This window comes from Miscanthus floridulus, chromosome 8, assembly GCF_019320115.1.
Source record: "Miscanthus floridulus cultivar M001 chromosome 8, ASM1932011v1, whole genome shotgun sequence".
In the NCBI taxonomy this organism is placed as follows: domain Eukaryota; kingdom Viridiplantae; phylum Streptophyta; class Magnoliopsida; order Poales; family Poaceae; genus Miscanthus; species Miscanthus floridulus.
This window is the reverse complement of record NC_089587.1, coordinates 59,145,616-59,217,704: the sequence shown is the minus strand read 5'-3', so window position 1 is coordinate 59,217,704 and position 72,089 is coordinate 59,145,616. Positions and strand designations below refer to the sequence as shown.

The 72,089-nt window shown below is 45.0% G+C and overlaps 2 protein-coding genes and 1 pseudogene across 2 annotated transcripts; all 3 read right to left on the bottom strand.

The window, feature by feature from the left end:
- Window positions 1-9,564: 9,564 nt before the first annotated feature.
- Window positions 9,565-11,011, bottom strand: LOC136469149 (BTB/POZ and MATH domain-containing protein 1-like; annotated as a pseudogene).
- Window positions 11,012-12,774: 1,763 nt separating this feature from the next.
- Window positions 12,775-26,980, bottom strand: LOC136469148 (BTB/POZ and MATH domain-containing protein 1-like). The gene is made up of 3 exons (XM_066467460.1): window positions 26,889-26,980; window positions 24,859-25,478; window positions 12,775-13,178 (listed from the first exon to the last, which is right to left on the bottom strand). The coding sequence occupies exons 1-3, from the start codon at window positions 26,978-26,980 to the stop codon at window positions 12,775-12,777; spliced, it is 1,116 nt and encodes a 371-aa protein (XP_066323557.1).
- Window positions 26,981-27,834: 854 nt separating this feature from the next.
- Window positions 27,835-34,153, bottom strand: LOC136475381 (BTB/POZ and MATH domain-containing protein 1-like). Its single transcript, XM_066472894.1, has 2 exons — window positions 33,889-34,153; window positions 27,835-28,568 (listed from the first exon to the last, which is right to left on the bottom strand). Exons 1-2 carry the CDS (start codon window positions 34,151-34,153, stop codon window positions 27,835-27,837), a joined length of 999 nt encoding a protein of 332 aa, XP_066328991.1.
- Window positions 34,154-72,089: the final 37,936 nt, after the last annotated feature.

Genomic DNA, 72,089 nt, shown 5'->3' with positions numbered 1-72,089 from the left:
CGACACGAACCCGGCACGACCCGATGAAACTCGGGCCCGGACTGGCCCGGCCCGCTGCTCAAGGCGTGCTTGGGCTGACCCCCAAGCCCGTGGGCCAGCACGGCCCCGCACGAGAAATGGAGGGAGGCCAGCCCCCCCAACGGCTACCCGCCACCGCCAGCCCAACGGCCATTTTGGCCCATCATCAGCCCACACTTGGCCCCTCCCTTCATATATAATATAAGGGACACGCCGCGGCCGTCGGCCGCCCCCTCTCCTCATCTAACCCTAATCGGCTAATCCATTTGACTCCATCCGCCGCGCAGCGCCCACACCGCTCTCGTCTTCGCCTCGCCTTCATCGCGCCGCCGTCTCCTCGGCGTCTGACCTCATCGACTCTGGTGACCTTAATCTGCCTTTCATCGTCGGCCAATCTTTCCCTTCTCCTCCCTGATCTCCTTCCTCTCCCCCTCTCCCTTCCCCTCTTGGTGATATGTGAGTTCGTGTTCTTGTCAGTGTCATCCCTCCTCCGCCGCTCGCCGTCCTTGCTAACGGTCTGTCGTCTTCTCTACGGGGGTCGTCGTCTTCTCCGGCATCGGGCTCCGGTTGCGCAGGTAAACCCTAACCCTAGCATCTCCTTTCTTGATCTGATTCTGTCATCTGATGTGTTTCTTGATCTGCAGGTCGGTAGCCGATGCTTCCTCTTCTAGCTGCGGCGTAGAGCGAGCTCGGTGGCCACCCACACCGTCGAGGAACGGGGCTAGAGCGGTCACTGCCATGGCGGACAACGACGACCTCCGAGAGGACGCAACTGCCTTGTTCGGTGCCGATCTCGGAGCCAGCCAGGCTCCGATCGATCTGGACGGCGGCGGTGGTGAAGGGGCGATGACGGCTGGGACTGGCTCCAACACCAACAGCTCTGCTCCATCTGTTTCTGGTAATGCAACCAGAGTCGGTAAGCGCAAATCTCCTATCTGGGCTGACTTTGATGAGATCTATGAAGATGTGAACGGCAGTAGAATTTGCACTAAAGCTGTTTGCAAAATGTGTAAGGTTACTTTGTCTGCTAGATCTGTTTCTAGAACTGGGCACTTGAAGAGGCACCAGAAATCATGTATGGAAAAAACTAATTGACGTGCTGTGTTCAGTTTAGGCTTGCGCTTAATCCTGATGGTTTGCGCAACTGGGACTATAAACCTGATGTAGCTAGACAGGAGCTGTGTCGCTTGATTGCTAGGCTTGATCTTCCCTTAGGTATTGGTGACACTAATGCATGGGAGGAGTACATTCAACGTGCTCATAACCCTATTTTTACTAGGGTCTTCCGGCAGGCCACCACTAGAGACCTAAGTAAGTTATTCACTGAACGTCATAATATGCTTAAGAATCATATTTTGCGTGGTGCTTCATCTGTTGGTTTGACATCTAACATTTGGTCTGGTAATGCTAAGGAGGATTACATCAGTGTAGTTGCTCATTTTGTGAGTGCTGACTGGGAGCTACAGAAAAAGGTAATTGGGTTGAGATTGATTGAGGTGAAGCATACTGGTTAGAACATTGCTGAAAAAATTGGTTCTATGATTGAGGAATTTGGTTTGATTGACAAGATCTTTTCTATTACCCTAGATAATGCTTCTTCTAATACAAAAGCAATGGAAACTTTAACACCTTTGTTTGCAGGATACTTGGGTTCTGATCCAGCCCCTACACCTTCTGATCCTAATAAAAGAATTTATCACCTTATTCATCAACGTTGTGCTTGTCATATCATAAATTTGATTGTTAAATCTGGTTTAAAGAGGTTCAAACCTTACACAGAAGATTTTAGAACTGCTATTAACTTCTTGAATTCTTCTAATCATAGAATTGCCATGTTTAAGAACTACTGCAATGCTCAAGGTTTAAGACCTAGGAAGTTTGGTTTGGATATGGATGTTAGATGGAATGCTACATACCTTATGCTTAAACACCTGCTGCCATATAAGGAAGTTTTTTCCTGTGTTCATCAATGCTAATTTTGGGACTGAATTGTTAACTCTAAGGCATTGGCATATAGCTGCAAAGGTATTGGAATTCCTGAAAGTATTTTATGAATCAACTGTTGTTCTTTCTGGTGTGTACTATCCAACTAGCCCTCTTGTTTTGCATCACCTGCTTGAGATTTCTGCTCATTTGCATGAAAGTGAAAAGGATCAAAATTTGATAGTTGTTGTGTATCCGATGAAACTAAAATTTCTTAAATACTGGGAAAATATACCTCTGTTGTATTCATTTGCTTTCATTCTTGATCCAAGAGCTAAGATGAGAGGTCTGTTTAATGTCCTGGTAATTCTAAAAGAAAACCTTGGTGTTAATTACAGTTCATATTATGCTTCTATTAAAACTGAACTTTATAAGTTGTTTGCCAAGTATGACAACAAGTTTGGTGTAGCTAAGAATAGAAGGGCTGCACATCCTACAGGCCAAACTGGTAAGAGAAAACAGGCTTGGGGAAGAATATTTGGAGGCCCTGGAGCCTCTGGTGTTATTGGTCCATCCCCTACCCCAACTTCATCTGCTGCATCTGTTAGTTGTGAGCTCACAGCTTACCTGGACAGGGACAATGTTACTACATATGAAAATGACTTTGATTTGTTTCTCTGGTGGTGTGACCACAAACTAACCTTTCCTATTTTATCTATAATGGCAAAAGATATAATGTCTATTTCAGTGTCTACTGTGTCTTCAGAATCATGCTTCAGCTTGATAGGAAGGATACTTGAAGAGCAGCGCCGACGCTTGTTGCCAGAACATGTAGAGATGCTTGCTTGCATCAAGGATTGGGAGTTGGGAGAACGAAGACTGCAGCATTCAACAGACAACCAAGAGTTGGCAAGCTACTTCGAACATCAATATCTTGATGAAGAAATTCAGAGTATATCAGTGGCTTCTGCATCTACTTCTGCTGGTACTTAGTGTTATCTGTTCTGAGAGAGTTGAGAGATGAGAGATGAGAGTGAGTTGAGAACTTTAGATTGAGAGGAGAGATGAGACCTGAGAGTTGAGATGAAACTGAGAGTGACATTTGTATCTGAACTTTGAATTTATCATTATAAGAGTTGTGCTGCACTCTTTTTTTTTATTTCTAGGGTTTCTCACAAGGGTGCATTTTACCTAGAAAGGTTTTTAATGAGGCAACATTGCACACAACTCAATTATCTTTTTAAGTCTTGTTTGTGCATTGTTATTTTGTGATTGTGAGTTATGAATCTGTTAAGATACTTCATACTTGTGAGTTGTGACCGGTCACTGGTCAATGGTCTAGTTGTTAATTGTTATCTTTGAATCCGGTTTAGCTGTGAACTTGTGATTCTGAGTTGTGATTGTGAATCTGTGATCTCTTATCCTTTATGTTTTCTGTGAAATTTGATTCCAAATTTAAAAACTGAAGTTAGAGCTGAATTTGCTAGTGTGTTTACAGAATTACGGGTTGTGGGCTGGCACGACCCGATATTTTCACCAGGCTGGTCGGGCTGGCACGGCTCGAAAATCAGCCCGCAGGCCCGTGCTTGGGCCGAATGCCAGGCATGAAGCCCGTGCTGGCACGGCCCGTAGGCACGACGTGCCGTGCCGGCCTGAGAAGTTGTGGGCTGTGCCTGGCCCGTGCCCGGGCCGGGGCGTGCCGGGCCGGCCCGATGGCCATATATAGGTCAGCTGGCTCACTGACACTCGGAGAAAGAACACCGAACGCGACACAAAAAACACGGCCGCAGGAAAACAACAGGCATGCTGGTTCTATCTTGTTGGGCTGGTCCACAGTGAGTCAAAATTCCCACAGCATAGCAGACCACGGCCCACGATACGTAGGCTTTTATATGGCCGACCCTGCGACCCATATATCACTGCCCGAAGCCGGCCCAACCGCCCAAGAAAACGTATAGAAGGCCCCACGATGCACACAGCCTGATGCTCAATCTTGGATCCATGGGCTTGTATTGCCGGCCTCAAATTCCAGAAGCGCAATTTACTTGCTGGACTCCCCCACAAAGCTACGGGTCAGCCCAGCGCAGCATATCAAAGCACGATAAATTCTAAAAAAAAACACGATTTTATTTATTATATAGCAACAAAAAAGATGAAAAATCTCCTATAAAAGATGACGTCTAAAATAATCCAATAGCTAGATGAAGTCCTGTTAGAGCATCTCAAGGGTTCCAAAATACACCCCCAATCTTTTTTTTTGGCAAAATTGAAAAAAAAACTGCTCTCCGACAACTTTCTATCTCAACGTCCAATCTTTCCACACTTTAGAAAATCGACTCAATCGTGCAAAAATATACGCGTGCATATTGATCGGTCAATCTAGAGTGGAAGAACATGGGGAAGTAGAGTAAGACAGAGTTTCCAATATAAATGTACAAGAGAGAGAAAATGTATAAAATTGATTATAGGGTGATTCAAAAATAGTTTGAGACCCTTGATGCAAAATTGCCTTCTATACTTTAAGAGCAAGATTCTAACTTTTTTTTGGCCACTTGAAAAATCATTGATTTATTACCAATTTTTTTTTTTGGAAAACTATCGGAGATGCTCTTACAGGGAAGTAAATAAATGTCTGCTAAAGATAAGTTTTAACGTAACTGGACTTAATTACAGTCATTAAAAATTGGTAAATCACTTCTAAATATGAGGTTTGTACTCTGGTATATACTTAAACTGATACACAAATTTGAGCAAGCAACAATTAATTAATTATCTGCCATGTTTTCTTAGCTCACCACCCTCTATAAATGCATGGGCACAGAGCATGGCATTTCAACTCCACACACCCAAACACACATAGCAAGATCTTGAAAACTACTCTACACATACCTCGATCAGCATCTCATGGCGCTTCTCAGGCGTACTGAAACTAGGGTTATGTTCTTGGCTGCCATCGTGGTCATGGCCATGGTCTTCACAGCCCCCTGTGCGGAAGCAATAAATGGCGGTACGTACTATATATGCGCACTCTTATATTATATATGTTTCTATGAACATAATATATATCATATTCTTTAGTCTTTTAGGCATGGACACGATCATATCATCGAGTGTTTATTTAATTTCACGAAATTTTTGCAGTGTGCGAGCATCTGCCGGGGTGCACTATCAAATCCTGCCGCGCCAAGTGCAAGTCCAAGGGCTACGCCAACACTGTCGTCGACTGCGGGAAGACGGGCACCGGCACGGCACCGGACAAGTGCTGCTGCTTTAACACTTCTGCCACAAAAAAAAAAAAAAAACTGATTGATTAGCTAGTTTCAGAGTTGCCAGCTCTGCTAGCTGCTCCTGCACTTCATTTCCTGTTATCAGTAGTTATCATCTTGCACTGCTTCTGAAAATTAATGAACGAACCAAGTGTGTGATGTTCATCAGCCTTTATGGATCATTACTTGAGAAGGATATGAGCCATCGTTTGGAACTTCTCATGCATCTATAATGGTTTTGGTTACGTGAGAGACGATTCTTCATAGGTGAGCCTATTTTTCTTCCACGTATAAGTATAATGACCTGTGGATCTCATCAGGACCTACTGGGAGGGTGTGGGTGTCCCTATGCTTGCCTAAACCCATGTCTCAGTTACCATTCCATGCCCTCCCCAATTTTTCTTAGGGTAAAGCTTGAATTTGTGCGTCCGTCCCGTGATTCCCGTCCGGACGAGCCTCATCCACCCATTCACGGACCCAGCCTGTGTCGCCCGCCCGCTCTGCACTGCACGCCCCCGCTCGCGGGACGACTCCGCTTGATCGCCCGCACTGCCCCCGCTCGGACAGACTCCACCTGCACCGCTCGCCTACGCCGCCCCGCCCGTGCCGCCCGCCATCGCAGAACGGACTCCGCTCGCCAACACCGCCCCCGCTCGCAGGACGGACTCTGCCTGCGCTGCCCGCCTACCGTCTGGACTCACGCCTCCCGTCGCGGCCGCGCTCCATCCGCCTACCGCGGCCACTGCATAGGTCCGTGCCGCCGCCGAGCTCCGTACCGGCGACCTCCGAGCACTCCGTGGCATCGAGCTCTGCACCCCGCGTCGAGCTCCACAAGGACAAGCTCCATTCGTCTAAGTAGCAAGGTGATATTGCGCTGAAAAGCATGTGTTGCAAGTGTATGTTTCGTGTGTTTCAGTTATTTTAGAGGTATGTTGCAAGGGTTTTATATTGATGTTGCAAAAGTGGATCAGGATGTTGCATATGTTACAATGGTTGTACACTTATGTTGCAAACGTCTGCCCCCAACGTTTCATCTGTTTTTCAGACGCATGTTGCAAGTGTGTTTATCTGGAAGTTGCATATGTTTCACGCATATGTTGCAAATGTTTTATCTGGATGTTGCGTACGTGTTGCAAAGGTTTTAAGTGTTTCATGTGTTTTTTGCAAGTGTTTCAGATGCATGTTTCAAATGTTTCATCTGGCTTCAGACATATGCTGCAAATGTTTAATCTGGATGTTTCAAAAGTAGATCGGATGTTGCACATGTTGTAAGTATATTAGGCCGAATGTAGATGGCCTACCGTTGCCTGTGGAAGTTTGGGCTGAAGGGGAAAGCATATTGTGGCTTGGGCTAGCAGGCTTGGTCGCTGACAGTGCCGCCATTGACCCTGAACTTGTCAGAGTTCCGCCGGAATCAAGCTCCGAATCATCTTGTTCTAAACCGAGGGCATGTGTGGGAGAGGGAGGACGACGACGGAAACTACTAAACTAATTTTGCTTGGCTCGGAGTGAGATGGGGAGGGGCGATGAGAGGGCGAGCAGAGCTTGCCATGAAAGGGCCGGGTAGCTGGAGCTGGGGAGTTGTGAAGGTTACGACGGAGGGTGGCGGGCACGCGTGCCAACTGCCGCTAAGCCCAAGGACTGACACTGAGGTGAGTCCAAATAGCCCCAAATGTCAGAAACGAAATGTGTTGGATTGCCGGGAATCCAACATGGCCCAGGCTGGCCTCAAATGTTAGAAACGAAATTTGTTTGCTGGACACCCCACAGTTCATACGGGCCTCCCTTGGGCCTCGGTTGTCGAATAGCCCAGCTAAAGATCAGTCCGACGCAGCATATCAAAGCACGATTTTTATCTATTTATTATTATATATATTGCAACAAAAAAAAATGATGGAAAACCCCCTAAAAGGATGGTGTCTAAAACAACCCAATCGCTAGACAAGTCCTGTTACAAGGCAGCAAATACTAAAAGTCTGCTAAAGATAAGGTTTAACGTAACAGGAGTTAATTAATAGCCTTCAAAAATTGATAATAATAAAGCACTTCTAATTATGGGGTTTGTAGTCAGGTATTCAGTACACAAAATTGAACCAGCAGAAATTAGTTATCTGCCATGAGTTGGCACAGTATGCCATTAGGTCTAGGTTGTGTGAGTGCTTTTTTGCTTGTTTTCCAGGGGTTCATACACTCTCTTGTAAGGATGCTACTTGAGTCTTAATAAAGTTTCTTTTTCGCAAAAAAGAAAAAGAAAAGAAATTAATTATCTGCCATGTTTTCTTAGCTCACCACCCTCTGTAAAAGCATGATCGCAGAGCATGACACTTCAATCTTCAACTGCACACACCCAAACACACAGAGCAAGAGATCCTGAAATCAAAACTACTGTACACACATCTCAGCATCTCATGGCGTTTCTCAGGCGTACAGAAACTAGGGTCATGTTCTTGGCTGCCATCGTGGCCATGGCCATGGTCTTCACAGCCCCCTGTGCGCAAGCAAAAAATGGCAATGGCTGTACGTACTATATATATGCGCACTCTTGTTATGTCATAATACATATATCCTTTTATAGTTTTATTTAGTCTTTTAGACATGGACACGATCATACCATTGAGTATATTTATTTAATTTCATGGAATTTGTGCAGTTTGCCAGCATCTTCCGGGGTGCACTATCAATTCGTGCCGCGCCATGTGCACTCCAAGGGCTACGGCAACCTTTTCCCGAACTGCGGGAACACGCGCACGACACTGGACAGATGCTGCTGCTTTATTGTTAGTTAGTTTCAGAATTGATGCCAGCTCTGCTAGCTGCTCCTGCACGGCACTTTCCTGTTATCAGCTATCCTCTTGCACTGCTTCTGAAAATTAAACAATAAGTGTCAAAGTTCTGCAAACTGATTCCATGCTTAAAATCCACATACCAAAGGAGCAAGCAGCACAAGAACATCAAAGCAACAAAGTGCCATAGAAATCGATTTGAACAGCTAATAAAATTTATCAAATCAAAGACGGCTGTCAGAACCCAAATCCGATGCTAGAAATTGCCATAGATTGCACTAATCTGCAAGTAAAGACGATGCTTTGGTGGGATCAATATTCAAGAGGTAAGCCAGAAAGCCACTAGCAACCTTTCAAACAGCAATTCACCACGAGGAAAGGCACATCACCAGCAAAGCAGTTTAGTCAGCTTCGTCCAAACGTGATATATTAAAAAAACAGAGGAAGTACTCAGATTAACTAGGACCACGTATAGTTAGATACATATCAGTTTGGCGAAAGAAAATATACATCTTGAAAGCTGTACAAGCCCAAGAGCAAAAAGAAACCCCAAAAGAACAGAATAGGCTCATTGAGCGCTGCCTTATCACCCACCTCGCTTTGCTTAGCAGCATCACTTGGTACTTTGGCAACAGCTTAATTGAGCACAGCATATATACAGTTCCTATTCCATGCTTAAAATCCACACACCAAAGGAGCAAGCAGCAAGAAGAACTCAAAGAAGAAAGTGCCATAGCAGACCATTTGAACAGCTAATAAATCTTATCAAATCAAAGACGCCTGCCGGAGCCCAAATCTGATGGTAGAAATTGTCGTAGATTGCACTAATCTGCAAAAGCTGAAAGGAAAGACGATGCTTTGGTGGGATCAAGATTCAAGAGGTAAGCCAGAAAGCCACCAGCAACCTTTCAAACAGCAATTCACCAAGAGGAAAGGCACATCACCAGCAAGGCAGTTTAGTTAGCTTCTTCCAAACGTCATATATTAAAAAAACGGAGGAAGTACTCAGATTAACTAGGACCACATATAGTTAGACACATGTTAGCTTAGCAAGGAAATGCACATCTTGAAAGCTGTACAGCACAAACTAGGTTCAGGACAGGACAAGCCCAAGAGCTAAAAGAAAACCCCTAAGGAACAAAATAGGCTCATTGAGCACTGCCTTATCACTCACCTCACCTCGTTCAGCAGCAGCACTTGGTACTTTGTCAACAGCTTAATTGAGCACTGCATATATCACTTGGCATCAAATTCATCGAAACTGCACGTCTGCCTATGTCACTTGATTGAAACTTCATAAGACATCATATATCAGTAGGCAGCAACTTCATCGAAACTGCATATCTGCATGTCACTTGGTAGCAACTCCACTTGATATATCTGCGTATATCAGCTGACAGCAACTTCGTGCAGTAATACAAGAAGTATAGCCGAAAGAACAGGCTCATAGTTCATCAAGCACTTTCATATTCTAATATGCTCCAAATTAAAGGATACGAGATAATGCTCACTGCCATTCCAAAACAATAAGGTAACTATATAGTCAAACTTCTGAACTATACATCTCTGGAGATTTAAGCATTATATAACGCCACCCTCCTCGCCATCTCACCAGCAAGCGTTGGGAATTTCTGCAACAGCATGATAAAACCATCTGTGACCACTGCCTTCTTGAAATTTTCCTTCACAGCAAACAACTCCATGCACTTTGTCTTCAACTTTAGACAGCCGTACGTCTCGGCGCAAGCTAAAACAGAAGCAACCGTTTCCGTCGAGACATTTTCACATAGCTTGAGTTCACATATAACCTCGAGATGGTCCAGCGCATATCGGTCAGCTGCGGCAAGCAAATGTATCATCATCTCAACGAGAGGGTGTCCAAGCTCGTCATCTCCAGGCATTCAGGCAAGGCATTCGTGTACATGAACTGGAGCATAATTCTGAATGCCGCAGGCTCTATGTCGTGCAGCGTGATGGATGGCATTGTGGCGTCTGCCATCGGGCCAAAGAGTTCAGCGCTGAAGACCGGCGATCGGGCTGCGAGCACTGCACGGCGAGCAGGGAACACCTCGCCGCCCACGATAAACGACACATCTGTCCCCAAAGCGGAATCCAGTAGGTGGCCCAGATGGCTTGCTAGGTCGGGCTGTGGCGACACAGGCAAGGTGTTGTCAATGTCACTATGTCAGGCACAACTATGATCCCGCACAAAATTGTGACCGTGCCATTTATCACATAGGGTGATTCGAGATCACTTCGCTTCACAAAGCGTTCCCACCCCTCCATGATGCCGTCCTCGGGAGAGTAAACCTCCACGGACCTGATGAGCGCACCTATAGAAAGCGTGCCATCTCTGCCCACCATGGAAGCATCAAAGACTGGCTTTGACATTCTTGGATTTGGTCACCAGCTGCAGGTAGATAGATAAGTGCTCGTTGTGGCCATCTACCTTGTCCCCACGGGGGAAGCAGTAAATCCTCCACAGGTAACCCCCGACGGAGAAGTTCTCGGAGCTCACGGCGTCCCCAATGCCAAGGTGATGGATTTGCACGTAGTCAAACTTGAACTCGAGAAAACCAGAGCCCAACATCCTACTGCTTCGGTACTTCCTAGAAGAATTCCGGTGTAAATAACACCGATCCACAAGCAACAAAACCCTTAATCGTAAGAAAACCTGAAGAAAAGGACGCAAAAAACTCACTCACATTGCAACAAATGGTTGTGGACTTTGGTGGGGGTAGGGTTTTGGTGGGCTTGGTGGTTGCTCTAGGTGCCACCGCCGCGGTGAGCTTAGGACTCCCAAGGAAAGGAGCGGCGTACGCCCTGTCTCCGACAAACCTCTTGCCGCCGCCGGCCGCCGATCGTCGCCTCCGACAAGCCTCCGCAGCTCGCTTCACGGTTTGGTGCTGTGGCGGGAGTGGGGACGGCGGATACAGATGGGCTGATGGCCACCGCGGCGCCGCGGCCTAGTGACGTAAGCCGCCCGCTCAAGTCATGCTGCAGGGAGACTCGTGGGCTCATGGCCCAAACATAGGCCCATCAAAGAGAATAGGCCCACGGTTGCCTTCTTTGCTAAGGATAAGGCCTAAGAGATTATTTTCTTTAATAAGGGCACGTGAGACGGCTAAGTGGGCGTGGCATTAGAGATGGCAGGGGGGAATATCCCATAGGGAATGGCCTAGATGCTAGAAGTTGGATGATGAAGGTGGAGAATATGTAGGGTGCTTCTCTCGGCGGAAGTAATGGCGATGAAAGGTGTTGGTAGTTGGGGCATTACTCATCAATAGTCATGAAGAACGTGGACCGCCGGTTCGACCAAACGTTGTTTAAACAACCGGTGGCCATAACAGGTATCAGCAGCTCAACGTATAATACGGCGGCAAAAAGAACCCAAACATCACTGCCTGATCCAACGGCCACCTGTCGGTGATACAACTTTTCTCAGCTAGTTTGATTGTACTCCAGGCCCCAGCCGCCCCTCTAACCGTCAGTGAAACAGTTTTAGCGCCGGTTATTGCACAACCGGCAGTGATAATGGGGGCGGTGATAGCTCAATCCGTGTAATGTATAGTACTTCTTGGACAAAACATTTAGTTTGTATAATGATGTTTCAGTAACCCAGAACTTATGTTTCAAATCAATACACTGTAAATTGACAATTGTCGTCGCATTTTGCATTGGGTCAAATGTTAAAAAGAATTACAAAGGCTATACGACCGTATGGGTGCGCGCAAGTCACTAGTGAAAACTAAACTCAAAAGAATCAATGCGATCAGTTAAAGTTGCTACTGGTTTTGGAACCACAGAAATTAAACAACCAAATGTCAAAGTTCCACGAACTGATTCCGGTGAAATCAATTAAACCTAAGAAGTCCCCCACTGCCAATTCCATGCTTAAAAATCCACACACCAAAGAAGCAAGCAGCAACAAGTACATCAAATCAACAAAGTAGCATTGGCCAGAGCCCAGAGCAATCCATTTGAACAGCTAATAAAACTTATCAAATCAAAGACACCTCGGAACCCAAAATTTGATGCTAGAAATTACCATAGATTGCACTAATCTGCAAAAAGCTGGGAGGAAAGACAATGTTTCGGTTGGATCAAGACTCAAGAGTAAAGCCAGAAAGCCACCAAGAGGAAAGACACATCATCCGCAAAGCAGTTTAGCTAGCTTCTTCTAAACGCCATATCTTAAAAAACAGAGGTAGTATTCAGATTAACTAGGACCATATATAGTTAGACACATGTCAGCTTAGCGAAAGGAAATATACATCTTCAAAGTTGTACAGCACAAATCAGGTTCAGGACAGGACAAGCCCAATAGCGAAAAGAAACCCCAAAGGAACAAAATAGGCTAATTGAGCATTGCCTTATCACCCACCTCGCTTCGCTTAGCAGCATCACTTGGTACCTTGGGAAAAGCTTAATTGAGGACTGCATATATCACTTGGCATCAACTTCATCGAAACTGCATGTCTTCCTATATCACTTGATTGAAACTACATAAGACAGCATATATCAGTAGGCAGCAACTTCATCGAAACTGAATGTGTCACTTGGTAGTAACTCCACTTGATATATCTTCTTATATCAGCTGGCAGCAACTTCATGCAGTAATACAAGAAGTATACCTGAAAGAACAGGCTCTCTGTTCATCAAGAACTTCAAATTCTAATATGCGCCAAATTAAAGGATACAAAATAATGCTCACAGGCATTCTAAAACACTACTAAATATATAGACAAACTTCTGAACCATATATCTCTGGAGATTTAAGCATTCTATAACGCCACCCTCCTCGCCAGCTCACCAGCAAGCGTTGGGAATTTCTGCAACAGCATGATAAAACCATCTGTGACCACTGCCTTCTTGGAATTTTCCTTCACAGCAAACAACTCCATGCACTTTGTCTTCAACTTTAGACAGCCGTACGTCTCGGCGCAAGCTAAAACAGAAGCAATCGTTTTCGTCGAGACATTTTCACATAGCTTGAGTTCACATATAACCTCGAGATGGTCCAGCGCATATCGGTCAGCTGCGGCAAGCAAATGTATCATCATCTCAACGAGAGGGTCTCCAAGCTCATCATCTGCAGGCATGGCATCCGTGTACATGAACTGAAGCATAACTTTGAATGCCGCGGGCTCGATGTCGTGCAGCGTGATGGATGGCATTGTGTAACACCCTAAAATATCATTTGCAAATTAGTAATTAACTTTGAACATTTATTTGATTTTCTATGTATTTCTAACCTAGGCCAAATAATAAATTTTGGTTAAATGAAATTAACTATAAGGTTTAAAAACATGTTTATTGCATTCATGCCGAAGCATACTATTTTGGTTGAGTGTATGGCTAGATTGTTTGAAGTTGAATTCAAATTTCATTTGAATTTGACTTGGATTTGAAAACTAGAAATAGAAAATGATTTTCTTTTAAAAACTTACTTCCTTATCTCTTTCCAGCCCAACTGCTGAACCGGCCCAACCCTTCCCGCGCTCGGCCTGCTGGCAGCCCAGCCGCCCCTCCCTTCCTTTCCTTCCCACATCGGCCCGCTCCGCACGTAGCCCGCTTTGCGCCGGCCTGCTTGGCGGCCCGCTCCGCGCCCTTCCTCCGCACCACATGCGCGCGCAAGACAATGACCCAGCTCAGCGCCGCGGCCCGCTTCGGCTTCCTCGCGTCCAAGCCACGCCGAGCGCCCGCTGTTCACTCCCTCTCACTGCGTCGCTGGCCCCACTTGTCAGCCGCCTGCCTCACCTTCCTCCGTCGTCCCGGCGATGGCGCACGCCATATACGGCAAGTCGCCGCCGCCCGCACCCGCAAGGAAGGCTCGCAATCTCGCGGTTCCGCAACCCCGCGCGCTTCCCTTCCTTCTACCACAACGCCCCACCCGCCTACAAAACCCTGAGCCGGACCCCTCCCTCTCTCCTTTCTCCGTTCGCCGCTTGAACTCGCGCACTGCCGTTGTCGTCCACATGCTCCAGTGCTCAATCGCCGTCGCCGACGCCTCTCGGAGCTCCGCCGTACTCCCCCACGTCCGTAGGTACCCCCAATTCCTCATTTTGGTAAACCGTCGCTCAGATTTCCCTAACCCGCACCCTTTCTCTCTCTCCAGTTCACCGCCGTCGTCGACCCACCCCCTCGGAGCTCTCCCGGACGCCGCGAACACTTCCTTCGACCTCACGGTGAGCTCCTCCACCTACCCGTGCTCTTCGTTCGTTGAATGATGCCCTGGAACGCCGTACCGACGAGTTCCAGTCACGCCGACCATGGCGCCACCGCGGGACCGTCGCTCCAGCGCGTTCCCCACCCTAGATTTGTGCTCCGTTGAGTCCGTGAGACCTCGTGCTACGTGTCTGTGTGCTCGGTTTGACCCGGGGAGGTCCGGAGCGCCGTACCGGCGTTCGTCGTAGCGCACGACTCGCCGCCGGCCATGGCGGGCTCGCCGGAGATGTTGTGCAGCCGGCGGGGGGGGGGGGGGTTCTCCCGTGCATCCCTTGCCGTCGGATCTATCTGGACGGCCAAGATTAAAACATACCGGTTTAGTATGTGGCCGGTCCACCGCGGACCGTGGACTCGGTCCACAACGCCGTGTCAGCGCGTGCCCACGCACATGTGGTGCACCGCACCACTCACACACTGACACGTGGCCGTCCAGTCGGCAACCACGCGGGTCAACCCACGGTCAGCCGTGCACATTTTGCAGATTAGCCCTTCGATTTCCAGAGAATCAACCCACGGTCTAGTTTAGTTCAAAAGAAATACATTTTAGATTTTGGGATTGTTCACTAAAGTAGTGATTCAGGATGCTAAAACTTGATCAACTAAAATTGCGAACCGCAGTCGAATCGTGTCTAGCCTTTGATCCTCATAGATCCCTTTGATATACTTGCTAAGCATGGTGAGCTTACACTTGCTTTACATTCAATGAAAATCCCGGATGGGTAACAGATAACGTGTATGAAGAGTTTCCGAAGGATGTCTAGGACTACTACGATGATGTTCACCAGTTGGAGTCCCTGTGGCAGTTTGGGTTAGTTTTTCACTGTGTGTAATAATGTTGTCAATGAGCAAAACTATGTATTAACATTATGATGAGATATGCGATGTAATAAGTACTTTACTTTGATATTATTATAATTTGATGGTATATGTGTGTTTGGACATCCTGGGCACACATATATGAGCACTTGATTTTGCTATGCAAAATTGGGTGCGACAAATTGGTATTAGAGCTATAACTGACTGTAGGACGATCAACCTAGTTAGAAATGGACGTTTTTAGGATCACATTACCTTTATTTTACTACCTTTAATTTGCTATAAAATTTTGCTTATATTCTATCCTTTATCTGTTGCAAAAATTATCTTATTCTAATACTCAACCTTTTCAATCTTATAGATGGTCCGCACCAAGCAGACACCCCGCAAGAGGACCATTGTGATGCCCAAAAGGAGGACAGGGTTCACGTTTAGAAAGCGCGTTCCTGTACATCTAGTGGAGGCTATGAGGAGCATGGAGGAGGAACCGCTTGTGGAGGTGCCCATGGGGGAACCTTTGGAGGACGTGATGGAAGATGAGCCCATGGACGAAGAGACGGAAGAGGGGCCCATGTTTGAGGAGCACATAGAGATAGAAGAATTTGGGGAGGAGCCCATGGAAGAAAATGGTCAGGGTGGTCAGGAGGGAGCTAGTGATCCTAATGATGGAGATGATTCTAATAGTTCTGATTCTGATGATGGTGGTGATGGTGGAGATGGTAATGGAGATGAGGGTAGTGATGGTGACGGAGATGGAGGAGATGGTGGAAATAATGGTGAGGATGACCATGATGCACTGCTTGCTCAAGGGTGGACCGTGGAGATCCACTATGATCTGCAAGGAGATGCCTACTACCACCCGAAGCTTTTCGCACTTGTACGTCGCTACCACACCAGGTGCACTGTTCAATACAGGATGGAGCATTGGACCCACCTCGACTACACCGGCTTCTGAGAGACAGAAGTGTACATCCGTGAATGGACTCGGGTGCGCTACATCCACCGTGCCATCATTGCATGACTCACACATGCAGCCGCCATCCGGGATGCTGCTCGATAGGCGTTGGTGGTCAACCACGACCGTCACTTTGATGACATCGCATGGGAGGAGGATCGTTATCTTCCCCGCCGTCGGAGCGGCCAGTCTACTTGCAACATCGCTGCACCACTTGGAGAGGTGAACCCTAGGCTTAGGCCTACCTCAATGAGCTTGGTCCAGACCAACACCGAGTTGGATCAGGCCTTGGACGAGCTAGATGTCATGGGGAAGGCATATCTGCAGCTTGCTCGTGAGAATGCTACATTGAACCAACATCAAGGAGGTCCTGATGTGGAAGCGCCAGGTGTTCCTGCTCAATCGCCCCCGAGGAACATAAGAGAATTTGGAGACCCCAACACCAGCACCAACATCGACCCATAGGAGGATTTCCTAAAATTATGTAATAAACACGCGTAGATGCGCGAGAGAGTGTTTAGTTTCTTTTTCTTTTAATGGTTGAACAATTGTCATTTGAATTGTTGGATGATTGTCATAATGAACAATGTTTGATTTGGATTTTTGACATGATTGTGATAACTTGTGGGCATGTCCACGGTCATTTAGTTTAAGATTAAGGCATAAGGATGATATGAATAAATACTTGGGTTTCTTTTTAACTTGCTGTCCATTCTGTATCATTCTGAGCAGTCCACCTTTATCAGTTCATATCTTATGTTCTAGATGTTGAATGGTCATGAAAATTTTATGGAGATAAGTAGACTTCTACATCTTTATTTTGGCTCTGGAATCACCTCAATACCTATTATTAATTGTGTGATACAGCTGTTGTAAGTTGAGGTTTCTGTGCTGTCAGAATTTTGGAGCAGTACTGCTTGTCGTCTGTTTTTTCCTGATTAAATGTCAGAATCTGAAAAAGTGTTCTAAATGAAAGTTGTAGAGAATTTCATAAGCTTTCCATAAAGGTAAAATTAGCATCCAGATGATAAACAGAGAGTGAGATATGCTCGTTTTACTACACTGCTATTTGTCCAACTCGCCAGAAAAGTTCAGAACAATTATCTTCTTTTATACCCTACCTATATCTCTTGTCTTGATCTTGTGATACCTACTCATAATAGACCATTATCTCTTAAAGGTTATATATTATGGGCATATGAGACTTATATGATGTATCTACAGATGGTGAACACCAGGAGGAACAACCAGGGAGGCGAGGACCTACCACCACCACCTCCTATCACTATAGAGCAGCTGATGATGATGCAAACCCAGTCGCTTCAGCAGATGGCTCAGAACATGCAGAATATGGGGCATAGGAATGGGAATGCACCCCCTCAAGTCAGAGACAAGAGGGGAGAGTTTCTGAAAGGACATCCACCTATCTTCAAGCACTCCACCGACCCACTCTAGGCTGACGATTGGATACGTGCTATTGAGAGGCAACTTCAGATTGCCCAGTACGATGATAAAGAGAAGGTCTTGTATGCTTCTGGACAGCTGCAAGGAGCTGCACTTGATTGTTGGGACTCCTTCTGCTTTGGCTGTACCAAAGCTAATCCCATCACCTGGCAAGAGTTTCGCGGTGCCTTCCGCTCTCATCATGTGCCTGCTGGATTGATGAAGCTGAAGAAGAAAGAATTCTTGGCTCTCAAGCAGGGAAGCATGTCTGCTGCAGAATATCATGACAAGTTCATACAATTGTCATGGTATGCACCTACTGAGGTGGATGATGATGAGAAGAGACATGAGCTATTCATGGAATGTTTGAATGATGGTCTCCAGTACCAACTGTTGTCCCATACCTTTGCTAGTTTTCAGCAGCTGGTGGACAAGGCCTTGGTTATAGAAAACAAGCGCCGCCAAATGGAGGACAAGAAGAGAAAGTTCCAGGGGCAACAACAACGGAGTAACTCTCGTGTCTACACTGCTCCTCTACAAGCTTACCCGCAGCAGCGCTATCAAGGCCAGTCCAGTCTGGTCAATCGCAACCAGCAACCACAGCGTGCACAACAGCAGCAGCAATATAAGGCACCATCTCAGCGCCAGCAGCAAGTCAACAATGTTCCTATGAGGAATAATGTCCTCAATGCTCCACAGAAGAATGGCACACCAAAGGTGCCAAATGCAGTTAATGATAACATATGCTTCAATTATGGAGAACCAGGACATTACTCCAATAGATGCCCCAAGAGGACGGCTAACATGCAACAGAACTATGTCTAGGGAAAGGTCAACCATGTAACTACAGAAATAGCTCAGGAGGCACCGGATGTAGTGATCGATATGTTTCTAGTCAACTCAAACTCAGCTATAGCATGTTTTGATTCTGGTGCTTCGCATTCCTTCATAGCATATACTTTCATAAAGAAGCATGGTATTCCTGTATATGTTATGAAGAAACCCATGTCAGTAAACTCACCTGGAGGGGAAATGAAAGCAAATTGGATATGCTTAGCTGCTAGTCTCAACATAAGGGGGGTAGAATTTCAACCCAACCTTGTAGCCATAGACTCATCTAGTATTGAAGTTATCTTGGGTATGGATTGGTTGAGGTCCCGAAAGGCAGTTATTAATTGTGGGAATAGTTCCATGAATCTTACCACTCTATCTGGAGAGAAAGCTGAGTATGTGGTAACATAGTCAGCCGCAGAAATCTGTCGGGTTAATCAATTGGAGGGCACAACCATAGAGGATATATGGATAGTAAACGAGTATCTAGATGTCTTCCTTGAGGAGTTACTAGGTATGCCACCTGAACGAGATATTGAGTTTATAATTGAACTTTTACCTAGAACTACACCCATAGCTAAGAGATCTTATAGAATGAGAGTGAATGAATTAGCAGAACTTAAGAAACAAATAAGGGAATTACTAGATAAGGTTTATGTCCAACCTAGTTCTTCACCTTAGGGTGCACTAGTATTGTTTGTAGAGAAGAAAGATGGTACATAAAGAATGTGCATAGATTACAGATCACTTAATGAGGTCACAATTAAGAATAAGTATCCACTGCCTAGAATCGATGACCTGTTTGACCGGTTGAAATGAGCTTATGTGTTTTCCAAGATTGACCTCCGATCTGGACACCATCAGTTGAGAATAAGACGTTCTGACATTCCTAAAACTGCTTTTGTGACCCGATATGGACTATATGAATTCAGTCATGTCCTTTGGTCTAACAAATGCACCTGCTTACTTCATGTATTTGATGAACAAAGTATTCACGGAGTACCTTGACAAGTTTCTTATGGTGTTCATCGATGATATATTAGTCTACTCTAAGAATGAAGAAGAACATGAGGGACATTTGAGGTTAGTATTGCAGAAGCTTAGAGAACATCAGCACTATGCTAAGTTTAGTAAATGTGAGTTCTAGTTAAAGAAGTATCTTTCCTTGGTCACATAATCTCTAACGGAGGAGTAGCAGTAGATCCCAAAAAGGTTAGAGATGTGTTGAGTTGGAATCCACCTTAGGATGTCAGTGAGATTCGGAGTTTCCTTGGTATGGCTGGGTACTATAGGAGATTCATTGAGGGATTTTCTAAGTTAGCCAAACCTATGACTACTCTGTTAGAGAAGAATACCACATTTGTATGGTCTAATCAATGTCAGGATAGTTTTGAGGAGTTAAAGAAGAGACTGACTTCTGCCCTAGTGCTTGTCTTACCTAATCTTACCAAAAACTTCTCTATCTATTGTGATGCCTCACGTCAAGGTCTAGGCTGTGTTCTTATGCAAGAGGGTAGAGTTGTTGCCTATGCATCTAGACAGCTGAGAAAACATGAGTTAAATTATCTGACTCATGATCTGGAGTTAGTAGCCATGGTACATGCTCTCAAGATTTGGAGGCATTACCTGATTGGTCATAAGTGCGAGATTTATACGGATCATAAGAGTTTGAAGCATATATTCACACAGTCGGATCTGAATTTGAGGTAGCACAGGTGGTTAGAGTTAATCAAGGACTATGATTTAGAGATATACTATCACCTAGGAAAGGCTAACGTTGTAGCAGATGCTCCTAAGTAGGAGTTATGTGAACATGGCCTATACAACTCAGCTACCTAGAGAGTTGTGTGAGGAATTCGAATACCTGAATTTGGGTATTGTGGCTAACACCATGGAGTTAGAGGTAGAACCTACTCTAGAACGAGAGATTCATAAAGGACAGTTGAATGATGAAAGGATTAAAGATATTGCTGAACATATAGTGATTGGTAAAGCCCTAGGATTCCACATGGATGATCAAGGAACAGTGTGGTTTGGGAAAAGGAGTTGTGTGCCAGAAGTGAAGTCTATTAGAGAGTCTATTTTGAGGGAAACTCATGACTCGGCTTATTCTATACACCCTGGGAGTACTAAAATGTATCTTGATCTTAAAGAGAGATATTGGTGGTATGAACTAAAAAGAGATGTAGCTAAACATGTGGCCATATGTGATACGTGCCAAAGAGTAAAGGCAGAGCATCAGAGGCTAGCAGGTTTCCTTCAACCTATGAAAATACCCGAGTGGAAATGGGAAGAAGTTGGAATGGATTTATAGTGGGATTACCCCATACACAGAGGGGATATGACTCTATCTGGGTAATTGTAGACCGTCTAACAAAAGTAGCACATTTCATTCCTGTCAAGACAACTTATTCTGGTGCAAAGTTGGTAGAGCTATACATGGAAAGGATTGTATGTTTACATGGAGTACCAAAGAAGATTGTTTCAGATAGGGGTACACAGTTCACATCCCATTTTTGGTAGAAATTGCATGAGTCCATGGATATGAAGTTGAACTTTAGCTCAGCTTATCATCCTCAGACAGATGGGTAGATAGAGAGGACAAATTAGATTTTAGAGGATATGCTGAGAGCTTGTGCTCTATAGTACAGAACAAGTTGGGATAAAAGTTTGTCCTATGCCGAATTCTCTTATAATAATAGCTACCAGAAAAGTCTTAAGATGGCACCATTTGAAGCGTTGTATGATAGAAAGTGCAGGACACCACTGTTTTGGAATCAAACGGGGGAAAGTCAAGTCTTTGGACCAGAAGTTTTGCAACTGGCAGAGAAACAAGTACAAACAATAAGGCAAAACTTGAAGGTTGCACAGTCTCGACAGAAAAGCTATGCTGACACGAGATGAAGAGATTTGGTATTTGAGATTGATGACTTTGTTTATCTTAAAGTTTCACCTATGAGAGGAGTTAAGAGATTTCATACTAAGGGAAAGTTGTCACCCAGGTATGTGAGACCCTTCAAGATCATCAACGGGAGAGGAGAAGTTGCTTACCAGCTGGAATTATCATAACAGCTCTCAGGTGTTCATGATGTCTTCCATGTATCGCAGCTTACGAAATGTTTGAGAGTACCTGAGGAACAATTACCTTTGGAAGAACTAGATATCTAAGAGGATCTATCATATAAAGAATATCTAGTGAGAATCTTGGAAACAGCGGAGAGAATCACAAGAAGCAGGATAATAAGAATGTGTAAGACACTCTGTGGATGAGGCAACTTGGGAAAGAGAAGATGATCTAAAATTTGACTATCCCAATCTTTTTGAACCATCCGAATCTCGAGGATGAGATTCATCTTAAGGGGGTAGGTTTGTAACACCCTAAAATATCATTTGCAAATTAGTAATTAACTTTGAGAATTTATTTGATTTTCTGTGTATTTCTAACCTAGGCCAAATAATAAATTTTGGTTAAATAAAATTAACTATAAGGTTTAAAAACATGTTTGTTGCATTCATGCCGAAGCATACTATTTTGGTTGAGTGTAGGGCTAGATTGTTTGAAGTTGAATTCAAATTTCATTTGAATTTCCCTTGGATTTGAAAGCTAGAAATAGAAAATGATTTTCTTTTAAAAACTTACTTCTTTCTCTCTTACTAGCCCAACTACTGAACCGACCCAGCCCTTCCTACGCTCAGCCTGCTGGGGTCCAGCCGCCCCTCCCTTCTTTTCCTTCCTGCATCGGCCCGCTCTACGACAGCCCGCTTCGCGCCGGCCTGCTCGGTGGCCCGCTCTGCGCCCTTCCTCTGCACCGCACGCGTGCGTAAGACAGTGGCCCAGCTCGGCGCTGTGGCCCGCTTCAACTTCCTCACGTCCAAGCCATGCCGATCGCTCACTGCTCACTCCCCCTCACTGCGTCGCTGGCCTCACTCGTCAGCCGCCCGCCTCACCTTCCTCCTTCGTCCCGGAGATGGTGTAGGCCATGCATGGCAAGTCACCGCCGCATGCACCCGCAAGGAAGGCTCACAATCTCACGATTCCACAGCCCCACATGCTTCCCTTCCTTCTACTGCAGTGCCCCGCCTACCTACAAAACCCCTAGCCGGACTCCTCCCTCTCTCCTTTCTCTGTTCGCCGCTTGAACTCACGCACTGCCGCTGTCGTCCACCTGCTCTAGTGCTCAATCACCATCGTCGATGCCTCTCGAAGCTCCGCCGTACTCCCCCGCGTCCATAGGTACCCCCAATTCCTCATTTTGGTAAATCGTTGCTCGAATTTCCCTAACCCACACCCTTTCTCTCTCTAGTTCGATGCCACCGTCAACCCACCCCCTCGGAGCTCTCCCGGACGCCGCGACCACTTCCTTCGACCTCGCGGTGAGCTCCAGTACCTACCCGTGCTCTCCATTCGTTGAATGATGCCTTGGAACGCCGTACCGGTGAGTTCCAGTCACGCCAGCCATGGCGCCGCCGCGGGACCATCACTTCGGTGCGTTCCTCGCCCTAGATTTGCGCTCTGTTGAGTCTGTGAGACCTCGCGCTACGCGTCTGTGTGCTCGGTTTGACCTGGGGAGGTCCGGAGCACCGTACCGGTGTTCGTCGTAGCGCACGGCTCGTCGCCGGCCATGGCGAGCTCACCGGAGATGTTGTGCAGCCGGCGTGGGGGGGGGGGTTCTCCCATGCATCCCTCGCTATCAGATATATCTGGATGGCCAAGATTAAAACATACCGGTTCGGTATATGGCTGGTCCACCGCGGACCGTGGACTCGGTCCACAGCACCACGTCAGCGCGCACCCACGCACACGTGGTGCACCGCGCCACTCACACGCTGACACGTAGCCATCCAGTTGGCAACCACACGGGCCAACCCACAGTTAGTCATGCACGTTTTGCAGATTAGCCCCTTGGTTTCTAGAGAATCAACCCGCGGTCCAGTTCAGTTCAAAAGAAATACATTTCAGTCCTGTTTTTATTCGTTTTAGACCCTATAGTTTTTGGAAATATTACGCGCAGTCCATAATCCGTGTACATTCATATTTTAATTGTTTTAATTTAAAAATGAGTTCGGTTTATTTACAGAAATGCCATTGGAACCTTATTTCATGCATAACTTTTGCGTTTTAAGTCCGATTTGAGTGATTCTTTCGCTCACGTGTTCGTAGCAGTACGTAGAATAGATTTATAAGCTTTTCAACCTATGTTTCTACTGTTTGGTGTCTATTCTAATAGAAGTCTATTTATATGCATGTAATGATTGGATTGGATGCTTGATTGGTGAATTGGAACACGTTTAGAGGGTGCGCAGTTTGTGGTGACTAAGGATCAACAAGAAGATCAGCAGTATCTAGAAGAGAACTTTGAGGAAGGCAAGTGTAGCAAAGGCCCCTTGTATCTATGAACTTTACAATTCATATTCATGCATGTGTCTAATTTGAAATACCTTAAGGACTTTACCTAGATTATTACTTGTACCACATATCCTTGATACCTAGGGTTTGGGTATGCATTTTGGATAGATGCTGCAGCGCTTAACATAAAATAATTGTTAAACATGACTAAATGCATTAAGCAATGTGATAAAATGGAGCTTTTTAGCAACAATTAGGGGGCTAGAGTACGGGGTTGAGTGCTCTAGTGCCTCTCCATAAGGACTTAATCCTAAAGCGGCCACCTAGGAGGTTTCGTGCAACCTCGAGTGTCATATGGCTCTGACTTTAACCTATTAACTAGATTGTACTAGCTCGTCTGTAGCTTTCCGTAAGGGCAAGAGGGGGGAACTAGTTGGTATGTTTCCTTTCCTGCTAGGGTGTGTATCGTGCCGCGACCACGCATGCCACTCCTAGAGGAGGGCCACGTATGGCTAGACGGCTGAAACCTTAGCAGCTACGACTTGTTAGTGCGACTAGCGAAGGGTTACATAGTGAAACCCTGCCACACTTCCTAGGTAGAGGTGTTGTGGGCTTTGCAAACCTCGACATTGGGAATCACAGCTCGGTGGGTAAAGTTGTATAATTTTTGTAGAAATATTTGACCTGTTATAACAGCCGTGCTCACGGATATGAGCGATCTGGATCCTTCATGATTAGTGGTTACTATGGATGGATTGGAAATTGATATAAACTTGATTATACATTATTATCACTTAGATTTTGGGATTGTTCACTAAAGTAGTGATTCAGGATGCTAAAACTTGATCAACTAAAATTGCGAACCGTAGTCAAATCGTGTCTAGCCTTTGAGCCTCATAGATCCCTTTGGTATACTTGCTAAGCATGGTGAGCTTACACTTGCTTTACATTCCATGAAAATCCCGAATGGGTAACAGATAACGTGTATGAAGAGTTTCCGGAGGATGTTCAGGACTACTAGGATGATGTTCACCAGTTGGAGTCCCTGTGGCAGTTTGGGTTTAGTTTTCCGCTGTGTGTAATAATGTTGCCAATGAGAAAAACTATGTATTAACAATATGATGAGATATGCGATGTAATAAGTACTTTACTTTGATATTATTACAATTTAATAGTATATGTGTGTTTAGACATCTTGGGCGCATATATATGAGTACTTGATTTTTGGTATGTAAAATTGGGTGCGACACGTTGTGGCGTCTGCCGTCGGGCCAAAGAGTTCAGCGCTGAAGACAGGCGATCGGGCTGTGAGCACCGCACAGTGAGCAGGGAACACCTCACCACCCACAACAAATGACACATCTGTCCCCAAAGTGGAATCCAGTAGGTGGCCTAGATGGCTTGCTAAGTCGGGCTGTGGTGGCACCGGCAAGGTGTTGTCAATGTCAGGCACAACTATGACCCCACACAAAATTGTGACCATGCCATTTATCACATAGGTAGATTCGAGGTCAATTAGCTTCACGAAGCCATCCCACCCCTTCTCGGTGTCGTTGTTGGGAGTGTAAACCTCCACGAACCTGAGCACATCTGAAGAAGACAGCGTGCCATCTCTGCCCACCAGGGAAGCATCAAAGATGGCTTTGACATTCTTGGATTTGGTCACTAGTTGCAGGTAGATAGATAAGTGCTCGCCATCGCCATCTATCTCGTCCCCACGAGGGTAGCAGTTAATTATCCACAGGTAACCCCCGGCGGAGAAGTTCTCATAGCTCATGACGTCCCCAATGCCAAGGTGATGGGTTTGCACGTAGTCAAGCTTGAACTCGAGAAAACCAGAGCCCAACATCCTACTACTTCGGTGCTTCCTAGAAAAATTCCCATGTAAATAACATCGATTCGCAAGAAACAAAACACTTAATCGTAAGAGAAACTGAAGAAAAGGATGCGGAAAAGACTCACTCACATTCAAACAAATGGTTGCAGACTTGTGGTGGGGTAGGATTTGTGGGCTTGGTGGTTGCTCTAGCTACCGCTGCCGCGGTGAGCTAAAGACTCCCAAGGAAAGGAATGGCGTACGCCTTGCCTCCGACAAACCTCTTGTCGCCGCAGGCCGCTGGCCGCCGGCCTCCGATCGTCGCCTCCGATGAGCCTCCGCAGCTCGCTTCACGGTTTGGTGCTATGGGGAGTGGGGACAGCGGATAGTGATGGGCTGATGTCCACCGCGGCGCCGTGGCCTAGTGACGTAAGCCGCCCACTCAAGTCATGCTACGGGGAGACTCGTGGGCTAGTGGCCCAAACATAGGCCCATCAAAGAGGATAGGCCCACGTACTTTTTTAAGGGTACGTGAGACTGCATGTGTGTGTGACATCAGAGATGACAATAGAGACCTGATCCCTGATTTTCCAGAGGGATATCCCTATGGGGAATGGCCCAGATGCTTGAAATTGGATGATGAAGGTGGTGAACAAGGAAGAATATGTAGAGCACTAGGTGACCTCTTCGGCTTCTCCTGGTGGAAGTAACAGCGATGAGAGGGTGTTGGTAGTTGGGAAATTACTCCCTCTGTCCTGATATGTTCTTCATTTTGGCTTTGAACCAAGTGCAGCGAAGATTTTCTGAACCTAGTCATAGGGTGTGTACAAATGCATGAAACATTGTGTGAATCTAGACAGACAAGGGGGACAGAGGGAGTACTCAGTAGTCATGAAGAATGTGCTCCGCCGGTTCCACCAAACATTGTTTAGTGTCGGCGGCCATAACGGGTATCACATGTGGTTCAACGTATAATACGGCGACAAAAAGAAACCCAAACATCACCGCCTGATCCAACGACCACTCGTCTGTGATACAACTTTTCTCCGCTAGTTTGATTGTACCCCAGGCCCCACCACCCCTAACTATTGGTGAAACAATTTCACCGTAAGTTATTACATAATTGGCCGTGATAATGGGGCGGTGATAGCTCAATCTATGTAATGTATAATAATTCTTGGACAAAACATTTAGTTTGTATAATTTTTCAGTTACCTATAACTTATGTTTCAAATCAATACACTGTAAATTGTCAATTGTTGCCACATTTTGCATTGGATCAAATGTTACATAGAATTACAAAGGCTCTACGCGCGCATGGGCACACACAAGTCACTAGTGGAAACTAAACTCAAAAGAATCAATGCAATCAATTAAAGTTGCTACTGGTTTTGGAAACCACAGAAATTAAACAACCAAATGTCAAAGTTCCACAAACTAATTCCGGTGAAATGGATTAAACCTAAGAAGTCCCCCAGTGCCAATTCCATGCTTAAAAATCCACACACCAATGGAGCAAGCAGCAACAAGAACATCAAATCGACAAAGTACCATCGGCCAGAGCCTAGAGCAATCCATTTGAACGGCTAATAAAACTTATCAAATCAAAGACGCCTGTCGGAACCCAAAATTTGATGCTAGAAATTGCCATAGATTGCACTAATCTGCCAAAATCTGGAAGGAAAGACAATGTTTTGGTGGGATCAAGATTCAAGAGTTAAGCCAGAAAGCCACCAGCAACCTTTTAAACAGCCTTAACCACGAGAAAAGACACGGAATCTGCAAAGCAGTTTAGCTAGCTTCTTCTAAACACCATATCTTAAAAAACAGAGGTAGTACTCAGATTAACTAGGACCACATATAGTTAGACACATATCAGCGTAGCGAAAGGAAATATACATCTTCAAAGTTGTACATCACAAATCAGGTTCAGGACAGGACAAGCCCAATAGCAAAAAGAAACCCCAAAGGAACAAAATAGGCTAACTGAGCACTGCCTTATCACCCACCTCGCTTGGCTTAGCGGCATCACTTGGTACTTTGGCAACAGCTTAACTGAGCACTGCATATATTAGTTGGCTTCAACTTCATTGAAACTGCACGTCTGCCTATGGCACTTGATCGAAACATCATAAGACAGGATATATCAGTAGGCGGCAACTTCATCGAAATTGCATATTCACTTGGTAGCAACTCCACTTGATACATCTGCATATATCAGCTTGCAGCAACTTCGTGTAGTAATACAAGAAGTATAGCTGAAAGAATAGGCTCTCTGTTCATCAAGCACTCCATATTCTAATATGCTCCAAATTAAAGGATACGAGATAGTGCTCACTGCCATCCCAAAACACTACTAAATGTATAGTCGAACTTCTGAACTATATATATGTGGAGAGTTAAGCATTCTACAACCCCACCGTCATTGCCAGATCAACAGCAAGTGTTGCGAATTTCTGCAACAGCATGAGAAAACCATCTATGGCCACTGCCTTCATGAAATTTCTCTTCACAGCAAAGAAGTCTATGCACTCTCTCTTCAACTTTGGACAGCCGTATGTCTCAGCGCAAACTAAAACAGAAGCAACCGTTTCCGCTGAGACATTCTCATATAGCTTGAGTTCACATATAACCTTGAGACGGTCTAGTGCAAATCGGTCAGCCGCGACAAGCAAATGTATCATCATCTCAACGAGAGGGTCTCCAAGCTCAACATTCGAAGGCAAGGCATCGGTGTACACGAACTGGAGCATAACTTTGAATGCCGCAGGCTTGATGTCGTGCAGCGTGATGGATGGCATTGTGGCATCTGCCATCGTGCCAAAGAGCTCCATGTTGAAGACCGGTGATCGGGCTGCGAGCACCGCACGGGGAGCATGGAACACCTCACCACCGACAATGAAAGAGACATCTATCCCGAAAGCAGAATCCAGTAGGTGGCCTAGATGGCTTGCTAATTCGGGCGGTGGCGGCACAGGCAAGGTGCTATCAATGACTATGACCCCACACAAGATTGTGACCCTGCCATTCTTCACATAGGATGACTCGAGATCACTTCGCTTCACGAAGCGTTTCCACACCAGATCGATGCCGTGCCTGGGTGGGTAAACCTCCACGGACCTGAGCGCATCTGAAGAAGACATCGTTGTTGACGTAATCCTGATGACTCAGTAACTGGAGCCAAGGAGAAGTGGGAAGCGTGAGCCTGGCGGAATTTGAAACCATGGCAAGGCGGGAACAGTAGTTGTCATGGTGATCACGCTCTGGGTGAGTCTGTATCGAGTCAATTGCGGTGTGGCAACTTTGTATCGTGTGTGTTAGCTAAATTTGGTGTGTGTACCGAGTCAATTAGCTATAGGCTTAAGTAGTGGGTGTGTTGAGGTGTGGATAGCGCCTAGGAACACTTTGTAATACTGACTGTACTTGCAGTTATCAGGGGTGAAAAAGGGCACCGTCTCCTAGGAGACCTCCGAGTGGTTGCTACAGTGTTCATCATGTTTCTTGCGTTCTTCTTCGTAGATCGCTTGTTCTGTTGATTGCTTAGGATAGCCACGAGCATAGCCATGTGTTTGTGATCCTATTTTTATCCAACATCTGGTATCAGAGCCACTTTCACACGGTTCATTCCACTACAAGTTCATTCATGTCGCTGGAGGATGGTGAAGGGAGTCGGGGAAGCGGTGGTCGCCATCATCAGGTGTTTCCGACGCTGAAAACATCAAATTACATCAGCTGGAGTATCCGGGTGTAGGCGATCATGGAGGAGCAGGGGTGGTGGGAGGTGGTGGAACCGCCGGAGGGGAGTTCAGCGGTGAAGCAGACGGAGGCAGTTGCTGGCAAGGACAAGAAGGTGCGGGCGCACTTGTTTCAGTGCCTGTCGGACGAACTGTTGATGCTAGTGGCGAAGAAGAAGACGGGGAAGGAAGTGTGGGATTCCCTGAAGGCACGATTTGTAGGCGCAGAGCGTGTGAAGGACGCGCGGCTACAGACCTTGAAAGCCGAGTTTGATGCGCTGAAGATGAAGGATGAAGAAACTGTAGATCAGTTCACCGGGAAACTGACAGAGATGTCAGTTAGATATGGGAACTTAGGCGGGTCGTTGGAGGATTCGGAGATGGTGAAGAAGCTGTTCGACACCGTGCCCGATTGGTTCCTCAACATGGTGGCCGGGATCGAGCAGTTTTATGATCTGAAAACCTTGGCATTTGATGAGGCGGTGGGTCGATTGAAGGCCTTTGAGGAGCAGACACGGCAGGGAGCCGGCAGTGCTCGTGGTGATGGCGGCCAGTTGCTGCTTACCCAGGCAGAATGGGAAGCACGACAGAAGAAGACTGGTGGCGGTGATTCCTCAGGGAGAGGAAAGGCGCAGGAAGGTGGTGGCCGAGGTAGAGGGAGAGGCCATGGCGGTGGAGGCCGTGGTCGTGGAGGACGTGGAGATGCGTCAGGCAAGGAGGGCACTGGCCATGGCAAGGATAAAAGCCACATCCAGTGTTTCAAGTGCCACAAGCACAGGCACTATGCAAATAAGTGTCCAGGTGAGCAGAAGGGAGAAGAGGCGCACCATGCGAGAGCGGAAGGAGTGAAGCAGCCAGAAGCGCTCATGCTTGCCGTCGTCTCGGAGGAGGTGTGTTCAGTTGGAGATAGGGGAACGATCAACCTAACTGAAGCCAAGGTGTTTCCCGAACTGCATCTGACCGGGGATGGCGAGCTGAATGGTGACTGTTGGTATCTTGACAACGGGGCTAGCAATCATATGATGAGAGATTTGAGGAAATTCACTATGTTGGATGAAGGTGTAACTGGGAAGGTGAGATTCAGAGACGGTTCTTCGGTGGAGATCAAGGGGAAAGGATCAATTCTATTCAGATGTAAGACATGCGATCAATGGGTGCTTCCGGGTGTTTACTACATTCCTAAACTCCGGAGCAACTTGATTAGCCTAGGACAGCTGACAGAGAATGGTCATCGGATTGTGATGGACGATGATGACCTAGAAGTACAAGACAAGATCTCTAGGAAGCTGATCATGAAGGTGAGAAGGTATCTGAACAGACTGTACCGGATAGGACTGAATCCAACAGGGCCGGTGTGTTTCCTAACGAGCGTTAGTGAAGAGGCATGGTTGTGGCATGGACGTTTGGGTCATGTTAACTTCCAATCGCTCAAGCAAATTACCAACAAGGCAATGGTCGGTGGTGTGCCAGTGATTACACATCCAGAACAGGTGTGCCATGCGTGTCTAGCAGGGAAGCAGGCACGAGCTCCATTTCCTTGGTCAGCACAATGGCGAGTGGGGAAGCCACTGGAACTACTGTATGTTGATTTGTGCGGGCCCATCACTCCATCAACTGTAGCAGGTAATAAGTACTTTATGCTCATAGTAGATGATTGTACACGGTGGATGACCATGTATACTCTGAAATCAAAAGATCAGGCAGTAGATGCTTTTGTCAGGTTTAAAGCAGAAGCTGAAAACACTGTTGGGCGTCAGATAAAAACTGTAAGATCAGATAGGGGGTGAGTTTCTGTCACATGCTTTCAGAGATGTTTGTGTGAATGCTGGGATAAAAAGGTAGTTTACTGCTCCATATTCTCCACAACAAAACGATGTTGTAGAAAGGAGGAATAGGACAGTGATGGAAATGTCTAGATCTCTGATGAAGGGCATGGGAGTTCCTGCAAGGTTTTGGGGGGAGGCAGTCAGGCATTCGGTTTATTTGTTAAATCGTTTACCAACCAAGGCTATGGGTGATTGTACTCCATATGAAGCCTGGAATGGAAGAAAACCACACCTAGGACACCTGAAAGTTTTTGGGTGTACAGCAAACATCAGATCTACAGGACCACATCTGAGAAAGTTAGCTGACAGGAGTCAGAGAATGATGTACCTCGGAGTAGAGGAGGGCAGTAAGGCTCACAGACTATATGATGCTCAAAACAATAAAATAGTTGTGAGTAGGGATGTGGTGTTTGAAGAAAATGTCAAGTTTGAGTGGGGAACTCAGAATGTGACAGACTGCAATGTCGAGTTTCAGGTGTTAGATGAGAATTTGTCTGAACAGTTAGTCGATGGTACTGGAAATGTACAAAATGGAGAATTGATGAATGAAGGAATGCCGGGAGCAGCAGCAGGTGATGCTGATATTCATTCACAGGGAAGTACTGGTAGTGGTGGCGGTGTGCCAGACCTGCTACAGTCTCCAAGTACACAGGCAATGCCTTTGGGTAGTCATAGCCCATTGGTGAATACTGTTGGGAATCAGGCAATGGGTGAAACACTTGAACAAAGCCCAAGTGCAGTTGAGCAACCACAGTTTGGCTTCGATAGTCCTGGAGCAAGCTCATCTGATTCAGAAGATCAACCTGAGAGACTCAGAAACCTCAATGATATTTATCAGAATACATCGAAGGTGGAGTTGATGTATGATTCAGATGGTGAAGCTTTAATGGTTGAAATGGAGGAACCAACTAGTTATAAAGAGGCAGCGAGTTATGCTGGATGGACTGAAGCCATGAACAAAGAAATTCAGTCAATTGAAAAGAACAAGACCTGGAAGCTGTGTCAACTACCAGTCGGTCATAAACCCATTGGGTTGAAATGGGTGTATAAATTGAAGAAAAACTCAGATGGAGAGGTGACAAAACATAAGGCCAGACTGGTAGCTAAAGGTTATGTTTAGAAAAAAGGGATAGATTTTGATGAGGTTTTTGCCCCTATTGCTAGACTTGACACAGTGAGATTGATTTTGGCAATGGCTGCCAACAGGGGTTGGCAGGTGCACCATCTTGATGTTAAATCAGCTTTTTTGCATGGAGAACTTGAAGAGAAAGTGTATGTTTCACAACCTGAGGGATATGTGGTGGAGGGGAAAGAACAGTATGTTCTAAAGCTAAGTAAGGCCTTGTATGGTCTTAGGCAGGCCCCTAGAGCATGGAATGTAAGGCTAGATAGAAGCCTAAAAAAACTCAAGTTCCGAAAGTGTGCAAGTGAGCAAGCTGTTTACACAAGGGGTGTGGGAAAGAGTGCTATCATTCTGGGAGTGTATGTGGATGATTTAATTGTCACTGGAGAGGACCCAGCGGAGATTAAAGAATTCAAGGAGCAAATGACAAAAGAATTTGAAATGTCTGACCTTGGTTTACTGTCATACTATCTGGGAATAGAAGTTGGGCAGTACAGAGATTTCACTACAGTGAAACAAACTGGTTATGCAAAGAAGGTGCTGGATCAGTTTGGCATGGGTAAATGTAATGCAACTAAATTTCCTATGGATCCTGGAACTAAGTTGCACAGTGACAAGGGTGGACATCCTGTAAATGCCACTGAATATAGAAGAGTGATTGGGTGTTTGAGGTATTTACTTCATACAAGACCAGATTTGGCCTACTCAATGGGAATTGCTAGTAGGTTCATGGAAAAACCCACAATGATGCATATGAATGCAATTAAGCAGATCCTCAGGTATCTAAAAGGTACAGTAGAGCTTGGGTTGGTGTATACTCAAGGAGGATCAGAAGAACTGTTGATGGGATACTCTGACAGTGATGTGGGTGGTGACTTGGTTGGGAGAAGAAGTACTACAGGAATGGCATTTTACCTTGGAGAAAGCCTAATCACTTGGTGTTCACAGAAGCAAAAGACTATCGCATTGTCTTCCTGTGAAGCAGAATTCATGGCAGCCACATATGCAGCGATGCAGGCTCTTTGGTTAAGGAGTCTGATGGCAGAAATCACTGCAAAAGAGCCCAAGGTGGTGACACTATATGTTGACAATAACTCTGCAATAGCTCTGATGAAAAACCCTATGTTCCATGGAAGAAGCAAACACATTGATATTAAATATCACTTCATCAGAGAGTGCGTGGAGCGTGGGTAGGTTGCAGTGAGAAGGGTATGCACTGAAGAACAGAAAGTTGATGCATTGACAAAGCCACTGCCTGCAGGCAAGCTTACTGTCATGAGGCATTTGCTTGGAGTTCGGGATCTGAGTGGTCTTCAGGATTAGGGGGGAGATTGTTGACGTAATCCTGATGACTCAGCAACTAGAGCCAAGGAGAAGTGGGAAGCGTGAGCCTGGCAGAATTTGAAACCATGGCAAGGCGGGAACAACAGTTGTCATGGTGATCACGCTCTGGGTGAGTCTGTATTGAGTCAGTTGCGGTGTGGCAACATGTATCGTGTGTGTTAGCTAAATTTGGTGTGTGTACCGAGTCAATTAGCTACAGGCTTAAGTAGTGGGTGTGTTGAGGTGTGGATAGCGCCTAGGAACACTTTGTAATACTGACTGTACTTGCAGTTATCAGGGGTGAAAAAGGGCACCGTCTCCTGGGAGACCTCCGAGCGGTTGCTACAGTGTTCATCATGTTTCTTGCGTTCTTCTTCGCAGATCGCTTGTTCTGTTGATTGCTTAGGTTAGACACGAGCATAGCTGTGTGTTTGTGATCCTGTTTTTATCCAACAAGCGTGCCATCTCTGCACACCATGTAAGCATCGAAGATCGCTCTGACGTTCTTGGATTTGGTCAGCAGCTGCAGGTAGATTGATAAGTGCTCGTTGTCGCCATCTACCTTGTCCCCACGTGGGTAGCAGTTAATCCTCCACAGGTAACCGCCGGCGGAGAAGTTCTCAAAGCTCACGGCGTCCCTAATGCCAAGGTGATGGATTTGCGCGTAGTTAAGCTTGAACTCGAGGAAACCAGAGGCCAGCATCCTACTGCTTGTCTGCATCCTAGAGGAATTCCCGTGTAAATAAAACCAATTCGCAAGCAACAAAAACCCTTGATCGTAAGAAAAACTGAAGAAATGAACGCGAAAATACTCACATTCCAACAAATGGTTGTGAAGCCTCCGCAGCTCGCTTCACTGTTTGGTGGGACGGGACGGGAGAGAGTGATGGCCTGGCCGCCGCGGCGCGGTGTCCTAGAGACGTAAGTTGCCCGCTCCAGTCAAGCTGCGGGGAGACTCGTGGGCTCGTGGCCCAAACATAGGCCCATCAAAGCGGATAAGCCAACCGTTGCCTTCTTTGCGGATGACTCGTGAACTAGTTCTAATTCTAATCATATATTATTTCAGTAGAGAGAGAAAAATCATATCATTGATCCAGCGGTAGTCTCGTACATACACTTCACGAGCATGTGAGGTTAACTTGTAAGACTATTCATTTGTTCAAAAAAAGCTTTCACTAGCAACAAAAAGAAGGAGAAATGCAATAGACATCCTAGAGTGTGTTTTCTCTTCCTCTGTGGCTTTACTTGATGCAGGCAATGCTCTAGATGAATAGAGTCTAGTTAAACACTGAAGTCAGTGTATAGTCCTTACGCTAAATCCAACGATCAACCTAAAAACATTGGACATATGTCGCACAATCTAACATTTCAGAAAAGACACTTGACTGTATTTGTCTGGACATATATTTATATATGTAATGTTTTTTTTTCTCTATTCAGTTACTTTTTGAAAAAAAAACACTTGACTGTATTTGTTTGGACATATCACCATTGATCACAAATCTAAGCTCATTATAAGGCATTACCATATGGACCATGGTCATTGTTTTGCAATATGTAATCTATGAAATATATTGAAAAAAAGGAAAGAAACCGGTCTTTGTTGATGATATATATGAATAACTATTAGCAATCAATAAATAGATGTTTAAAAGGTTCTAACTTGGAGCAAATTATAGAAGACTTGTATATTTTTAAATGGCGAAAATATTAAGGGCGATAGTTCACAAGTGTATGAGTGAATTAATTAATAGTTCCTCTGATCTAACTAACATTGCCTAGGAACCCATATTGTCTGTCTTTGCTTTTGCAGACAATAACGAAGCAAACACACATTATTTATGAAATGAACCATATTATTACTTCCATTGCCTGTCCATAACTACTTAGTGTGTTGTAGTTTCTTTTGGTTTGTGTAACTCTTATATAAGAACAAATGTATATATACAAATGTTATACATGTTGGTATGGAGTAGTAAGAATTGTGTTCCGACATCTTTTCTGTTTGTTTTTCACCATTGCTGTGTTCATGATCTTCAGACAAATTAGCAATCTTAAGATAGACCTTGCACAAGATATTTGGCATGCTGGGTTGTGGCAGCAATAAAACTACCGTCAGGCCCATAGTTATTGGTGACTGGTATAGCATATACTCCTATCCATTTAGCCAAGCATAAGCGAATGCAATTTGGCTTCGGTATTGTGGAAGTTTTTATAAACACATAAGAACTTGTTTTGATGTCGTAGTTTCGAAAAAAAACTTGATATCAGTTAACTAGTTTAGCGAGTGTGGAATTATAAAACTGAAAAAATACTAGAGATTTTTGCAATACCATGATTGTCAACTAGCTATAGATAGAATTTATTAAAACCTCTTAGGTGACTTAAACTGAAGTATTATAGAAAAAAATAGTAATTTCCAAAACTCCTGAAAAACCCTGTATCCAACAAGCAGTTCTAAATTATTTTTTTGTTGACTCCTTTGGATTCTAACCAATAGGCAATAGGGCACCGTCTCTAAGAAGCCTACATGTCACCTCACTCAACGACGGCGTGTCCTCCACAGTGTTCTGTGAGGTAATAAAAGAGTTCTCTCTGCTGGAAGAGCTTGAGCTCGTGATAAAATCTGACACCTGGACGTCCATGAAAGTATCAACCAGATGCTGGGCAGAGCTGCTTCAAGCAGCTTGTGAAGCTTGCAGCCATCTGAAGTGTTTCACGGTGCGCCATGCTGGTGGTAGCAAAAGCGATGGCTACTACTGTCAAAGGCTTTCTCTGTCCCCTCAAGGATTTGCAATCCCAACAATGCATGGGCTATGGTTGTTAGAATCATAAATGTGTACCTCTCTGTGTGTAACCCGTAGATCCGGGGAAGACCCTTCTCGCCTTTCACTGTTGCGGCATAGCAGCAGCGTAGACGCCGGTGTAGGGGTAGCTCCGGCTCGGTGGCGAGACAGCGGTCCGGTGTAGACCTGTAGGGGAACGACAGCGGTGGCGGGGCACATCCCGTCGCTGGCAGCACCTCTTTAGGATCGGATTAGAGTTTTCTGTAGGTGGGATAGCGGCTCTGTTCAACCTCATGACCCGAGCCCAGTTCCCCACTCCTCTATATATATGTGCTGTGCGACAGGGGCCCACCAACCAGTTAGGGTTGGGCTCTCCCGATCAGGGAGCAGAGGCAAGGGCCCAATAGGCCGTTGGGCCTATTGGTGGAGATCAACTAACATTCTCCCCCTTGATCTCATTCCATCTTTCACTTTCATATCATTTACTTTTGTTCATTCCATTACAGATTAGCGCATAGAGCATGTCTCATCGTCACGGTCCATTGCCGATAGACTTAACAGCTACAATACACTACTCTATTCTGAAATAGATACTTATCTTTGTGCCTTCTTTTGTCCAGGAATTTTAGGCTTTCTCTTAAACCCATGCTAGCTACATGTTCTCTGAACACCATGTTCTCTGAACATATTGGGTGGTAAGTCTTTTGTAAGCGGATCCGCAAGCATCTTTTCTGTACTTATATGCTCAAGACTTATGACTTGATCCCGGACTTTATCTTTCACAACATAATACTCTATGTCAATGTGTTTGGCAGCACCACCTGACTTATGTTGTGAGCATATTGTACTGCCAGATTATAATCGCAGTATAACTTAAGTGGTCTATAGATGTCGTCAACCACCTTCAAACCGGGTATGAACTTCTTTAGTCAGTTCACCTGCCCGTTGCCTCATAACACGCTACAAACCGTCATACATTGTGGACGATGTAGTGACAGTTTGCTTAGAGCTTTTCTATGAAATAGCTCCCCTTTGCGAGATGATAGAAAATCCACGTCTAGATATGTATTCACTCTCGCATAATCAGAATCTGAATATCCCACCATGTGGAGTGAATCAGATCTTCTATATGTCATCATGAGGCCTTTCGTTCCTTGCAAATAATGCAAGACTTTCTTTACTAATTTCAGTTTTCTATTCCAGAATTGCTCTGGAATCTGCCAAGTAAAACCCGGTAACAAATGCCAAGTCAGGGCGCGTACATACTTGAGCATGTTGCAAGCTTCCGACAGCTGCAGCATATGGGACCACTTTCACTTTATCGATTGAGCTCATATTGGTTCCTGGGGCATTGAAAATCCCCATATCTATCGCCCTTGACTATAGGAGCAGGTGAGGGACTACATTTGTGCATACTGAATTTCTTTAAGATCTTTTCTATGTATGCCTTTTGTGACAGTCCTTATACCATTTTTCTTCTATCTCGGTGAATCTCGATCCCTAGAACGAACGAGGCTTCGTCAAGATCTTTCATATCAAATTTCTTTGTCTCCAGTAGTAGACTGACATCACTACTAGCAAGTAAGATATCATCTACATACAGGACAAGGAAGATAAACTTCCCATTCTTAAACTTTGTATTGACACAATTGTCCTCTACATTCTCTTTAAACCCAAAATTCTTTATTGTCTGATCAAACTTCAAGTACCACTGTCTTGAAGCTTGTTTTAATCCATAAATGGATTTCTTTAGGCGGCATCCCATTCGTTCTTTCTTTCCATGACAAAACCTTTCGGTTGTGCCATGAAAATATTTTCCTCCAAGTCTCCGTTGAGAAATGCCGTCTTTACATCCATCTGATGTAATTCTAAATCGTAATATGCCACTAATGTCATTATGATTCTGAAGGAATCCTTACATGAGACTGGAGAAAAGGTCTCATTGTAATCAATCCCTTCTCTTTGCATAAAGCCTTTTGCCACAAGTCACGCTTTATATTCCTCTATATTTCCTTGAGAGTCAAGTTTTGTTTTGTAGACCCATTTTATAGCCTACTGTTTTGGCTCCTTTAGGAATTATTTCCAAGTCCCAAACTATATTGGCATTCATTGATTTCATTTCATCTTCCATGGCCTCAAGCCACTTTGATGAATGATCACTTCTCATGGCTTCTTCAAATGAGGTGGGATCATCCTCCATTTGAAATTCCTTAGTGTTGTACACTTCATAATCAGCAGGAATAGCTGATTTTCTAACTCTTTGAGACCTTCTAGGGGCCTCCACTTTTGGCACATCTTCTGTTTGAGGCTGTTGTTGCTCCCCCTCATGTGTGGCAATAGGTTCTATAGAATCCTGAAGAACATGTTCCTTATCGTCATTCATTGTTGCCACAGGTGGGATAACAACAGGTGCTGGCACCACAGTATCTAGCACTATCGGTGCAGCTATAGCAGGTAGTGAGAAAATTGGCTCATGAATCATTGGAGTGGGCGCTTACACCCGCTTCACTTCAAGGTCAATTTCTCGAGCTACCATGCTCTCCCTCATCAATTCGTCCTCTAGGAAGACAGCGTGTCTCGTTTCCACAAACTTTGTATGTCTCTCTGGATAGTAGAAAACGAAAACCTTTTGACTTTTCTGGGTAGCCAAAGAAATGGCACCTTACTATTTTGGGATCTAACTTCTCAATGTTTGGGTTAAATACTTTAGCCTCAGCAGGGCTCCTCCACACACACGCAAGTGGTTTAGTGAGGGTACACTTTCTGTCCATAACTCATACGGTGTTTTGGGCACCGACTTACTTGGTACTCTTTTGAGAATATGAATGGGGTTTTTAACGCCTCCATCCATAGGCTCAACTGTAAGATGGAGTAACTTATTATACTGCTCACCATATCCATCAGGGTACGATTGATTCTTTTAGCTACTCTATTCTACTGAGGTTCACCCGGTATAGAATACTGGGCTACTATGCCATTCTTTTAGGGTATGCCGACCGTAGTACTCTCCCACGGTCAGACCTGACTATCTTAATCTTTAATATCTTAAATTTATCCAATGCTTCTATTCTTTCTTTGATTGGATAAATATAGCCATAATGGGAGTAATCATCTATGAATGTTATGAACGGATCATAACCATCCACGCTCTTTACAGGAAAGTTGACCACAGATGTCTGTGTGAATAATCTATAAAATTCCTGCGCTTCGTTTGTCATCTTTCTTAATCTTCTTTACATACTTTCCTTTTATGCATTCCCTACATTGTTCTTAATCTGAGAGCTCTAATGGAGGAAGAATATCATTCTTAACTTGTCTTTCTATTCCCCCTCGAAATATGGCCTAAACGATAGTACCATAATTTCGACAACGCATCGTGAGCTCTCTTATGCCACCATTTTCCAGAGTAACACTCTGTCACCAGCTGCTATGTCTTTGAAGAGCCAGTGAAATGACTCTTCATTCTATCGAGGTACTCGGTGACTGTGTCACACTCTGGGATTGAGCCCACAATTGCAGGTTCAATCATGTTCTTTATCACAGCCAAAACATTTCTTATTGGCAGTGACCCACTTCCTATACACAAAAGTCATAGGACTATCTTTTGGGATTCAAAATCCCTCTCTTTAGTTGCCTAAGTAGCATCATTCTCTTTTGTCTCCCTCACCAGTGCCACAAACTCAGTGGAACATGGTGAGGTGACTACCCAGTCCACCTTAGACAAGATGAAAACTAGGTCAAAACTTTTCTTATCATAAAAATAACACCATTTGCATGCCTTGATTCCAACGTTGGTCAAAATCAAAACATACAATTATTCTTATGCACTAATTCTACATCACCGTTGGGCAGAAATAGAATTAATACATAAATCTTTAACTTTTACAACTGTTCTTACACACTAATTCTACATCACCGTTGAGCAGAAGTAGAATTAATACATAAATCTTTAAAATTTACAACTCTTCTTATACACTAATTCTACATCACCGTTGGGCAGAAGTAGAATTAATACATAAATCTTTAAAATTTACAACTCTTCTTATACACTAATTCTACATCACCGTTGGGCAGAAGTAGAATTAATACATAAATCTTTAAAATTTACAACTCTTCTTATACACTAATTCTACATCACCGTTGGACAGAAGTAGAATTAATGCATAAATCATTAAAATTATGATATTGTTATTAACAACGTTGGTCAGAAAATAACAACATCATAATCATGTCAAATCTCTTTTTCTCTAATTAAATACCACATTGGTTCAAAAATAACTGGAGAATCAACAACTTCTTTAGCAGGGGAAAAATTTTCACTCAATTTCTTAAATTTTACCCACAGGGAAAATTTACTTTTTCTATTTTTCTTTTGAGCTATTTTTCATTTTCCAGAAATTAGCAATTACTGGAAAAGAAAAAATCAAAAACTGATCTGGATTCTTTCACTGTTTTCGGCCCAACCGGCAAAGCGGCCCACGGCCCACGTCCGCGCGCGCTGTCCCGCGCGCTCCCCCCGCGCCCAGGCCGCAACCTGTGCCTGGGCCGGGATTCCGGCCTCGCGCGCTCGCCTGCCTGGGCCGCGACGCTGGCCCACGCATCTGGCGCCGTTGAATCCAATCGGACGGCCGAGCGGGCGTTTCGGCCGGTCAAAACCCCAGCGCCGCTAGGCTCCCTGCAACCCTAGCGCCATTCGCCCCATGCCTTTCTCTCTCTTCTTTCTCTCTTCGCCGCTTTCCTCTCCTCTCTCAGCCATAGCGATGAAACCGAGCGAGAGCGAGCAAGGCGAATGAGTGGAGCAGCGAGCCCCGGCGCCGTCGCCGGCCCCCTCGCCGGCGTGCGCGTTCCCCAGCGGGTGAGCGCGCCGCCGTAGAGCGGCCTGGCCACGGCGCCTCTGTGGCCAGATCCCGGCGAGCAGTGCCCCCTGGCCGGCCCTTTCTTTTCCCCGCGCGCCGGCGTGCACGACGGCGAGGTAAGCCACCCCCTTTCCCTCTTCCCCTTTCGGTTTCTTTGGTTCTTGTGCTCGGATTTCATCCGATTTGGGGATTAGGGTTAGGGTTTGGGGATGGGGTTTCACTGTTTTCTTTTTCCCTTGTTCCCCAATCGGATTTAGATCTTGTTTGCTTTTCTTTGTTTGACCGATTGGGTGGGTTAGGGTTTCATTTTCTTTTGATTTCTTTTCCTTTTCGGAGTTCATCCGAATGGGTTCCCTTCCCATCCGAATCGGTTCCTTTCCCCTTCTCCCTTTCTCCTTTCCCATCCCCTCCTTCTTTTCGATTTGGACTGTGTTCTTCTCTTTTCCGAACCAGTGGATAGGAATAGGGTTTAGATCTAGGGTTAGGGTTCGGAAAACGACCTACCCCTTTTCCCTTTCTCTGATTTGAGTTTTCTTTTCTCTTATCCGAACTGATGTGGGGAATTAGGGTTTGGATCTAGGGTTCCTTTTCTTCTTCCCCTTCGGATCTGAGCGGGTCTAAGCCGAATCCCATTTCTTTCTTTTCTTTTCGCTTGTTCACCCAAAAAGGGGATCTAGGGTTAGGGTTCGGTTTTCTTTTGATTTCTTTTCTTTTCTTATTTGTACCGAATCCCTCTTTTCCCCTTCCTTTACTTCTTCTCTGATCCGAACACGGATCTATTCTTTCTTGCCGTGTCAGTGCGGCACTTTTCCCGCATGGTGGCGGTGGTGACCGGGGTTCCAGTGACCTCCGCCACCCCCGGTCCCTTTTCCGTTTCTTTTACCCGATTAGGGTTAGAGTCACATAGAGGCAACCTAGCTCTGGTACCAATGTTAGAATCAAGGCATGCAAATGGTGTTATTTTTATGATAAGAAAAGTTTTGACCTAGTTTTCATCTTGTCTAAGGCTGTTTGGGGACAGCTTCACTAGAGACGTGGTACCGAGCATTGCAGATGGCTGCCCTAACCTGCAGTCTCTTGACATCAGCCATATCCCCTGCCTGAGTCGTGAGGACATAATTTGTGAGGAAAGTTCTGGTAATGCAGAATCCCTAAAGAAGGCAACCATGCATGTAAATAAAGGTAGGAAAGCAAATGTACATAGGACTCAGAGTAGCACATAAGAGTGGTGCACTGGTGCTGCAGAGATGAACGCACACACTAAAATCAACCGAGAAGCATTCAGAAGCTCAGCCCAAGCTTTCACCCGTCAGTGCAAATGGAGAAAAATACTTTGAACACATCTTGATATAGAGCATAGCTATGGAAAATTGTAAGGTTGACTAATTTTACATGAACTAAAGTACCACAGCTCACGGAGGATGGATCTGACGCCGGTGGAGAGGATCTGATGCCGCTGGTGGCTGGAGCTCAGCTGCTGGCTGGGCTGGCTGCTGCTTACCCTTGCGGCCATGCCAAGACACACACGCAGGATGGCGCTGCCCCGGAAGCCAGAAGCCAGCCACCCCGTGCCTGCCGCTTGGCCGTGCCGCCGACGCTGAGGCACCAAGGCCGAGCGCGAAGCACTCTTTGCCACCCGTGGCTTGCCGAGCAATGGAGGAAGTCGCCGCCTCGGCAAGGCCGTCCGCTGCCGCCGCTCCGCAAGGCCGCTGCCGCCAGCTGCTCGCACCCCCACAGCGCCGTCGCTTAGCAAGGCCGTCCGCCGCCGCCAGCCGCCACCCGCTCGTTGATTTAGGGTTAGAGGATTGGGAACTAGAGAACTGGGGAGGAATCAACCGACCGCTATATACTACTCCCTCCGGTTCTCTAAAACATGTTTTTGGACATCGACACGGACTTGAAATGATTTTGATTGTAATTTTTTTTTCTTCTATAAAATATTTATAAAATATAGTCAATATATACTTTTATGAAACTACATTTCGAGATGAATCTACTTATACCACTTTTATATTTTCAAACTCAACCCAAAAAAATTTATTTATAGTTAAAGTTTAAAATATTTGACTTAAGACAACCTCAAAATGACTTGCTTTACAGAACGGGAGGGAGTATGCGGCATGGGAGACAGGGGAGTCGTGAGTGGCCTCTTTTGGGCCTCGTCGCTACTGGGCTGGCCTCTGGGAGGGACAACCAAGCAAAATGATGTTACCGTCACAGACTACAGCTTTCTATGATGATTTTTCGTAACGCCACCTCCAAACTGTCATGTACCACCATAATTCTTGTAGCTAAAACAGGTATTCTCCTAGACCTGAATGGTATTATATTTTGATCGACGATTTACTCCAAACGATATCTATCAACATGTACAATAGAGGCTGAAAACCTGTGAGGTGTTAAGTATCGAGTTTGCATCGAAACACCATGTACGTGTTGAGTTTTGTATATATACACCTGATATATTTGTTGTCTTCCCTCTACTCGTTAAAATGTTTCCTTTTGGCATTGAGCTTATCTTCACTGCTACATAAATGACTTTCAGAGGGGATGGATCCTAAAGAATTTACCTATCCCAAAAACAAAGAAATCTGACTTATATGATCCCCATAATCTCGGTCTATAATCAAGAGATCCAAAAAGATCTCTTTTTTTAATCCAGAATTCAAATTCTATAGTCACTATCTAGAATCCAAATTCTCATGATTTAGGAAATCCAAACCGGATGTACATGATAACACAACAAGTTTGTTTATTGTATTAAGTTTTTTGTATATTAATAATTAACAGAAGTGGGTATTTTATGAACATAAATTTCATACTGTATGGTTATTGAAACATTTTTCATCAACCTAAATGTTTGTAATTTAGATGTAGATTTGAGAACATATTTAGTTTTTTTGAATATTGATAGAAGTGGAGTTTAGATGCAAATTTAAATGATTACTTATATTATCTATCATAATAACAGGTGGATAGTTTGATGAAACTTTTGGGGGTTGTTTTAGGTTATGTTTCATAATGGCATAGGTGGTAGTTTAGATATAGATTTATATGATTACTTATGTTGTCTTTCCTAATGACATAGGTGGGTAATTATTTAGAAAATAGAATGGATACCATAGTTATTGTCATCAATGGTGATTGTAGTCTACCGAATTGATCGATGGCTTGAGCTTTTCCTTATTTTTAAGGAAATCTAGAATTCGCCCTTTTTTTCTTAGCACATCTTGTGAGGATTAACATGGAGCATCAGTTAGAGATCCAATCAGTAATAGTAAGATGATTATTAGAGTTTACCAAGATGGCTAGTTTAGAGAGCATGTTAAAAAAAGAGAGCATAAAGTAGTTTAGAGAGCATGATGTTCTGTGACAGTTTAAAGGATTTCTCGTTTTCTTTTTCTAGTGCGCTTACGTGGATTTACATGGATGCTCTATTGAGAGCCTCTAACCATAGTAATAATTAAGATCTATAAACAAAAAAAGAATGATGCCTAAATTCCCTTAAAAATGATGCCTAAAAGAAACCACAAACCAATAGGTGAAGTCATGTTAAAGGGGACAAATAATGACTGCTAAAGATAAGGTTCAAGATTTGAAAATTGATAAATGACTGCTAATGATGAAGTGTATGAATTATGAGAAGGAACTAGTACTAAGAGATAGGTTTTTATTAACTTGGAATCAAGTTATACCGATCTAGAAAACCGAGCAAACAATATAGCAGCAACAAAGGATATAATGACCAGAATTAATTCTTTGCCATGTTTGTTTAGGCCACCTACCTCTATATAAGCATGGCCATTGAGCATTGCATTTCAAATATTCAATTTCGCATCCCATGGCGCTTCTCAAGAGTAATGATACTAGGGCTCTCTTCTTGGCGGCGATCGTGGTCATGGCCATGGTGTTGACACCCTGCCCTGCACACGGAGCAAATGATGGTATATATGTGCATCATGCACACTCTAACCATATATATTCTTTCCTAAAAGACTGTATGCATTGGATATCATCGGTATGGTCATTATTGACTAGTTTTTTTTTAACTCCGTGTAGAGAGGTGCACGCATATGCGGAGGTGCACTATCCCGGCATGCCGCAACCAGTGCAAGCGGTGGGGGTATGCCAACCCTGTGATAAACTGCTGGAACACACCACCAAATACGGTTTTGGACACATGCTGCTGCTTTAGTAATGCTGCAAGAAAATTGGCTTGATTTTTACTACTGACAACTCTAGCTGGATCTTGACTGATCAATCCAAATAAATATATTATAATAATTTGATGGAGATAAATCCTTGTTTTGAAGTTCCAAATTGCCTCAAGCTCTAAAGGCGTAACATCCTCAAATAATGGTATGACATATTATTACCTGAAGCATGTTGCTCAAACTAGTGATAATCATTTTTTATTCTGGACGTGGAACAAATATGGATACATCAGGTACAATTCATAAACATAAATGATCCTTAAAACATTAGGGATGAAAACATACCAGAATGGAGCAGATAATGTCTTTCCCATATCCTAATCCATTTCTTGGTCGGATTTGGATCGGATCGGATATTATACGGATTCGGATACGAATACGGATCTTTTAGATGTTGGGAATGGTACGGATTCGGACCGGTGTCGGAGTAGAAGCGGACTTTTTTTAAGTCGGATAATATGTGTTTACATGTTGTTGTTTTTATGATGAGAAACAATTCATTAACCAAAGTCATAAAGTGGCAATACAACACGAAAATTAATACAAGTTCTCAGTTTAGATTTAAGAGTATAAAACAAGCGTGTAAAAAGATACTTAAATTAGTATATATAGTTGACGAGCTTTGCTTGCGGGCTAAAATAATTAATTTAATAATGCTTGTGTCATGGTTGGACTGACTTGTATTCTTGCCGCTTGGGCTACTTAAAATATTCGGATTATCCTATTATAAGCGTCGGATAATCCGCATTCAATTATTGGATAATCCATATCCGTCGGATTTCACCAATCACATATCCTACACCGCATCTGCATAAAATCGGATTAGGATTATCCGCATCTGCACGGATATTAAAGACACTTCTCCATATCCTTAAAATTCAGATTCGGAGCGGAGGATTATCCATACCACTTTCATGTTAGAATATTAGACAATTTTAGTAGCAATTTAATTTAATCCAAAAAAAGACATAAAGCAATATGAATATGTTGGTGACATCATATATGTGCTTGTGTGCCTTAAACGTGATGAGCATGTAGATGATACTCATACTAAGTATTGACAGCCAAGACCTTAAGAGGTTCGTTCCAGAGACATACCCAGCGACAGAGCCGGATGCACTCGAAGACATAGTGCCTGTCGATGTAGTCGTCCTGCTCGATGCAGTGCAGATGAGAAGCCATGCCGATCACCAGCGATCCTCCAAGAAGTAGAGGACAGCACCAGCGATCCTCCAGGAAGTAGAGGACAACTCCTAAAAACGTGATTTCCACCCTTCACCCGAGCAGACGAACTCAAAGATAGCAGGCGTTTTGGAGGCCTACTCTCCCAGCTTCAGTGCACGTAGGAACAAAAACGGGGAGAATCAGAGAGCAGCTAAATATGTGGTGTCTCGGAAGCTAAGCGAATGACTGACGAAGGAACTCGGATTATATGCTCACGGCGGGGAAGCGAAGGGACTCAGGAGGAGATCAAGCGACAAGAGACGAGAGAGCTCTCGCCCATCAAGTTTCAGCGGTAGTAACAGAGGAAACTCCCATCATCAAACCGCCACTCATAAAAACGGAAGAAACTCCCATGATTATGAGACGTGATTGGTAAAACATGGCCCCGTCCGTCTGTCTGTCTGTTCGCTCGCTCGCCTACCAGCCTGCCTGCCACGCCCATGGCCCGGCCCGGCCGGCGGCGGCGGCGGCCGTGCGCGCATGTGGCACACCATTGTTCTTTTCTTAGCTTCTTAATATAGATAGACAATGTCCAACCATATAAACCAAGTCAATGTCTAGTCAAAATCCCGTACGGTATTAAACCATATATCGCGCATTAATACGGGCCATAGAGTTTATTTGATTTATTAAATATTATATGGGCCAAGCCCATAATATATCCAACAATCCCCACTAATCTCTAGGGTTCATAGTAAATTAGTTTTAGAACCACATTTCTTTGATATACCATAGTTTTGATGGAGACTGTTGAGTTGAACATCCATCTAGAACAGTAGTTACACTCAGTAATTGACAGTTTTGTGTGAGGTGAGTTTCACTAAAGTTCTTATCAGGTACTAGGTTGCAACAAGCATCCCCTCTATTTGAAGCATATAAGTCACACTTCTAGGCCTTTCATGAGTATCTAGAGATTACCCACATCTCATAGATTGTGACTAGCAATCGAACTTATATAGGTATGTTCCTTCTAGGATGTTCTGTAGGACAACATCCCTGCTTAAATAAGCCACTCGGATCACATTAAGAAATTAACCATCCTACCATACAGCATTGGAGAAACAGTGCATCTCAAACGATTCAGACTTTAGCATAAGGGGTCTCTCCCTCAGTCAACCACTAGCTTGTTTCACCATCCTACTTCACGAGATCTTTTATCATATAGGACAGGTTACCACTATGGAATGACCCCAAGTGGGTCTCAAGCCCAACTCCCTCGACGCACTTTCTATCACATTGTGTGATAGACCCTTGGTGAACTAATTAGTCAGATTCTTTGATGTATGGACATAGACCAATGCAATTACTCAGGAGTTTCTCAGTGTTCTGACAGTTTTTAACCGCCTTTTCACATGTCTTGTAGACTTCATGTTGTCCCTAGAACTGTTCACTTTGATTATCACTGTTTGGTTATCACATTTCATGGAGATGGCCGATATCATTTTTGCAACTACCGGTAAATCCATTAGGAGTTCACGAAGCCACTCGGCCTCAGCGCTAGCAGTGTCTAATGCTGTGAGTTCTGCTTCCATTGTAGACTTCGTTAAAACGGTCTTCTTGCAAGACTTCTAGGAATCAGTGCCATCTCCAAGCAAGAACACGTATCCGCTTGTGGCATAAAGCTTATCAGCATCAGATATCTAGTTAGCATCACAATAACCCTCCAGTACCCTCGGGTACCAGGTATAGTGAATGTCATAGCTCATAGTTCCCTTCAGGTAGCGCAACACCCTCTCAAGAGCATGCCAATGTGTATCTCCTGGATCTGAAACAAACCGGCTAAGTTTGCTCACAGCAAACGAGATACCAGGCCTTGTTGCACTAGCCAAATACACAAGTGAGCCAACAATTTGAGAATATCTCAATTGATCCCGTGCAATTCTACGACTTTTTCTTAATAGCACACTTGGTCATAGGGAGTTGGAGAAGGCGTGCAATCACTATATCCAAAGCGATTTAGCACCTTTTCCACATAGTGGGATTGCACAAGTGTTACCCCACTATTTTCTTCTCTTAGTAGCTTTATGTTAAGAATAACATCAGCCTCAACTAAGTCTTTCATCTCAAAGTTACTAGACAAAAAGTTTTTCACTTGCTTGATCACATTAATATTATTTCCAAAGATTAAAATATCATCCACATACAAGCACAAAATTACACCTTCTCCCCCACCATACCGATAATAGACATATTTATTAGCTTCATTCACAGCAAAGTTGGCTGATGTCAAAATTTTGTCAAACTTCTCATGCCACTACTTAGGATCTTGCTTTAGGCCATACAAGGATTTTAATAATTTATAAACCTTACCCTTTTGACCTTTTGCTACAAATCCATCAGGCTGCTCCATGTAGATCTCTTCATCAAGCTCTCCATTCATGAAAACTGTCTTAACGTCCATCTGATGAACAAGAAGACCATGTGAGGCAGTCAAGGACAGCAGCACGCGTATGGTCGTCAAACGGGCAACTGGTGAGTAAATATCAAAATAATCCTCTCCTTCCTTTTGAGTATAGCCTTTAGCCACTAGCCTCGCCTTGTACTTTTCAATAGTACCATCAGGCCTAAGCTTGTTTTTGAAGACCCATTTACACCCCACTGGTTTGCATCCATAAGGGCAATCAACCACTTTCCAAGTTCCATTAGACATAATAGAGTCCATCTCACTTTGAACAGCTTCCTTCCACAAGTCAGCATCAAGAGATGAATATGCCTCAGCTATGGTTGTGGGAGTGTCATCCACAAGGTATATAATATAGTCTTCACCAAAGGATTTTACAACCCTCCGTCTCTTACTCTTTCGAGTGACTATATTATTATCCTCCTCTAGAATTTCTTCACGGGTTTCAACATCAGCGTGTATTACCGGTTCATGTGTCTCAGGCAGAAAAATAGATTCATGACTAGAAGTGCTAGGTGTATTTTTCATGGAAAATTCACTCTAAAAAATATCGTATCTCTAGATTCCATAATTATACCAACAACCATATCAGGAACACCAGAGTTTATTATTAAAAATCTATAACCCACGCTGTGAATAGCATAACCGAGAAAGACACAATCAACAATTTTTGGTCTAAGCTTTCGCTTTTTGTTTATCGGCACATTCACCTTTGCCAAACAACCCCATATTCGCAGGTAAGAAAGATTTAATCTCTTCTTTTCTCATGCCTTAAATGGTGTAATTTCTTTGTTCTTTGTGGGCACCCTATTCAGGATATGACACGCTGTCAAAATTGCCCCACCCCACCATTCCTTTGATACTTCCGTAGTTTCTAACATGGCGTTAACCAACTCAGTTAGAGTGTGGTTCTTTCTCTTTGCAATCCCATTGGATTGTGGTGAGTATGGTGGCGTCCTCTCATGATTAATACCATGCACCGCATAAAACTCAAAAAAATTCATTTGAGAAATATTCTCCCCCGCGATCAGACCGCAAACGTTTAATTTTCATTTCAAGTTGATTTTCTACCTCAGCTTTATAGATCTTAAAATAATGCAACGCTTTATCTTTTGTTTTTAATAAATACACATAGCAAAATTGAGTGCAATCATCTATGAACATTATGAAATATCTCTTTTCACCTTTGGTCAACTCTCCATTCATCTCACACACATCAGAATGAATTAGTTCTAATGGTGCCAAGTCCCTCGCCACAGCAGTATTGAGAGGATTGCGAGGTTGCTTTGATTCAACACAAACATGGCACTTAGAACCTTTGACCAAGTCAAATTTTGGAATTAAATTTAAACTAGCTAAGTGAGTCATGCAACTAAAATTAATATGCGAATGCCAAATATTAGTCTCATTATCGTGGCTCCACATGGTTCACGGAATTAAAACAAGTATCAATCAAAGACAAGCGGAACAAGCATTTTCCAACAAAAGTATCATACTTAGAAAGTACGCACTTATTAGACTCGAACACAAGTTTAAAACCATCACGACAAAGCAAAGAAGCACTAATCAAATTCTTCTTTATTGAGGGGACATGATGCACGTTCTTCAGCTGCACGGTCTTTCCCGAAGTAAGCTTCAAATCGACCGTACCAACACCATGTATAGCCGCGCGCGCCCCGTTCCCCATCGACAAGGAGGAAGTCCTCCCGACCTGATAAGAAGAAAATAAAGAAACATCAGCACACACATGTATATTTGCTCCTGTATCAACCCACCAATCAGGTGAATGACAAACTGAAAGAACAGTAGGCAATAAATTACCGTACCCCGTTGTTCCTGCATCAGTCTCAACTGTGTTTGCTATTTTCTTGTTTGGCTTTCACTTAGCCTCCTCGCACTCTCTAGCATAGTGCCCAGGCTTGCCACAAGTGAAACAATTTTCCTTTTCCTTCTTCTTCTTCTTCTTCTTCTTCTTCTTAAAAGGAGTGGTAGACTTTGTTTGAGTTCTTGCTGGAATTTCTTCTTGTGGGATTTGGGAGCATTTTTCTGCACCACATGGGCACTAGAGCTCCCCTCACCAATTTTCTTGCCATGGGCGTCTTTTGCTCTCGCCTTCTCTTCAATATTCAAAGAGCCAATGAGCTCGGCAATGCCAAACTCATATCTCTTATGTTTCAGAGAAGTAGCAAAATCTGTCCAAGCCTGTGGCAGCTTAGCAATGATATAGCCTGCCACAAACTTATCAGGCAACACACAACCAAAAATTTTGAGCTCTTTTGCCAGTGTTTGTATCTCATGAGTTTGTTCCACTACAGAACGGCCATCGACCATTCTGTAGTCATGAAACTGCTCTATGACATACAACTCAGAATCGATATCAGAAACCCCATATTTAGCCTCAAGTGCATCCCACATCTCTTTACCAGTTTGTAGCGGCACATATGCATCAACTATGGTGTCTCCAAGCACACTCAAAATTGTTGCCTTGAACATAGTGTCAGCATGTTTGAACGCACACTCCTCATCAAGAGTATGCGGCCCAACAGCTCTAGGTTCATCAACAAAATAACAGTGCATAGAAGTCAACCGTAGTATACATCTCAGCCGCCACCTCTTGTAATGAGTGCCCTCAAAGACATTCGGTTTCAGCATACTCGCAAAGCCAACTACCGAGAATTGCCTATCACGTTTTTGGATTGTTAGAATATTAGGCAATTTTAGTAGCAATTTAATCCAGAAAAAGACATAAAGCAATATGAACATGTCGGTGACATCATATATGTGCTTGTGTACCTTAAACATGACGAGCATGTAGATGATATTCAAACTAAGGATTGACAACCAAGACTTTAAGAGGTTCGTTCTAGAGACATACCCAATGATAGAGCCGGATGCACTCGAAGACATAGTGCCTGTCGATGTAGTCGTCCCGCTCGATGCAGTGCAGATGAGAAGCCCGATCACCAGCGATCCTCCAGGAAGTAGAGGACAGCACCAACAATCCTCCAGGAAGTAGAGGACAACGAGTAGTCGTGCCGCCAGCGACACTCTCCAAAAACGTGATTGCCGCCCTTAACCCGAGCAGGCAAACTCAAAGACAGCAGGCGTTTCGGAGACCTACTCTCCCAGCTCCAGTGCGCGTAGGAACCAGGACAGGGAGAACAAGAGAGCAGCTGAATATGTGGTGTCTCGGAAGCGAAGCGAATGACTGACGGAGGAACTCGGATTATATGCTCACGGTGGGAAAGCGAAGTGACTCATGAGGAGATCAAGGGACAGGAGACGAGAGAGCTCTCGCCCATCAAGTTTCAGCGGCAGTAACAGAGGAAACTCTCATCATAAAAAACGGAAGAAACTCCCATAATTATGAGACTTGATTGGTAAAACACAGCCCCGTCCGTTCGTCCGCCTGCCTGCCACGCCCTCGGCCTGGCCCGGCCAGCGGCGGCGGCAGCGGCGCGCGCGCGTGTGGCACACCATCGTCCTTTTCTCAGCTTCTCAATATAGATAGACAATGTCCAACCATATAAACCAAGTCAACGTCTAGTCAAAATCCCGTACGATATTAAACCATATATCGCTCATTAATACGGGCCGTAGAGTTTATTTGATTTATTAAATATTATATGGGCCAAGCCGGTAATATATCCAACATTTCACTTCTATATATAAAAACATGATTGACCCTGATGAACAGAGTAGAGAGATTGGAATAAGCACACAACATCAACTGGTAGATCGGGCAACCTTGCATGCACACTGAAGGATTGATGATCCAATCGATGAAATTGGTGAATGAATAAATGATCGTTAAAGGAAGTGAGAAAGACAACAAAGAAGATTCTCACTATTTATAGTTGATGTGGTGTCCCTCAAACTTATCTCATGCAAATAAGGGAAGACTACAACAAATGCGCAAGCAAGCATATGTGGAGCAACAAGTGGATGTGATTGTAGCAAAGTCTACAACCGCCAAGAAGGCATGAAAAAAAAACAAGTTTTTTTTTACATGGCTTTGAATTTGATTCAGTGTAATGGCCTAGAAGAATTTTATCGCCCTTTAGAATAAAAAAAAAGACCGATGTTTTGTCCATCCTCAGGCTTAGTCAATTCTGGTCCAAAAGGTATTTTTGGCATGCAAGTTTTGCCAAAAGAAACAAGACGGGGGCATACGTCCTAATCAGAGTTGGCTTGTTCAATCTAGGAAAAACCAAGAAGCCTAGTTTTCCTAAACCGGAGCACCTAGTTTGAAGGAAGTACCAAATCATAGAATGGATTCCATCATTGCGTATCTCTTATCGAGATGACCGAAATTCATACGTGGGACACCCAACTTAAAAATCGGATGGGACAATTATACCCTTTGGAATTGTGCACACCCTAAAGTCTTTATAACCCAGTTTGATGGTTTCTTTGAATCTGAGAGTGAAGTCCTTATCCTTCATGATTTTGATGTAAAATTCACTTATAACCAGGACATGATCCTCACCCTATAAATACTAAGGGTCATGGTCAATTGATATTAATAAGGGTCACAACCGTTTGAGGTTCCAATCGATAAAAACACAATGTAACTATCCTTTTTACCTTCTCAAGCCCTGACCCCTTCCAATCCCCTAATTGCTATCCTTCCTTCGTGTCAATGGAATTTAAAGAGTTATAAAAAGAGGAATTTAAAGATGCTAACTGGCCTACTGATGCAAGATTAACCCGAAGTGTGTTTGCCCCAACAGGTACCTCCTAGATGAATGTTCGTTGGTTTAATTTGTACCATGAAATTGTGTAGCGAGGCACACCGGTTTTTGCATAGAGATGTGGCATCATGCAGCTCTGCGTGCTGCACATTGTATCAATAATATGCTTTGTTTAACCTCTTGCCTAGTGAGTACATCAACATAGAACTGACGACTAGCATTCGTCCTCATCCATGACCTGATGAATATATCTTAACACAAAAACTTAGTAATACTACATCCTCCCCAAAAAATGATGCAATTTTACTGCTGTTCTAAGTCAAATTATTTTAACTTTAACACCAGATTTATGTAAAAAACTAGAAATATTCATGATATCAAATAAGTATCGTTGATATATTATGGAACACGTTTTCATAATAGACTAGTCACTGTGCTGATATTCTTTTCTACAAATTTGGTCAAACATAAAATAGTTTGAGTAAGGACAAAATAGAGTTACATTATTTTTGGGTCTGATGCGTACTAACTAGCAAGCATGAAATAAATCGAAATAAATATGAAACTAAACTTGCTACACATATACTACTACTAATTAAACTCTGACACCGTAACTGTAGAGCGTGAAAGGCCACTCCAACGATCAGTCATACATATATGGGAGGTTCAAGTAAACAGTTGATGACATTCTAAAATAACCAAACAGAAAATATGTAACTGCAGCAGAGCATTAACACCCTGCCAAATTAGTCCCAACCTCCGGCATCTCTCTCTCTCTCTATATATAAGAATGGCTAAAGAAACCTGGCATTGCAACCCCACACCGCAACATAAGAGCAACCATTATCAGAAACACGACACTCCTCAGAAGCATGGACCGCGCGCAGAGCTCTGTTCTTGGCGGCCACCATGGTCATGGCCATGTTCTTGTCACACTACCCTGACTGCGCAAGGGCAACAAAAAGCAGGTTGTGTATATACACATGTACTCCATCTATTATTACATTTTATATAGCATGTGTTATCAGGCACAAGGGTGACCGTATTGTGACATTACCATTGCACAGAGAATTGCGTTAACTTGTACGGGGTGAAGAAGACATGCACCGAGATGTGTCAGTCACAAGGCTACGTCAATCCTGTGGTAAAATGCTCCCCACCCCGGACCAGACTGACCAGCGGCCAGTGCGGCTGCTTTGTAAAATGCTGTGGGGAGATGGCTTGATTTTGCAAGACTGCGCCGGAACTCGCATGGGCGGTTTGCTAGTTGCTACGACTGTGATGTGAACCGGCTTTGAGAGATGTCATCATAATTTGAATAAAAATCTTGTAGAGACTGGGATAAATTTTGTTCTGTTATTTAAGAAAACCAATTGTCATCCATTGGCCATGCTGCCTACATAAACTCCTGCCGAGAAGACAAACGTACATAAACGACGAGCTTGCCTGGGATAATAATATATATAAATATATGCAGCTGAAAACAAAGCGACAAATTCCCGTAGCATTCCGAATTGTTTTCGTGTCTATGATATTGATATCGTATCTGATGTATGCAAACATAAACTTGTCATTTTCAATCATTTCACCATTGCAATTTGATAGTTCATTTGATGAATATGGGAAAACTAGTATACATGGAAACTGAAATTTCCCCCTATGTCGGCAGTTTTTTTTCTGATGAAACTACAAAAGTTGACAGGAAATATGATTTATCTGTCGGTTTGGTTTACACACAGGAATATACGAATATCTGTAGCGTGACACCGACAAGGGAATGAGCTTCTTCCAAAGAAATTTAACATTTGCCGCTCAACAAACGTGATTTGCATCAGTTTAGGTTGTCCTCAAAATGGGCTACCAATGCTAAATGCGCCCCCCCCCCCCCCCCCCCCCAAAAAAAAACGAAAAGGGAAAAAAAAACCTCTCCAACGTTATCATCTCTGCTACAGAAACAACATGAACAATCAGGTCCCTGCTTATATATACTCCAAACGTTACTGCTAACCTCACCATTCTGAGTCTCATCTAAAATTAATTAACTAATCCTACAACTAGTTGTTTTCAAACATGAAAGGAAACATTATATATTGAACATGGACATCTTCACTTCTTCAAGATTCTCATCCTTAGAACCTTCATCTGGAACCATTGCCAAACCATTAGCATGCACTTGACCACAACCCATCCAAAGAAGGTTGTCGCAGCGCCATTGGCATCCTCGTTATGATATCCAAACAAATGAGGAAGCATGACAGGTAGCATCAAACTAGAGGTTTCATGAACCACCTTGTCGAATTGGAACTTGCTAACCTCAGTTGAAGCCAGATGTAGTAGTTGCATGCACGATGTCAGTGTGATCAACTTTGGTAGTGGCTATTTGGGAGTCCGGCACCTCAGTGTCATCGACAAAAGAATCCACCACATAATGCCCCCTCACTCACGCACATATTGACCGACTGTGAGGGGTGAAGCCATCCAAAAGAATCACCGGGGTCTTCAACATTACATGTTAGGGTCATTAGTGTTGTCAACAATTCAAAACAGTAATTTTTATTGACTTTGGCAAAATCTACTGGGGTCAGCTGACATGAAAAAGGGGCCTAACTCCGCCCCTAATGACTACTAGTCGCCTCCTACTTTGTCCATGTTCTCATCATCTTCATCACAGAATCTGGCGCTCAGCTGACACCTAGTGGTGGTGGTGACAGGCTGATCCATCAAATATGGGCATGCAGCGTGGGAGCACCAAAGAGTCGCAAAGACTCAATTGAGCTCCCTTCTTGAGTCATGAACTCTCGTTGAGTAATGAAATCTCAAGATGCACTAGTGAATGCACTTATCCACTCCAAAATATAATGGTGGATTTCAAATCATGTAAACCAATAGGAGCCTCCTAGCAAGAAACTCCACCTAGGAAGGCCACCTAGTACGTACTCTGTTGGTCCATCTAGGTGTTGGCAAACACCAAGAGTAACAAGTCTTCATGCTTCAAACAACACCTCACATAAATCCAAGCAATAATACTAGGTGCACATAAGGCACACTCTCGCAATATGCAATCTTATGCTTCGATGGCTTTCTCACTCTTCACAAACCATATATGTATGTGCTAGCAATGTTGGTGTAAAGAGAAGGTACAAATGAGCCAGGGGAAGCACATATATGGGGTGTGACGGCACAACTAGCCACTGGACATGTCTATAGAAGCAGACACCACCGGATGATCCGACTGGACCGCACAAGCACACAAGGTGACACGGTGATGCTATCAAGCTAGGTTTTCCAATGGTTAAAAAGGAATTTGCTCGAATATGCCTCATCATATGATGCACTAGCTAGAACGTGTCATCGTGCTCTAAGAGAGTCCTTAGTCTTCATGAATATCCTTTGCTCCACAGAGTCCATACTTGACATCAATAAAACTCATTCTCGGGTCAAAGAAAACCATATGACGGTTCATGACTTCACCTATGTGATTAATATGTTGTAAAACATATGTTAGTCACATCACTTGTGTTCGCCCCAAAGCCAAAATTGGGCCTTGATATGCTCAATAGTGCACAGATAGATACACATGGAAACTCACTAGGACCGAGACTCTATTGTAACCGACTAGGAAACCAATTTGTAAACCATCCAAATTGGGACTTTGTCCATAACCTTACCCCCTAGACTAAATAAGGGGAGGTAGGGAGCCCGTGATCGGCAAAAAAACCTTTGATAACATTGATATCTCAACACATCTCGCCTAGTTGACAACGAACCTAGAATTTATTTAGGAGCACTGCAATATAGCATACATCGGACATAGGACACCCCGCCTAAACCAGTACATATACTCATGTCATGTTCACTACCCCTTTGATCTATTGCGTGTGATACTAAAATTATTCACCAGTGGTACAAAGCACTGACAATAAATCTTGGTTTTTTTATCCATACCATTACAATTTTCGAAGTTCTAAGATCTGCCATTATAGTTCACCTATTTTGAAACTTGACATTATAATTCTCCGTCTACCTAATCCTTGACATTTTCCATGTCTCCCCTCCCAGGTACCCGGTGATAATTAATTAGTTATACTTGTTCACCCCACCACTGTCAGGCCCCTGTACGCGTACACATCTTCCGTATGGTCCAAAATACCCCTGATACTTCTCTTCCTCCACTAGCTGATGTGTGGGCCCCATATGTCAGCTTCTCCTTCAATCTCCAGCCATTCTTCCTCCTTCAATCTCCTCTCCCTCCACTGTCCTCGGCCACCTTGCCTCCCTCAGGCCAAGGACGCGCTGCCGCCCGAACACGCCGCGCCTACGACTCTGTCGCTAGGACACACTGCCGCCCATCCCTCCCTGCTCCTTTTCCTCTACTCATGCTCGACGGTTTTCTTGGAGCACCATGCAGGCTGCGTCGCCTCTGTTTTTCCACGGACCTCTCCTCTTGGCGATCAGGTGCTGCCCTTCTCCCTTCCCCATCGTGCATCGTGGCCACGCTAGGGTGTGCGCCACACAAGGCAAGCATGCCTCACTGTGCCTAGTTGAGTGGGCGGGTCGTGGCACTCCTAGCCACCGCTGGCTACGCTAGGCCACCGCGTCGGACTAGTCTAGCCTGCTAGCTTCCGTGGGTAGTCCACCGTTGCGCCGGGGCTACCTGGCCACTACAAAGATCTGAGTGACTGAGTCAGCTCAGAGGAGTCTGCAGTGCTTCTCGAGGAAGCGGTCATAGTCGGCAAGCACGAGGACTGCAAGGGGGATTATCGACTGGGGAGTAGATGGGGTGCCGGTGCCAGTCCTACACCATGCGCCGACTGGAGGTTGAAGCAAAAGCTAACATGTGGGGCCTATACTTCAGCGAGTGGAGGAAGAGAGGTAGCATGGGTATTGTCGGTGTTTTGTAAACTGGACTAGTAAATTTATACGATTGCCGCGTTGCTCTAGAAGACAATGGTAGCATCCAAAAGATACGAGGATTTATACTGATTTAGGCCGAAGCTATACGCCCAGTCTCAGAGATGATCAAGTGTGTGTTCCACGCTTGAATGCTTTGAAGTTCTTACAATGGGGGGTGCAAGAATGGTGGAAGAGGAAGAAGAGCTAGAGCTAGGAGATGAGCTGCCTGAAGGGAGGCTTTAGGAGCCCTGCTACAAAGGAGAATGAGTGAAATGGTAGAGGATCCGAATATCTGGAGGGGGTGCCCTAGCTGCCCTTATATAGAGTTTGGGGCCAGGGCATGCACAAAGAAGGAGGTTCTCCCGACCGAAGGGTCGTGAGCCTAAGAGAGGTCCTAGCTAACTTGGCTTGCAAGCTATGTCATCTTGTGGTGCATGTCCGGGTGTGGTTGTCATCATGGTCCTATGGCCACGAAGCAGGCATGGTATGGCGTGGTGCTACTATGCCGACCATGGTGGCACTGTAGGCACGGTGGAGGTTCGCCAGCCGTCCTGTGCGACATGGTCTCTGCCATGGTCTTCATCATCACCTCCTGGTTTCCTGGGGCATTGTATAGGAGTTGGTAGCCACCCCTAGGTCATCGGTCGCCTTGTTGGCCGGGGAAGCCGAGGGCCACGATCCCGATCATTAGGGTCATGACTCTGAAAGGTCCTTGTTTGGTTTTGGTAATTGAGTGACAACCTTAGGTGGACTAATGTGTTTAAGTGAGATACACAGGTGATTAGTCCACAGGTACATGTGTGTGAGCAACATATGCCATGACGGTGATGATGGCTCAAAGATGTTGCAAAGCTCACACATGTGATGATGAAGGAGCTTATTGCACATGAGACATGACATGGAGTCATGTGATCAAGGTGGAGAAGATCAAGACATGACTTGGCTTGACGGACCAGCTGCAACCGTAAAGGGCAAGTTGGAGGCTTTGGAGTGATGGACCGTGTGGCGGTGAAGCTTGAGCAAGACTTGGCACCGATGGACGAAAGCAATGGTGAAAAGCAAGTGAAGTCAAGATCGATGAACTAATACGGTCACATGATGATGTGAAGTGGATCATATCATTTGGTGATTGGTTGGTGCATGTGTTGCATCAACAATGGAGGAGATGGAATGGAATGCGCAAGGCAAAGGTATAACCTAGGGCATTTTATTTCACCGGTCATAGGTGGGTAGAGAAGTTTATGACCGGGTTTAGGATAGATGGCTGTACTATCAAGAGGGGCAAACTTGTTTGCATATCAGTCATCTAGTGCCACTCGAGTGATCTAACTTTACATCATTGCTAGGATCGAGTGGCGTGGCAAGTTGAGTGGTTAACTCCTTGAAAAATGTTTGTGAAAAGCTAACACACGTGCACAAGATGTCGTACACTTGGTGGTGTTGGCACATTTGCAAAGGAGAAGAAGTTGGTGAAGAAAAGGAGTTGAATGTGCTGGTCATGGGGTGACCGGACATGTCTGATATGAGTACCGGATGCGTCCGGTATCTGACTCAGGCGGCAGTGTTCTTGACATAACTGGACACATCCGATATCGATACCGGACACGCCTAGTATTCTGGCCAAGCGCGGGTAGAGTTGCCGAAGTGACTGGACTCTGGCTCGTAGCAGTGACTGGATGCTAAGCAATCACTGTTTAGTGTCAGGTCATGATGACGTGGGGCGTGGGTGTTGGTCCAGAGAGGACCGGACATAGGGGCGCGTCCGGTCAGCCACACCGGACGTGTTCGATCGCAGTTGAGCGGCTCTGGGAGCTCTCTGGACTCGACCGGACGCTACCCCTCCTACATTCTATCGGCCACACTGGACGTGTCCAATCATAGTTGAGCTGCTCCGGGAGCTCTCTGGACTCAACCGGACGCTACCCCTCTTGCGTCCGATCACTTCGCTACAGTAGTGTCCGATGCGTCATGTCAGAGCGTGTCAGAGAGGGTCATTGGGCTGGCAATGGCTACTTCATTTGAATGGGAGACATGGTGGACAAGCAGTGACCGGATGCAGTGACCGGACGCGTCCGGTGCACACTGACCTTGCATGTTCGGTCATCTCGAAATCTGCCCTAGTGAAGGGGATAACGGACTATTTTAGCCTGTGGGGACTATAAATAGAAGTGTTGGTCAGCCTTTGGCTGCAAGCTATGGAGAGCTAAGCACACTAGAGCCTTAGTAGCTTGTGTGGTAGTGCTTGGGAGCCCTCCAACTCACTTGAGCTTGATAGTGTTCATCCGATCGAGTGATTGAGCGATTCTAGTGCGATTGCATTGTGAGGTTGTATTGAGTGGCACTAGGTGATTGAGTTGCTAAGCCAGGTGGTGCTTGTTACTCTTGGAGGTTGCCACCTCCTAGATGGCTTGGTGGTGGTCTCCATCGAAGCCCGCAAGAAACTTATGCGGTGCTCCGGAGAAGAGCTTTGTGAGGGGCATTGTGCTCGCCCGCAGGAGCCGCGAAGAGCAACTCTAGTAGAGCAAGACGCGAAGGGCGACAAGTGGTCTGGATGGGCCAAGTGCTAGAGCTTGTGGTAAGCAGTCCATGTGGGAGAGTGTGACTTGCGGGTCACCACTAGCAAGAGGACCGGCGGCAATCTTGGAGCTTGTCTCAACGGGGACGTAGCGTGTTGGCAAGCACGTGAACCTCGAAAGAAAAATCACCGTGTCAACATTGTTCTTCCCGTTGGTTTGCAATCCCCTTACATAAGCTTGTAATTACTTTCATATACATTGTGCTTGTGTAGTTGCTCTTGTAATTAGTTAGCTTGTGTAGCTCACTAGTTACCTTCTTGCTTGCGTAGCATAGAAGTAGCTCCCTTGCGTGGCTAATTTGGTTTGTATAACCTTGTTAGTCACATTGCTTAGTTTGTGTAGCTAAGTATTTGTGCTCTCTAATTTGGCATTGGTTGCCTTGTTATTGAGCATTGATAGTGAGCTTAGGAGCTTTGTGCTTTTGCTTACTAGAATTGTATAGGAGCTCTCCGGTGTGCAAAATACTAGTGGTATAGGTTTGTGTGACCTTGCTCCTAGAATTGGATAGGTGAGCTCTAGCTAGCCCGGCACCTTTGTTGCCTAATTAGGATCTTTATAAGGTGCTTGTGAACTTCGATAGAGGGTTGTAGTCTTGGCTAGACCGAATGTTTTAATTCCACATTTATTTCGGTTAGTCAGCGTGATTAAATTTAGAAAGGACTATTCACCCCCCTCTAGTCCACCATCTCAACCTTTCAGACTCCCGCCAGTCTGGTTAGCCTCTAAGTCAAGGCCCTCATCGTGGATCATATCCTGTGGTGGGTGAAATCATACATGTGTCTTGTTGGGCCGTATTTGGCCGGTGGTTATCGTACCAGTCATCACCACCTTGAGCAGTGTTGTCTCGTCTAAGCTACGTGGCGCAGGGATGGCGTCTAACCAGACCGAGGTGACTGCTATCCCCTCGGTCCTTGCAGGGTCAGCGCGGTGTGCTTGATCTGGTCAGAGCAGGCACGCTTGGCTAGGACCGACCTCTCCCCGTTCCCTTCGGACATCGTGACGGGGAGAGGCCGTGCGCCTTTCGAGTACCGTGTGGCTGAGGTAGGAAGAAGGGGTCATGGTTGACCTTGGCCTTAGTGTCCGGCTAGTTTGCTTGGCTTAGCTAGGCCTTGGTCGATCGGGCCTTCGCTAGCTGAGATGTTGCGGGCCATGTGGCCCGCTAACTAATCGATGTCTTGAGACACCTCGGGGTTATGACCCTGATAGTAGCCCCCAAGCATTTTTGTGATCACAAAGTGATCGTGAAAGAGCTGAGATGTGTGTGCATCGTGCATGGGTCCATAGTCGTGGCCTATTCGAGCTTCGTTGCTCGACCCCTTGCAGGCGGGTGTATTCAATACGGTATGTGGCCATTGTGTTTTGCCCCGTCAGGACGTCCTAATGATGTGGTACATGACCATTGAGCTCTGTCGTGTCAGTGTACTGCGTGTCAGGGTTCGTGACCTAGGCGGGGCCGAATGGTGTCGTAGATGTTGTACCGGTCCTGCCTTTAAGAGGGTCTCGATTTCTCTGGACTCACATGGGCACCTGGCATTGGCTATGACCTCCTATAGTTCACCACGCGGTGCGGGAGTCTTGTTCGGTCTACTCTTGGGCCTATAAATATGGGCCTTCCTTTCGTTTGAACCACTCATGGCTGTACCTACAAATCGTTTCCTTCCTTTCTGCTGAGGGAGCGAGGAAATGGGAGAGAAAGGTTCAAGGAGAACTACGTGGTCCCCGTTACGCGTTTCTTTGGTGGTCAATAGTGGTGGCAGGAGCCAGTGTCGCCCCTTCCAACAGACGGTGCTAGAAGGGATTTTGCGAGCGGGGGTGGATTGAGGTGGTGTTCAGGCCAACCGTAAACCCTTGTAGTTTAAGCGCTTCCCCGAACCCGTAGGTTTTGGGTCGCTGAAACACGAGCACCAAGGGCTACAACCAACTGCTCCCTAGAGCCTGCGGGCTACTCCTAGGAGTTGCCCGTGGTTCAGGGGAGGCATTTCCTGTCCCTTGATGTCCCCATCATGCTTTCTGAAACATGATGGTGGTGGCCTATGGGCCTTTTTCCTGCTCTCGTCCTGTCCTCCCGTGCCTTTCTGCCCTAGAGGTTATGGTGCTACAAGAAGGGGGCGAAGCGATTTCTCGTCTTCTTCCTCCCTGCACTTGTGGCAGGCGCCTCTAGGGACCCCGACGCCACCGCCTAGGCAGTAGTGTAGTACTTTTCCAAGCAGCTCGACCGCTTTTATACTTCTAGGGGATTTCAATGAAAAGAACGCTCTTTTCTGTGTATTTGGGTTTTCTTTTGTGCCTATCGCGAGCCCCTGGGTCACAGGGTCAGGACCACTGCTTTTGGCTTAGTGCGAGAAAATGTTTCCTCAACCTCTTCATGCATGTTTGCGAGGTTTTCTACGATCGTGCGTTGGCTCATAGATTTTGGACCTTTTTGCTTTTTCCACGTGATCAAGCTATGATCACGTTTTGGGCCCCACATTGCTTCACGAGGAAGACTCTGCTGTGTTACCCCAGGCCATCTGCTTCATCAATCTCTCCTAGAGGAGTCATAGACTCCTGACGATTTATGACATTCCAGAGCTAACCATAGGTCTGAGACCTAGGGACATAGGGAGGAGTTGGCCGAGACTTGTCACTGACTTCTTTCGGGGTTGCGAGGACCCTGACTCTATTTTCCCTGACATCCTTGGTGACCTTGGGAGGTCGTGATGCCCTGTTACAGGCAAATTTGGTTTTCACCCCACGCTCTTTCCTTCATCGATCGAGGGTTCGGGGGTCCATCCGCATGAGCATGGCGGCCGCTACGACATTCTAGCTGGCGCGAGGGAAGACATGCATCTCCCACTTGCCTTGCTGGATTTGATCATATACTCGGCGTGCCCACGCCCGCGCTGCCCTCAGCATCAAGGTGTTGTGGGCTAGGGCATCCATCGTCGCGATGTTCATTGGCCTGATCGGCTTCACGGGCCCTGGCTTGTTCTAGGCGCTCCTAGTCATACTCGGCCTATTCTCCAGGGCTACGTGGAATCGGATAGGCGTTGTCCTCTGCGTCGTCCGCAGGTGCTACCCCATCCTCCGAGAGATGTAACATGTTGCATTCTCTTAGCAGATGGCAGCTCCCCTCAGAATCGGACTCAGTGTCCATGTTCTTAGGGGTTGCCAATAGGAGGTCATAGTTGGACTCTGGGTCCCACTCCATCATCCCCACAAACCCGAAGAACTCCGGCATCGTCGATCGGTCATCGCGCCTGGCTAGCTCTTGCTCGAGGAGTGCGATCGCGTACCTCATTTTGGAGGGCAGTGCGATGCTAGGGTTCTAGAATTCGGCCTCTAGTGGTAGGGGCTCATGTTTGGAGATTTGGGCGAAAGCGATTGCCAACACATAGAAAATGTGTTGGCTTAGCTCTAGCTCAGGATTCGCCCCAAGATAGGCGTCGATTCTACATGCTAGCGCATCAGAGTCGACGATCGCAGGACCGGCTTGGGCCGGTCCATGATCAGGCGTCGAGATGTGTGGTGTAGCCACATTCTCTTTGCTTAGCCGTAGCTGACCTAGGTGGTCGGTCCATGAAGTCTAGGTCCCCAAAGTGTAGGGCTTGGCTGGGAGAAGACCATTAACGGGAGCTAGCCCATCGATGTCAGTGAACTTGAGGCTTCCAAAGCGGAATGCAGCCGCCGGGGGCCGTGCCAAGAGCAAGTCCGACATAAGTGCAGGGAGCCATCGCTTCCTTCTCAGCAATGACAGTGCGCGACCGTCTCCTACCTGGCACGCCAACTGTCGGTGTTTTGTAAACTAGACTAGTAAATTTATACGATTATCGCGCTGCTCTAGGACGACGATGGTAGCATCCAACAGACACAAGAATTTATACTGGTTCAGACCGAAAGCCCTATGTCTAGTCTCAGAGATGATCAAGTGTGTGTTTCCTCGCTTGAATGCTCTGAAGTTCTTACAATGGGGGTGCAAGAATGGTGGAAGAGGAAGAAGAGCTAGAGCTAGGAGATGGGCTACCCGAAGGGAGGCTTCAGGAGCCCTGCTATGAAGGACAATGAGTTAAATGGTAGAGGATCCGAATATCTAGAGAGGGTGCCCTGGTTGCCCTTATATAGAGTTCGAGGCCAGGGCATGTACAGAGAAGGAGGTTCTCCTGACCAAAGAGGTGTGAGCCTGAGGGAGGTCCTAACTAACTTGGCTTGCAAGCTACGCCGTCTTGTGGTGCATGTTCGGGTGTGGTTGTCGTCATGGTCCTGTGGCCATGTCGCAGCATGGTGTGGCATGGTGCTACTATGCCGGCCATGGCGGCACTATAAGCATGGTGGAGGTTCGCCAGTCGTCCTGTGCAATGTGGTCTCTGCCATGGTCTTCGTCATCACCTCCTGGTTTCCTGGGGCATTGTACAGGAGTTGGTAGCCACCCATAGGTCGTCGATCTCGTTGTTGGCCGGGGGAGCCAAGGGCCATGATCCCGGTCGTTGGGGTCGTGACTCCCGCCAGTCTGGTTGGCCTCTAAGTCAAGGCCCTCGTCGTGGATCCTGTCCTATGGTGGGTAGAATCGTACATGCATCTTGTCGGGCTATATTTGGCCGGTGGTTGTCGTACCAGTCGTCACTGCCTTGGGTGGTGTTGTCTCGTCTGAGCTGCGTGGCGCAGGGATGGCGTCTGGCCAGACCGAGTTGACTGTTGTCCCCTCGGTCCTTGCGGGGTCAGTGTGGAGTGCTTGTTCTGGTCAAAGCAGGCACGCTTGTCTGGGCATGACCTCTCCCTATTCCCTCCAGGCATCGTGACGGGAGAGAGGTCATGCGCCTTTCGAGCACCGTGCGGCTAAGGCAGGAAGAAGGGGTCGTGGCTGACTCTGGCCTTAGCGTCCGACCTGGTTTGCTTGGCTTAGCTGGGCCTCGGTCGATCAGGCCTTCGCTAGCTGAGATATTGCGGGCCGCGTGGCCCACTAACTAATCAATGTCTTGAGACACCCCGGGGTTATGACCCTGATAGGTATTTTGGACCATACGGAAGATGCATACGCGTACAGTGCCCTGGCAGTGGGACCATACATCCGAGAGATGCTGAAAATGGCAAGGATCAGGTAGAGGGAGAATGATAATGGCAAGTTTTCAGAATAGGTGAATTATAATGGAAGATCTCATAACTTCAAAAATTGTAATGGTATGATCCAAAAAAAATCATAAATCTTATGATACCAAGCTATACAAATTTCTAGAAACTGATAGCCAAACATGGAAATATTTGATTTTGGACAAATCTAGAATGACAACTACTATGAAATAGCAGGGAGTAACTAGTAGTGCATAAATATGGCAATTTGTACAGTACTCCCTTCATCCCAAAATAAATAACTTTACGAAGTTTAAAATTTGTCTCAAAAAATAACATTCTACAAAAACATGGGACATTACCTCGTAATATGGAAGCTAATCGCTGGTGCATGCAAATAATAACTACTAAATCTAGGAGATTATCCTTTGGAAAAGAAAAGAAGATGAGGGGTACATGTGTCTTTTTCTAGTGTCCTTAATCTCTCTGAAAATTTTATAAAGTTATTTATTTTGGGACAGAGAGAGTATCCTACCACGAATGGCGTGAACCTCTGCTCTAGTCCTCAATGGTTCACGTGATGCCTATGGTGACACAATTTAAGAACCAGTCGTACATATAGAAGGTTTCAATATACAATCGATTACATCCTAAAATACCCAAGCAGAAAATGTAATTGCAGGAGAGAACTAATTATTTTCCAAATTAGTCCTGACCTACATCCCATATATGTAAGTATGGCCGAAACAGAAACCTAGCACTGAAACCCCACGTTCAAACATAGGAGCAACCATTGGAAGCACTTGTGGTGCTCCTAGGAAACATGGGCACTAGAGCTCTGTTCTTGGCGACCACCATGGTCATGGCCATGGTCTTCTCACCCTACCTTGTGCAAGGGCTAAAAGGTTGTGCATAAATTAATCCATATGTATTCTTTTTACTTGTCACCATGCATATATTCAATATCAACTTTGAAAGGATGTCTATATTATTAAATTTTTACTTAGTTTTGTCATAATGCAGAAAATTGTATTGACTTGCATGGGGGGAAATGCGATAATCAAACGTGATCCAAGGTTTGCAAGGCGAATGGGTATGTCGACCCAGTTGTGAAATGCTCGAATCCCCCTGGCAAAAGTGGCCAGTGTTGTTGCTTTGTGAAATGTTGTGGGAGGAGGGCTTGATTCCAAGCCGGCTAGGAGAGTATGAGACTCGAATTGGTAACTAGTTATATGCTTGCGTGATATGAATGATTGATTGAAAGATGTCATAACCATAATTTGAACAAAGAGCTTGTTATTAGTACTCTCCCTGGTTTTGCTCACAACACGGTCATCCTAATAAATCTTTGACTCTGTTTTCTCATTATATATGTACCGAAGATCAAGAAGTTTATAAATGTTGTTAAAGTTCATATAAGAACAATACACCATGTCTTAGAGCAACCGCAACAAGACCTGTATACTTAGACCCTCATCCTACTTTTAAGGATTGATGGACAAAAAGGCTTGCTACAAAGCCCTAATCAAACCCTCAAATGAAACATCCCCAAACCACAACTCCGTCCTCAGGGCTATTCCAATATTCCCAACTTTTTATTTATATATCATGTTCACACCCCACCTCCCAACCCTCACGCAGGTGTCCGTTCTGAACATGCCTACCACCCACCCTTTCCTGCTGTCCATACCAAATCTAGCAGGCACCGGTCGGAATTGGTTCCAGTCCCCTATCCCTACCTCGCATGGTCTATTCTCTCCGTTCTTTTTTACATGTCACATTAGAGTTGTCCTAAGTCAAATATTACTATTTTTTACCATATATTTCAAAAGAAGTTCTTATAAATAACATATGAATTATATATCATGAAAGTATGTTGGGTTTGAATCTCACGTAGAGCAAGCGAGGCCTCGATGATTTCCTTTATTTTTTTTCTTCCGTGGGTGACCTTTAGTCCCGGTTCCCAGACCCAGGTCTAAAGGTGTGGACATTTAGTCCCGGGAATTTAGTCCCGGTTAGAAAAACCAGGACTAAAGGGCCTTCCCAACCGGGACTGTTCAACGGTGTTAGAATTGATCTCGGCTAGTTAAAGATTGGATCTGTCTAGGTGACATTCAGTTGTTTTGACCTCTTCTATCAACTAATTTTTTCTCATGCATTTACACTGTCTTCTAGTTATATTTACACTGGCTTATTACTATATTTACACTGACTTCTTCAGTGTAATTTATTGGACACAGTGGTGTAATTTGAGGATAGTAATTTGAAGATAATACAAATATATGCTAAATTTTTCAGAAAAAAATTACAAATTAATTATATGGATTCAAGATATCAGAGAATATATGTCAAATTGTTCACGGATATCATCAAATTGCAGATCGAACCCATCTCTTCTACGTCCGATTCAGACGTTAGGTGGCCGGTGGTGGTGCGGACCGTGACGGCTGCTTCGGAATGCTGGCCTCGTGCTTGAGGAGGTCCCGTGCAGCGTCCGCTGTGCCGGCGACGACGCAGTGCGTGGAAGGGCTGAGGCAGGAGGTAGACGAGGGGCTCGTAGCGCGCCAGGACGCGGTCCAAGGCCCTGTACGGCGGTGAGCGGATCTTGAGGTGCAGGTGGCCGATGAACGGGAGCAACGGAGGCAGGGCCGGAGAGGCTGGCCTGGGGGCGGTGGCGGAGCGCTAGCAGCGGTCTGGGAGCAACGGAACCGCGAGGGCGAAGAGCCTGCAAGGTGCGGCAAGGGCAGCCCGCCAGATATGGGATCAGGACGCCCACCACGCCAAACAAGTGCAAATCGGACGGTCACAAATTCCAGTTGACAGATGAAAGGGAACAACCGGTTGACATATAGCTTTGCTGTAAAGATTTGACCGGATCGTTAGGGCTCCAACAGTCCTTTTGACCGCTGCCTGATCAGAGACAACTAACCGACAGACATTTGACATGGTCCCAGGTCTCACCGAGCCGATAAGATAGTGTGATTTTTTTCATAACTTGTGAACGTATTTTAGCACTTAAAGATGTTACTCACTCAGTCCGGAAAAGAATGTAATATTAGCATAGTATCAAGGTAAAGTATCTCAAATTTAACTAGCTAATTATATATAAAAATAGTATAAATAGTTATGACATCAAATAAATGTCATTAAATTTGTCATGAGGTATATTTTTATAATATATTTATTTGGTGTAAAAAATATCAGTATTTTTATCTATATATTTAGTCAAGTTTTGGACACTTTAATTGAAAATGTGGAAAAATATGGCTAGAATTGCATTCTTTTGAGGCAGTAAAATAAGGCAGGCATCGACCATCATCCCCACGTGATGGTGATTGACAACCACCGGAGCAGCACCAACACCTCAGGGGTGTTTAAATTCAGGAGAATAAAGTTTAGTGGTATCACATCGGGTGTCACGTGGGGATGTCACATCGAGTGTTCGGATAGTAATAATAAAACAAATTACAGAAGTCTTCCGGAATCTGCGAGACGAATTTATTAAACCTAATTAATCCGTCATTAGCACATGTTGCTGTAACACCACGTTGTCAAATCATGGACTAATTAGGCTTAAAAAATTCATCTCACAAATTGGTCGTAATCTATGCAATTAGTTATTTTTTAGTCTATATTTAATACTCCGTACATGTGTTCAAATATCTGATAGGATACGGACTAACGAGCTGTTTGGTTCACAGATTTGTAACGTCATCCGATTACGTCGGTAATAGATAACGTGTGATCGTGTTTGTTTCGGTCCAACCGTAATCCAAGACGCCGTAATCAGATACCGCCCTATAGGAATTTGTTACCCCTATAGGAATTTGTTACCCCTGCTATAAGAGCGCGAACCGATACCCGTGGCGCGTCCGCTCTGCTCCGCACCTTCTGGACGAGGCGCATGCAAGCAAGCAGATGCCCCGCGCATGCATTCTTGAATGGAATGGACGTAGGCTGGCTGCATGTCTTCTCCGCTCCAGATCTTCCAGGACGTGGGCCCCGCTCCTGACCTTCCCTTTCCATTTCCGTTACCGTGGGGAAAACAAACAAATCAAGTGATCTGTTACTTTATTAATGTTACCTGTGTTTTTTTATTACGTTAGCGTTTGCGTTATAGTTTCTGAACCAAACAGCATGTAAACTTTAGGAGGAGGAAGGAGCAGGCAGGCCTATGGCTATTCCGCTCCTGTGCCGAGACGTCGATCCGTGCTGCCATTCCGAAATCCCCATGCAAATAAAGCAACCACCGCTAGCTGAATCCGCCAGCTACAATCAGTGGTGTGTTCAACATCACAGTACTTAAGTACGGTGGACCATTGAGATATCGTGATTTCTTCCAAACGAATCGGAGGGCCTGGCGAGGCCGTGGCGCTGTAGTATTTTCATAGTGAATCTAAAAGTATAAAACTCATGTCATAAAACTATATAATTTTTTTAAAAGAGTGGTTAAAGATATAAATGTTTGACTTAGAACAAACCTAATACAACATATAAATAAAAACAGATGGAGTATTTCCCTGTCGGATTTGGGAGTTCAACGGTGTTAGAATTGATCTCGGCTAGTTAAAGATTGGATCTGTCTAGGCGACATTAAGTTGTTTTGACCTCTCCTATCAACTATTTTTTTCCCATGCACTTACACTGTCTTCTAGTTATATTTACACTGGCTTATTACTATATTTACACTGACTTCTTCAGTGTAATTTATTGGACACAGTGGTGTAATTTGAGGATAATAATTTGAAGATAATACAAATATATGCTAAATTTTTCAGAAAAATTTACAAATTAATTGTATGGAAGAGAATATATGTCAAATTGTTCACGGATATCATCAAATTGCAGATCGAACCCATCTCTTCTACGTCCGATTCAGACGTTAGGTGGCCGGTGGTGGTGCGGACCGTGACGGCTGCTTCGGAATGCTGGCCTCGTGCTTGAGGAGGTCCCGTGCAGCGTCCGCTGTGCCGGCGACGACGCAGTGCGTGGAAGGGCTGAGGCAGGAGGTAGACGAGGGGCTCGTAGCGCGCCAGGACGCGGTCCAAGGCCCTGTACGGCGGTGAGCGGATCTTGAGGTGCAGGTGGCCGATGAACGGGAGCAACGGAGGCAGGGCCGGAGGGCTGGCCTGGGGGCGGTGGCGGAGCGCTAGCAGCGGTCTGGGAGCAACGGAACCGCGAGGGCGAAGAGCCTGCAAAGTGCGGCAAGGGCAGCCCGCCAGATATGGGATCGGACGCCCAGCACGCCAAACAAGCGCAAATCGGACGGTCACAAATCCCTTTGACAGATGAAAGGGAACAACCGGTTGACATATAGCTTTGCTGTAAAGATTTGACCGGATCTTTAGGGCTCCAACAGTCCTTTTGACCGCTGCCTGATCAGAGACAACTAACCGACAGACATTTGACATGGTCCCAGGTCTCACCGAGCCGATAAGTTAGTGTGATTTTTTTCATAACTTGTGAACGTATTTTAGCACTTAAAGATGTTACTCATTCAGTCCGGAAAAGAATGTAATATTAGCATAGTATCAAGGTAAAGTATCTCAAATTTAACTAGCTAATTATATATAAAAATAGTATAAATAGTTATGACATCAAATAAATGTCATTAAATTTGTCATGAGGTATATTTTCATAATATATTTATTTGGTGTAAAAAATATCAGTATTTTTATCTATATATTTAGTCAAGTTTTGGACACTTTAATTGAAAATGTGAAAAAATATGGCTAGAATTGCATTCTTTTGAGGCAGTAAAATAAGGCAGGCATCGACCATCATCCCCACGTGATGGTGATTGACAACCACCGGAGCAGCACCAACACCTCAGGGGTGTTTAAATTCAGGGGATAAAGTTTAGTGGTATCACATCGGGTGTCACGTGGGGATGTCACATCGAGTGTTCGGATAGTAATAATAAAACAAATTACAGAAGTCTTCCGGAATCTGCGAGACGAATTTATTAAA

Coding starts and splice junctions, on each gene's coding strand:
- LOC136469148 (XM_066467460.1), bottom strand. CDS start 26,980: ATGGTACTTTGTCGATTTGATGTTCTTGTTGCTGCTTGCTCCATTGGT. Junction 25,479..26,888: donor GGCACTGGGGGACTTCTTAG/GTTTAATCCATT, acceptor GAATTTTTCTAG/GAAGCACCGAAGTAGTAGGA. Junction 13,179..24,858: donor GACGGCAGACGCCACAACGT/GTCGCACCCAAT, acceptor ATGATATTTTAG/GGTGTTACACAATGCCATCC.
- LOC136475381 (XM_066472894.1), bottom strand. CDS start 34,153: ATGCAGACAAGCAGTAGGATGCTGGCCTCTGGTTTCCTCGAGTTCAAG. Junction 28,569..33,888: donor GGTGTGCAGAGATGGCACGC/TTGTTGGATAAA, acceptor CGTCAACAACGA/TGTCTTCTTCAGATGCGCTC.